Raw genomic sequence first — 72,089 nt, forward strand, 5'->3', positions numbered from 1 at the left:
GGTGTATCACATCCCTACCATCATCATTACCAAACTATCTAAATTCCTTGAGAAAGTCTTTCACTGCCAGTGTTCAAATGCAATGTCTGCCTAGGTTTTATGGTCCAAACATACGATTTCAATCAATTAGGGGCTTGGGGGAGGAAGCACAAGCCAGGGACTTCAGGTTCCTTAAGTGGGTGCCAGATGTCAAAGGATGTGGGGAAGGAGGCAAAAACAGAAGCAAAAAACAGGCTAGGCACAATAAAAGATTCTCTCTGGTGATATCACAATTCTAGGACTTGACTTGTTTAGCTTCAAATGAACATGGAAAACAAAACTGTGCCTAGGAGTAATTTTGCCTCAGTGGAAATGTAAGCAACTCTGCTTTGCTAGTCTTTTAGGACTCTAAAAATACATTTTAGGACTCTAAAAAAGACTCTAGTCTTTTAGGACTCTAAAAATACTTTTTCTTCGAAAAAGAAGTAAATTCCTAAGAGATTTCTGAAGGTATTCCCAAGTCACATCATGCTTGATCTGCAACTATCTCGGGGTTACATAGCACCTATTTTCTCTTCCAAGTGTACTCACCGTCCCTCCATTCCTCCCCAGCTCAAATAAGCAACTGAGAGGTTGCCTGGGTGTGATGACTCTGACCCAATTCCAATGTCTTTCCTTCACTTCTCCCTTGCTTTCTGTCTTCCTCTGTGTATCTCCTGTATATCTTTTTGTCTGTAATTCCTTTTTCTTTTCTCACCGCTTCCATTTTTTGCTTAGTGATCTTAGGAAAAGGAATCTCCTTTCTTTCCTTCATTTGTAAACACCAAATTACCTCAGTTGTAATTAAAGTATAGTGAAAATTTGTATCAAGGAAAAGAGAAGATATGTTTGTATGTCTTCAGTAAAGAACGAATATCTAAAGCATGCAAAAATGACCAAAAATCATCCTTAGTAATAGCCTAAAAATTATTTTTCTTCATTTAAATCTTTTTTTTTTTAAAGTAGCATTCAAAATTTCTAAAGGAATTCTCATTCTATTTGTATATATTTCTTATTCTGGTGCTAGTTTTTAAAAATTAATTTTTAAGTTGCCTTAAAAAAAAAAAAAAACCCACAAAAAACGTAGGGTGCCTGGGTGGCTCAGTTAAGCATTTGCCTGCAGCTCAGGTCATGATCTCAGGGTCCTGGGATCAAGTCCCACATCAGACTCTTTGCTCAGCAGGGGAGTCTGCTTCTCCCTCTCCCTCTGCCCCTCCCCCCAGCTTGTTTTCTCTCTCTCTCTCTCTCTATCTCTCAAATAAATAAAATCTTAAAAAAATGTATACATAGTTCTTCCATTTAATACTTCATGGGCTCACCTCAGCACCAATAACTAGTTACATTATTACCTCTCTAGAAAAACACATTCCATTTTGTAAATATTTGACCTATAAGTAACCTCTTGGGATATGATTCATTTGCAGCCAATGGATAACTGACAGATCAGGAGAAAGGTAGAAATTAAGTCTGATGGCAAGGGGATAAAGAAGGTTAATTCAAGGAACTCGGCAATGAAAAATGAAAAAAAAGAAAAAACAGCAACCAGCCTATTAGACTGGCAACTTTTAAGTGAGTGAGCATATTTTTCAGTTTATGTTGTAAAATTTCTAATTCTTTAATTTCCTTATACAACGCTCTGATTTTGGAGCCCTCTAGTGGCCATATCAGGAATTGTTTAGGTAAAACAAAAGGCTTTGAATTTTCAAATTCACTTAAAATATGATTCTATATGTTATAAACACTTTTAGAAGTGCACTTTTCTGACTCCTGATTTAAGACAGCAAAAATAGGACATGCGTTTGGCTCTGTCCTGTCTCAGGATCTCAGAGAAATGCCAGGAAAGTGGTGGTACAAGCAATACACCTATGGCAATGCTGGGATGAAGGCAGTAGGCTAGAAACTGCAAAAACTCTAGAAAACAGAAAGTAGATAGAATCATACTAATGGGCTCACCTATCATCTCAACAACATGCCAAGAAAAAGATGAAGTGAAGATAGGAGCTGGTCAAGCCCCAGAGAGGTTTCATTAAGCTTTCACTGTAAATAGGTCCCCAAAACTGCAACAGCATTTCCATGTCTGACTCCTAACCTCACTGACTCCACAGCTGCCCCTGAGAGGTCCCCGTAGAGGTGTAACACTGCTGGGCCCTGTGGCTGTGCCCTGGTGTGATGGCGTTACACACAGTCTCAGCAGGACTATGGCTGGCAATGGATTGTACCTATAGGGACACAGCTAAGGAGCCAAGATTAAAATGCTTACCTTACGATTTACTTTTGGGGAAACCCAACATCTTCCTTTTTTTCCATGTTTCACAGACTTTCTGATGTAAAATTTCTTTTGGAATTTATGCATATTAACTTTTACTTGCCAAGGGGTATAAATTCTGGAAGTATTTCATTCAAAAAAGGAATGTAGCAGTTTATCTGGCAGGTTGGTGGCCCACAAACTCCTTTTCATTAACCTTTTGAACAATAAAGGTTTAAATGGTTCAATCCTCATCAAAATCAATCTGGCCCATTGTCTTATTTCTTAAAAAAAAAAAAAAGGTTTAGTTGTTAAGATGCCAGTTTGCAGTCATTCATGAGATTCACTCAAGTAACTCAGTCATACTTTGGTATGGTCTCAGAGTGACAGCAGTACCCAATATCAAAACAGATCAAATAAAAACCCCAAACAGGTGAGGTTGGTGAGGGAAAAAAACAATAAAGGGAACATTTACATTTTTAAAAAAGATTTTATTTTTTTGAGAGAGAGTGAGGGAGAGAGAAAGAGACAGAGAGAGAAAGCACAGAGAGAAGAGAAAGACTCCTTGCTGAGCAGGAAGCCTGACATGGGGCTCGATTCCAGGACCCTGAGACCATCATCCGAGTGGAAGGCAGATGTTTAACCGACTGAGCCACCGAGGCACCCTGGGAACATTTAAATTTTTAGATATGATGTGACCCAGCAATTCCACTTCTGGGCATTTATATAGTGGGTAATATAAGAAACAAAATAATGATATACTGTATTATTATTTTAATGTTAGTTTGTACTCTTGTAAAGTGGAAGTTAGCAAACTTTGTAAGGGGCTAGAGAAGAAATGTGTTAGACTTTGCAGTCCACATAGTCTGTGGTGACTACTCGACTGCAGTTGTAGCGTGGAAGCAGGCATGGCTGTCTTCCAATAAGCTTTAAAGACACAGAAAGCTGAATTTCATATATTTTCATGTGTCACCAGATAATCTTTTGATTTCTCGAACATTTAAAAATGCAAAAACTAGGCCCCCTTGGGTGGCTCAGTTGGTTAAGTGTCTGTCTTCAGTTCAGATAATGACCCTGGGTTCCTGGTATCCAGTCCCATGTTGGGCTCCCTGCTCAGCAGGAAGCCTACTTCTCCCCCTGCTTGTGCTCTTTCTCTCTCTGACAAATACATACAATCTTTTTTTAAAAAATGAAAAAACTACACTGTGCTACACAGTATGTAGCCCAAGGGCTGTCGCTGCTAAGCTCTGCTCTACAGCACCATTTTTTAAAAGGCTGCATGGTATTCCATCCTGTTAAGAATTGTCACTGTTTTAAACATCACATATTTTTACAGACGTTTACTTTCCTCTCATGCTACTTCAGACATCAGGAGATATATTCCGAAGAGTAAATGAATTCCACCCAATCTCCGTAACACTGAGTAATCTTAGAAATGAAAGGTGTATGGTAGTCATATATTGAACTGCAAGAAGACAATTTCTTATTCTGAAGTCATCTCAGTTGATGACTTTTAAACTGTACAGAACTATAATCTTTCTTATATAAAAGAATTAATCATAACAAATAAGGCTAACATTCGTTTTGACCACCCTCTACCCTAGTCAATGTCACCTGTTTAGTGTACAATCTCATCAAACTTTTTCTGTTAAGTTTACATACTTAAATGTACCCATGGAAACTTCAGTGTTAGTTTTAAAATATTCAGTATCTTATTTTTTGGCAACATACATAGCATTTAAAAAAAAAGATTTATTTATTTATTTGACAGACAGAGATCACAAGCAGGCAGAGAGAGAAGAGGAAGCAGGCTCCCCAGTAAGCAGAGAGCCCGATGCAGGGCTTGATATCAGGACCCTGAACCTGAGCCGAAGGCAGAAGCTTTACCCCATTGAGCCTCTCAGGTGCCACACACATAGCATTTTTGACACAAATGATCATCTCTTTTTTCTTTCCTAAGAAAAGAATTCCTTTTTTTTTTTCAAACAGCAGAGTTGGGTTTTGGTTTTTTTCTCTTCTCTCACTGGGAAGCTTGCTTAACTCATAAAAGATAAGGAGAGCCTTTGTGTCTACTTAAGTGCCTCTCCTCAAGACTATAATGTCCTTCCTTAGAGGTGATTCTGGTAAATACCAAAAACGTTTTTGAGATAAGTAAGCAAGGGAGATTTTTATGAGAATCTGGGATTTATAGATTTTCTTTTATAATGAATATAGCAATGTATTTAAAATTTCATTCTCAAGCAGACTTTCATCACTTTATCCTCTTTTTTCTATCACCATACTCTTACTCCGAGAGAATAATATGTTTAAAATAAAAAAATATGTAGTCAAAGAAATCAGTGATTTTTATATTGACATGTGCTCAGAAAGGAAACTTTTTTTTTTGAAAGAGTTGAATAGATTAAATGATTACAGAAATACAGACAATTCTAAAAATATGAGCTGAAGAATTTTGGTAGGAGCAGTTAGCCTGGAAAAATTTAAATGCATTTGACTAAAACAAAAGTCAATGGTACTATCTTTGAGATAAACATTTTAAAGATAATGTTTACTGTAAATTCTTGCTATAAATGCGTTATTAATTTTTTAAAAATTGTTAGGCTGCCAGGCCAAAAAATAATTATACTATCTTAGGATGCACTGTTTAATATTTTATTAAAAAACAATTTTTTAAAAAGATTTTATTATTTATTTGAGAGAGAGTGAGTGAGAAAGAGAGAGCACAAGTCAGGGTGTAGAGGCAGAGGGAGAAGCAGACTCCCCACTGAGCAGGGAGCCTCATGCTGGGCTCAATCCCAGCACCTGAGATCATGACCTGAGCTGAAGGCAGACACTTAACCAACTGAGCCACAGGTACCCCACTAAAACAATTTTTTTTTTTTTAAAGATGTCATTTATTTATTTGACAGAGAGAGATCACAAGTAGACGGAGAGGCAGGCAGAGAGAGAGAGAGGGAAGCAGGCTTCCTGCCGAGCAGAGAGCCCGATGTGGGACTCGATCCCAGGACCCCGAGATCACGACCTGAGCCGAAGGCAGTGGCTTAACCCACTGAGCCACCCAGGCGCCCCCCACTAAAACAATTTTTAAGGTACTACATTGTAAAGGTAATCCATCTGCTTAAGTTTCTATTATCAGAAATGAATTGATATTGAAAGCAATTATATATGTGCAAATGCACACACACACACTTCTGTCCACCCCCACACACATATACTCTACACACAAAACATTTAAAATACCACAATTTTTTTCTATTTTGTTTTTTTCATTCTTTTTTTAATTTAAATTCAATTGACATATAATGTATTATTAGTTTCCTATATAATAGGAATAATAAATAATATAATAATAATATAATAAATATATTAATAATATAAATAAATATAATATAAATAATATAATATAATATATAATATAAATATAATATATTATATTTATATAATATATATAAATATATAAAAATATATAAAATATAATATAAATATATAATTTATATTATAAATTTATATTATATTAAAATATAATAAAAATATATAATATATAATATAAATATAATATATTTTATTTATATAATATATATAAATATATAAAAATATTTAAAATATTAAAATATATATAATTATATATAAAAATATAATATATAATATAAATATAATATAAATAAATATAATAATAATATAATAAATAATATAACAGTGCTTCTTAGATCACATGTCCTCTTTAATGTCCATCATCCAGTTACCCCATCCGTGCACCCTTCTCCCCTCCAGCAACCATCAGTATGTTTACTATGATTAAGAGTCTCTTCTGGTTTGCTTCCCTCTCTGATTTTGCCTTATTTTCTTTTTTTCTCTCTTCCCCTATGAGCCTCTGTTTTGTTTCTTAAATTCCACATATCAGTGAGGTCATACGATAATTGTCTTTCTCTGATTGACTTATTCTGCTTAGCATAATACCTTCTAGTTCCATCCATGTGGTTACAAGTGGCAAGATTTCATTTTTTATGTCTCGGTAGTATTCCATTGTGTGTGTCTATATATACCACATCTTCTTTATCCATTCATCTGTCAAGTGGACATCTGGGCTCCTTCCATAGTTTGGCTATTGTGGACATTGCTGCTACAAATATTGGGGTGCAGGTGCCCCTTCAGATCACTGCATTTGTATCTCTGGGATAAATCCCCAATAGTGCAATTGCTGGGTCGTAGGGCAGCTCTATTTTCAACTTTTTGAGGAACCTCCATACTGCATCAGCTTCCATTCCTACCAACAGTGTAAAAGGGTTCCCCTCTCTTTGCATTCTTGCCAACATGTCGTTTCTTGACTTGTTAATTTTAGCCATTCTGACCAGTATGAGTGGTATCTCATTGTGGTTTTGATTGTACTTCCCTGATGCCAAGTGATGTGGAGCACATTTTTGTATGTCTGCTGACCATTTGCATATCTTCTGCCCATTTCTTGATTGTATTATTTGTTCTTCAGGTATTGGGTTTCTTGATAGATTTTGGATACTAACGCTTTATCTCCTTAGACATTTGCATATATCTTTTCCCATTCTGTTGGTTGTATTTTGGTTTAGTCAACTGTTTCCTTTCTGTGCAAAAGCTTTTTATCTTGATGAATAGCTCATTTTTGCTTTTGTTTCTCGTGCTTTTGGAGTTGTGTCTAGCAAGAAGTTGCTGCAGTCGAGGTCACGGAGGAGGCTGCCTGTGTTCTCTAGGATTCAATGGATTCCTATCTCACACTGAAGTCTTTCATCCATTTTGAGTCTATTTTTGTGTGTGGTGTAAGGAAATTTCATTCTTCTGCATGTGGCTGTCCAATTTTCCTGACAGAATCTGTTGGAAGAGACTTTTTGCCACTGGACATTCTTTCCTACTTTGTCAAAGATTGGTTGACCACAGGGTTGAGGGTCCATTTCTGGGATCTCTATTCTGTCCCGTTGATCTATGTGTCTATTTTTATTGGTATAAAAATAGCATAAAAATACCATACCATACCATACCATACTGTCTTGATGATTACAGCTTTGTAATAGGCTTGAAGTCCAGGATCATGATGCCACCAGCTTTGGTTTTCTTTTTCAGCATTCCTTTGGCTATTTGCGGTCTTTTCTGGTTCCATACAAATTGTAGGATTATTTGTTCCAGCTCTGTGAAAGAAGTATTTTGATAGCGACTGCACTGAATATATAGATTGCTCTAGGTAGCATAGACATTTTAACAATATTTGCTCTTCCAATTAATGAGCATGGGACGTTTTTCCATTTCTTTCTGTCTTCCTCAATTTCTTTCATGAGTGTTCTATAGTTTTCTAAGTTCAGATCCTTTGCCTCTTTGGTTAGGTTTATTCCTAGGTATCTTATGGTTTTGGGTGCTACTGTAAATAGGATCGGTTCCTTAATTTCTCTTTCTTCTGTCTCATTGTTAGTGTATAGAAATGCAACTAAATCCTGTGCATTGATTTTTTATAACCTGCCACTTTGAATTCCTGTATGAGTTCTAGCAATTTTGGGGTGGAGTCTTCTTGATTTTTCACATAGGGCATCACATCATCTGCAGAGTGAGAATTTGACTTCTTTGCCAATTTGGATGACTTTCTTTCTTTTGGTTGTCTGATTGCTGAGACTAGGACTTCCAGTACTATGTTGAACATGTTGTAATGGTGAACATCCCTGCCATGTTTCTGACCTTAGGGGAAAAGCTCTCAATTTCCCCCCACTGAGAATGATATTCACTGTGGGTTTTTTGTATCTGGCTTTTACGATATTGAGGTATGTTCCCTCTATCCCTACACTGGAAGAGTTTTAATCAAGAAAGGATGCCGTACTTTGTCAAATGTTTTTCCTGCATCTATTGAGAGGATCATACAGTTCTTGTCCTTTCTTTTTTTTTTTTTTTTAATTTTTAAAAATTAAAAAAAAATTTTTTTTAAGATTTTATTTAGGGGCGCCTGCGTGGCTCAGTGGGTTAAAGCCTCTACCTTCAGCTCAGGTCATGATCTCAGGGTCCTGGGATAGAGCCCCACATCGAGTTCTCTGCTCAGCAGGGAGCTTGCTTCCTCCTCTCTCTGCCTTCCTCTCTGCCTACTTCTGATCTGTCTCTGTCAAAGAAATAAATAAAATCTTAAAAAAAAAGATTTTATTTATTTGACAGACAGAGATCACAAGTAGGCAGAGAGGCAGATAGAGAGAGAGTGGGGGAAGCAGGCTCCCTACTGAGCAGGGAGCCTGATGCGGGGCTCAATCCCAGGACCCTGGGATCATGACCTGAGCCGAAGGCAAAGGCTTTAACCCACTGAACCACCCAGGTGCCCCTGTCCTTTTTTTTTATTAATGTATTGTATCACACTGATTGATATGCGGATGTTGAACCACCCTTGCAGCCCAGGAGTAAATCCCACTTGGTCATGGTGAATAATCCTTTTATTTTTTTTTATTTTTTATTTTTATATATTTTTTATTTTTTTTAATTTTATTTTTAAATTTTCTTTTTTATAAACATATATTTTTATCCCCAGGGGTACAGGTCTATGAATCGCCAGGTTTACACACTTCACAGCACTCACCATAGTACATACCCTCCCCAATGTCCATAATCCCATTCCCCCCCCCAACCCCCCTCCCCCCATCAACCCTCAGTTTGTTTTGTGAGATTAAGAGTCACTTATGGTTTGTCTCCCTCCCAATCCCATCTTGTTTCATTTACTCTTCTCCTACCCCTTAACCCCCAATGTTGCATCTCCTCTCCCTCATATCAGGGAGATCATATGATAGTTGTCTTTCTCCGATTGACTTATTTCGCTAAGCATGATACCCTCTAGTTCCATCCACGTCGTCGCAAATGGCAAGATTTCATTTCTTTTGATGGCGGCATAGTATTCCATTGTGTATATATACCACCTCTTCTTTATCCATTCGTCTGTTGATGGACATCTAAGTTCTTTCCATAGTTTGGCTATTGTAGACATTGCTGCTATAAACATTCGGGTGCACGTGCCCCTTCGGATCACTACGTTTTTATCTTTAGGGTAAATACCCAGCAGTGCAATTGCTGGGTCATAGGGTAGTTCTATTTTCAACATTTTGAGGAACCTCCATGCTGTTTTCCAGAGTGGTTGCACCAGCTTGCATTCCCACCAACAGTGTAGGAGGGTTCCCCTTTCTCCACATCCTCACCAGCATCTGTCATTTCCTGACTTGTTAATTTTAGCCATTCTGACTGGTGTGAGGTGGTATCTCATTGTGGTTTTGATTTGTATTTCCCTGATGCCGAGTGATGTGGAGCACTTTTTCATGTGTCTGTTGGCCATCTAGATGTCTTCTTTGCAGAAATGTCTGTTCATGTCCTCTGCCCATTTCTTGATTGGATTATTTGTTCTTTGGGTGTTGAGTGTGCTAAGTTCTTTATAGATTTTGGACACTAGCCCTTTATCTGATAAGTCATTTGGAAATATCTCCTCCCATTCTGTCATTTGTCTTTTGGTTTTGTTAACTGTTTCCTTTGCTGTGCAAAAGCTTTGGATCTTGATAAAATCCCAATAGTTCATTTTTGCCCTTGCTTCCCTTGCCTTTGGCGATGTTCCTAGGAAGATGTTGCTGCGGCTGAGGTCGAAGAGGTTGCTGCCTGTGTACTCCTCAAGGATTTTGATGGATTCCTTTCTCACATTGAGGTCCTTCATCCATTTTGAGTCTATTTTCGTGTGTGGTGTAAGGAAATGATCCAATTTCATTTTTCTGCATGTGGCTGTCCAATTTTCCCAACACCATTTATTGAAGAGGCTGTCTTTTTTCCATTGGACATTCTTTCCTGCTTTGTCGAAGATTAGTTGACCATAGAGTTGAGGGTCTATTTCTGGGCTCTCTATTCTGTTCCATTGATCTATGTGTCTGTTTTTGTGCCAGTACCATGCTGTCTTGATGATGACAGCTTTGTAATAGAGCTTGAAGTCCGGAATTGTGATGCCACCAACTTTGGCTTTCTTTTTCAATATTGCTTTGGCTATTCGAGGTCTTTTCTGGTTCCATATAAATTTTAGGATTATTTGTTCCATTTCTTTGAAAAAAATGGATGGTACTTTGATAGGAATTGCATTATATGTGTAGATTGCTTTAGGTAGCATAGACATTTTCACAATATTTATTCTTCCAATCCAGGAGCATGGAACATTTTTCCATTTCTTTGTGTCTTCCTCAATTTCTTTCATGAGTACTTTATAGTTTTCTGTGTATAGATTCTTAGTCTCTTTGGTTAGATTTATTCCTAGGTATCTTATAGTTTTGGGTGCAATTGTAAATGGGATGGACTCCTTAATTTCTCTTTCTTCTGTCTTATTGTTGGTGTAGAGAAATGCAACTGATTTCTGTGCATTGATTTTATATCCTGACACTTTACTTAATTCCTGTACAAGTTCTAGCAGTTTTGGAGTGGAGCCTTTTGGGTTTTCCACATATAGTATCATATCATCTGCGAAGAGTGATAGTTTGACTTCTTCTTTGCCGATTTGGATGCCTTTAATTTCCTTTTGTTGTCTGATTGCTGAGGCTAGGACTTCTAGTACTATGGTGAATAGCAGTGGTGATAACGGACATCCCTGCCGTGTTTCTGACCTTAGCGGAAAAGCTTTCAGTTTTTCTCCATTGAGAATGATATTTGCTGTGGGTTTTTCATAGATGGCTTTGATAATATTGAGGTATGTGCCCTCTATCCCTACACTTTGAAGAGTTTTGATCAGGAAGGGATGCTGTACTTTGTCAAATGCTTTTTCAGCATCTATGGAGAGTATCATATGGTTCTTGTTCTTTCTTTTATTAATGTGTTGTATCACACTGATTGATTTGCGGATGTTGAACCAACCTTGCAGCCCTGGAATAAATCCCACTTGGTCGTGGTGAATAATCCTTTTAATGTACTGTTGAATCCTATTGGCTAGTATTTTGGCGAGAATTTTTGCATCTGTGTTCATCAAGGATATTGGTCTGTAGTTCTCTGTTTTGATGGGATCCTTGTCTGGTTTTGGGATCAAGGTGATGCTGGCCTCATAAAATGAGTTTGGAAGTTTTCCGTCCATTTCTATTTTTTGGAACAGTTTCAGGAGAATAGGAATTAGTTCTTCTTTAAATGTTTGGTAGAATTCCCCCGGGAAGCCATCTGGCCCTGGGCTTTTGTTTGTTTGGAGATTTTTGATGTTTCAATCTCCTTACTGGTTATGGGTCTGTTCAGGCTTTCTATTTCTTCCTGGTTCAGTTGTGGTAGTTTATATGTCTCTAGGAATGCATCCATTTCTTCCAGATTGTCAAATTCGTTGGCATAGAGTTGCTCATAGTATGTTCTTATAATTGTCTGTATTTCTTTGGTGTTAGTTATGATCTCTCCTCTTTCATTCATGATTTTATTTATTTGGGTCCTTTCTCTTTTCTTTTTGATAAGTCTGGCCAGGGGTTTATCGATCTTATTAATTCTTTCAAAGAACCAGCTCCTAGTTTCGTTGATTTGTTCTATTGTTTTTTTGGTTTCTATTTCATTGATTTCTGCTCTGATCTTTATGATTTCTCTTCTCCTGCTGGGTTTAGGCTTTCTTTCTTGTTCTTTCTCCAGCTCTTTTAGGTGTAGGGTTAGGTTGTGTACCTGAGACCTTTCTTGTTTCTTGAGAAAGGCTTGTACCGCTATATATTTTCCTCTCAGGACTGCCTTTGTTGTGTCCCACAGATTTTGAACCGTTGTGTTTTCATTATCATTTGTTTCCATGAATTTTTTCAACTCTTCTTTAATTTCCTGGTTGACCCATTCATTCTTTAGAAGGATGCTGTTTAGTCTCCATGTATTTGGGTTCCTTCCAAATTTCCTCTTGTGATTGAGTTCTAGCTTCAGAGCATTGTGGTCTGAAAATATGCAGGGAATGATTCCAATCTTTTGATAACGGTTGAGACCTGATTTAGGACCAAGAATGTGATCTATTCTGGAGAATGTTCCATGTGCACTAGAGAAGAATGTGTATTCTGTTGCTTTGGGATGAAATGTTCTGAATATATCTGTGATGTCCATCTGGTCCAGTGTGTCATTTAAGGCCTTGATTTCCTTGTTGATCTTTTGCTTGGATGATCTGTGAGGGGAGTTTCAGTGAGGGGAGTGTTAAAGTCCCCCACTATTATTGTATTATTGTCGATGTGTCTCTTTGATTTTGTTATTAATTGGTTTATATAGTTGGCTGCTCCCACGTTAGGGGCATAGATATTTAAAATTGTTAGATCTTCTTGTTGGACAGACCCTTTGAGTACGACATAGTGTCCTTCCTCATCTCTTATTATAGTCTTTGGCTTAAAATCTAATTGATCTGATATAAGGATTGCCACTCCTGCTTTCTTCTGATGTCCATTAGCATGGTAAATTCTTTTCCACCCCCTCACTTTAAATCTGGACTTCTTTTCCCGGGCTGCTTTCAGGATCTTCTCTTTGTCACTAAGACTTGTAAATTTTACTATTAGGTGACGGGGTGTGGACCTATTCTTATTGATYTTGAGGGGGGGTTCTCTGAACCTCCTGGATTTTGATGCTTGTTCCCTTTGCCATATTGGGGAAATTCTCTCCAATAATTCTCTCCAATATACCTTCTGCTCCCCTCTCTGTTTCCTCTTCTTCTGGAATCCCAATTATTCTAATGTTGTTTCGTCTTATGGTGTCACTTATCTCTCGAATTCTCCCCTTGTGGTCCAGTAGCTGTTTGTCCCTCTTTTGCTCAGCTTCTTTATTCTCTGTCATTTGGTCTTCTATATCGCTAATTCTTTCTTCTGCCTCATTTATTCTAGCAGTCAGAGCCTCCATTTTTGATTGCACCTCATTAATAGCTTTTTTGATTTCAACTTGGTTAGATTTTAGTTCTTTTATTTCTCCAGAAAGGGCTTTTATATCTCCCGAGAGGGTTTCTCTAATATCCTCCATGCCTTTTTCGAGCCCGGCTAGAAGCTTGAGAATCGTCATTCTGAACTCTAGATCTGACATATTACCAATGTCTGTATTGATTAGGTCCCTAGCCTTTGGTACTGCCTCTTGTTCTTTTTTTTTGTGGTGAATTTTTCCGCCTTGTCATTTTGTCCAGATAAGAGTATATGAAGGAGCAAGCAAAATACTAAAAGGTTGGCAACAACCCCAGGAAAATATGCTTTAGCCAAATCAGAAGAGATCCCAAATCGTGAGGGGGGAGAAAGGGGATAAAAAGAGGTTCAGAAAGAAAAAAGAAAAAAAAAAAAGAAACAATTAAAAAAAGAAAACCAATAAAGAAAAAATATACAAAGGAAAATATATATATATATATTAGATAAACTAGTTAGAAAACGTTAAAAAAGAAAAGGGTAAAAGTTAAAAAAATTTAGCAGAAGAAGAAAAAATTGAAAAAGAAAAAAAATTAAATTAACTGCAAGGCTAAAAAATCATGGGGAGAAAGCCATGAGTACCGTGCTTTGCTTTCTCCTCCTCTTGAATTCTGCTGCTCTCCTTGGTATTGAAACTGCACTCCTTGGTAGGTGAACTTGGTCCTGGCTGGGTTTCTTGTTGATCTTCTGGGGGAGGGGCCTGTTGTAGTGATTCTCAAGTGTCTTTGCCCCAGGCGGAGTTGCACCGCCCTCACCCGGGCCGGTCTGAGTAATCCGATCGGGTTTGCTTTCAGGAGCTTTTGTTCCCTGAGCGCTTTCTGTAGAGTTCCGGAGGACGGGAATGAAGATGGCGGCCTCCCAGTCTCCGGCCCGGAAGAGCCGAGAGCCGGGGCCCCACTGCTCAGTGCGCCCTCAGAGAATAGCGCCCAATTACTCCCATCACCCTGCCTCCGGCTGCGCTCCGAGCTGACCGAGCCTGCGACCAGTTCAAGGTAACCCTGAGCTTAGAGCTTACTCCTCGGCTCTGTCTCTGTAGCCGGCTTCCCTGTTCTAATACCTGTAAGCTCTGCGACACTCAGACACCCCCAATCCTTCTGTGAGCCTGCGGGACCTGAGGCCATGCAGACCCTGCGTGGGCTTCACCCCGGTTAAGCCTCTGGAGCGATGTCCCTCAGCGGAACTGACTTTTAAAAGTCCTGATTTTGTGCTCCGTTGCTCCGCCGCTTGCCGGGAGCCGGCGCCTCCCCCCGCGGTCTATCTTCCCGTCGCTTTGGATTCACTTCTCCGCCAGTCCTACCTTTCAGAAAGTGGTTGATTTTGTTTCTAGAGTTACTGTTCTTCTTCTCTTCGCTCTCCTGTTGGATTTGTAGGTGTTTGCAATCTTTAGATAAGCTATCTAGCTGATCTCCCGCTACCTGAAGTAGTCTCAGCCTGCTACTTTTCCGCCATCTTGTCTCCTCCCCCTGAATAATCCTTTTAATGTACTGTTGGATCCTATTGGCCAGTATCTTGGTGAGAATTTTTGTATCCATGCTCATCAGGGATATTGGTCTGTAATTCTTTTTGGTTGGGTCTTTGGTTTGAGGATCGAGATAATGCTGGCCACATAGAAAGAGTTCATAAGTTTTCCTTCCATTTCTATTTTTTTGAAACAGTTTCACAAGAATAGGTATTCTTTTTAAAAATACTTGGTAGAATTTTCCCTGGGAAGCCATCCAGCCCTGGACTCTTTATTTTTTGGGAGATTTTTGATTACTGATTCAATTGCCTTGCTTGCTCTTAGTTCTGTTCAGGTTTTCTATTCCTTCCTGGTTCAATTTCGATAGTTTATATGTCTCTAGAACTGCATCCATTTCTTCCAGATTGCCTAATTTGTTGGCATATAGATGCTCATATGTTCTTATGTTTCCTCTGTGTTGGTTGTGATCTCTCCTCTGTCATTCATGATTTTATTTATTTGGGTCCTTTGTCTTTTTTTTTTTTTTTTTTTTTGGATAAGTCTGGCGAGGGGCTTATCAATCTTGTTCTTTCAAAGAACCAGGTCCTAGTTCCCTTGATCTGTTCTAGTTCTTTTGGTTTCTATTTTATTGATTTCTGTTCTAATCTTTATTATTTCCCTTCTCCTGCTGGGTTTTGGCTTTATTTGCTTTTTTCTGCAGCTCCTTTAGGTGTAGGGTTAGGTTGTGTATTTAAGACCTTTCTTACTTCTTGAAAAAGGCTTGTATTGCTATATACTTCCCTCTTAGGACCACTTTTGCTGCATCTCAAAGATTTTGAATAGTTGTGTTTTCATTTTCATTTGTTACCATAAATTTTAAAAATTCTTCTTTGTTTTCTGGTTGACGTATTAATTTAGTAGGATGCTCTTTAATCTCCATATATTTGAGTTCTTTCCAAATTTCCTCTTGTGATTGAGTTCGTTTCAAAGCACGTGGTCTGAAAATATGAAGGGAATGACCCCAATCTCTCGGTACCAGTAGAGACCTGATTTGTGATCCAGTATGTGATCTATTCTGGAGAATGTTCCATGTGCACTTGAGAATGTGTATTCTGTTACTTTAGCTTGGAATGACCTGAATATATTTTGAAGTCCATCTGGTCCAGTGTGTCATTCAAAGCCCTTGTTTCCTTGTGATCTTCAGCTTAGATGATCTGTCCACTGCAGTGAATGGGGTGTTAAAGTCCCCTACTATTATTGTATTATCAACATTTCTTTAATTTTGTTATTAATTGGTTTATAATTGGCTGCTCCCATGTTAGGGGCATATTTACAATTGTTAGATCTTGTTGTTGAATAGACCCTTTAATTATGATATACTGTCCTTTATCTAGTCTTTAACTAGTCTTCAGTTTAAAATCTAATTTGTCTGATATAAAGATGGCTACCCCAGCTTTCTTTTGATGTCCATTCGCATGATAAATGGTTTTCCACCCCCTCACTTTCAATCTGGAGGTGTCTCTGGGTCTAAAATGAATCTCTTGTAGACAGCATATTGATGGGTCTTGCTTTTTTATCCAACCTGATACCCTGTGTCTTATGATTGGGGCATTTTAGCATATATCCATTTTTAGTAAAAGTAACCATTTACTTTCAGAGTACTTATTAAAAGATATGAATTAGTGCCATTGTTTTGCCTGCAAGGTGACTGTTACTGTGTATTGTCTCTGTTCCTTTCTGGTCAGTTATTTTGGGCTCTCTCTTTGCTTAAAGGATCCCTTTTAATATTTCTCATAGGGCTGGTTTGGTGATCAAATTCTTTTAGTTTCTGTTTGTGCTGGAAGCTTTTTCTCTCTCCTATTTTGAATGACATCCTAGTTGGGTAAAGTATTCTTGACTGCATATTTTTCTCATTTAGCACCCTGAATACATCATGCCAGTACTTTCTGGCCTGCAAGGTCTCTGTGGATAGGTCTGCTGCCAGTCTAGTATTTCTATTCTTGTAGGTTACAGACCTCTTGTCCTGAGGGGCTCTCAGGATTTCGAAGTTTCACTACTATATGTCAGGGTGTGACCAATTTTTGCTTTTGAGAGGGGTTCTCTGGACTTGGATACCTGTTTCCCTCCCCAGATTAGGTAAATTCTCTGGTATAATTTGCTCCAGTATACCTTTTGCCCACCTCCCCTCTTCTTCTGGGATCCCAATTATTCTAATATTGTGTTGCTTTATGGATCACTTATCCCTTGAATTCTCCTCTTGTGATATAATAGTTGTTTATCTCTCTCAGCTTTATTCTCCATCACTTTTGTCTTCTATATATACTAATCTATATCTACTAGTTCTCTCTTCTGTCTCATTTATCCTAACATCTAGAGCCTCCATTTTTTATTGCATCTCATTAATAGCCCTTATTTTGACTTGAGTAGATTTTAGCTCATTTCTCCAGAAAGGGATTCTTGTGTCTTCTATGTTTTCTTCAAGCCCAGGTACTATCTTTAAAATCATTATTCTGAACTCTAGTTCTGACATCTTACTTATATCCATAATGATTAGGTCCCTGTCAGTCAGTACTGCTTCTTCTCTTTTTTGAAGTGAGTTTTGCCATCTTGTCATTCTGTCCAGAGAAGAGATGAACAAGAGAACAAAAATACTAAAATGGCAACAATGACCCCAGAGAAATATACACTAAACAAATCAGAAGGGACCTGAAAAGGGAAAAAAAAAAAAAAAAGGAATACAATCAGGTGAACAGACCAGAACTGGATCTTGTGTGTATTTTGGTCTGTTTGTTAGAAAGCTAGATCCCAAAACTGTAAAGTAAGAAAAATTTATATATGTAGAAAAATAAAATAAAATTAAATACAATGAAAGCATAGAATGTAAGTGTAAAAATGAAAACTGCAATCACTCCTGTCTCACTGGTCTCCATCCACAGTGTGCTCACCCAGCCTGTGACCAAGGGTTTCTATCTCAGGCACATGATCTGGTTTCTAGTCTCCAAACCCTGTAGACTCCTACAGTGCCCACCCATGCAGCTCCTCCCAGGGGAGGTAGGGAGAGTTTTGCCACAGTTCTGCTGCTTGCTGGGCCTCTGCTTGGAGAGTGGTCACCCAACTGTGCCACAGTTCCTGGTTTATGGCAACCCTGAGCTGAGAACCCACTCCTGGGCTTGTTGATTGCAGCCAGCTTGCCTGCTCTGATGCCTGGGAACTCTGCCATGTGGGCACCTCCCCATTCCTGTGACCCCAAGAACCCTGAGACCATGCTGTCCCACCCAGGATTCTGCCCCACTCTACCACCTGAGCACCTTTCAGACAGAGACATTCCTCACTGGAGCAGACTTTATTTTGTTTTATTTATTTATTTGACAGAGAAAGAGAGAGCATGAGCAGAGACTAGGGTAGGGGGACACAATGGGCAGAGGGAGAACCAGACTCCCTGCTAAGCAAAGAGCCCAACGTGGGGCTCGATCCCAGGACCCCAGGATCATGACCTGAGCCAAAGACAGATGCTTAAACCACTGTGACAGATACCCCTGGAGCAGACTTTTAAAAGTTCTGATTTTGTGCTCCACTGCTATTATCACTTGGCTGGGCTGCTGACAGAAGCTCCTTCTCCCCACAGTTTATCTTCCCATTTATTGCCTCAGATTCACTTGTCTGCACCTTCTCCCTTGCAGTATGTAGTCACTTTTCCATTTGCACAGTTGCAGCTATTTTCTTAGATCTTTGGTTGTGTTCACAAATATTCAGAATGATTTGATAGCTATGTAGCTGAATTCCTGGGACCAGACAAAAACTAAGTCTCCTATTCCTCCGCCATCTTGGACTATCCCTCCCTGTCAAAATACCACTCAAAATTGTAATGAATTACATTTACATCCTTGCCCTGTGGGGCAAGGATGAATAATGAATTCATCCTTGCAATGAATTGTAATGAATTACTGATAAATCTTAGTAGAAACTCTGGGATATCAGTAAACTCAGTCGTTTATTCTTATCTCTCAAGATGTTTCTGTATTCTTTTACCTATCAGTTTAAAGATTACCTCTGGAAAATGAAAATCTGTATTAAGGCAAATGAAATAAAAGCAGTTTCAAATGTTAGGGTTCCTGGTTGACTCAGTCAGGAGAGTGTGTGACTCTTGACCTCAAGGTCATGATTTCAAACCCCAAGCTGGGTGTACAGATTAGTTAAATTAATCAAACTTTTAAAAAAGTGACTTCAAATGTAAACCTGATAAAAAAAAAAATTAGTTGTAATAGACACTAAAACTATATATAAATTCATTTTCATAGGTAAGTGTCTTGAATTATCATTACATCTTTTTTTCACCATATGAATAAACAATCAAAATAATCAAGACTTGACTACAGCAAAATAATCATAGTTCATGTTTCAAAAATATTTACTTCATCCTTGAATCACCAGATCTATTATCTGAAATATCAAAATAAAATGTTTTACTATTTTCTATTTTTAAAGTCTATATTTACTTTAGAACTAAGCACAAAAACTATTTAAAATACTACAAATAATATAATCAATTTAAAATGTTTAGCACAATCAGATTTTTAAGGCTTTAATTTAAAATTTGGACAATATAATAATTCTTTAGGATTAAAAAAAGCCATTTTATACATTCAAAGGAAAAATTTCCAAATTTGTTATTAATTAATAAAGGACTTGTTAACTTAGGAACTTATAACAAAGCCAACGATGATTAAATTTAAATGTTTTTATTCACATGTATGGTAAATACTGTCCCCTAATAAAAAAACAATGACATTGTCTTTCAATCTGTCAAACTTATTAAAAAATTCATGTGTTTCTTTTCTGTATCATGTGTTGACATGATAAAGGATGCAGGTTGTAAAAATCAATTTAACAGACATTATTAAATAATTTCAAACATATGCAGAATCTTGGATAAATGGTTAAAATTATAGATGAACATTAAATGTGGGCACATGGATATTTCATGTCCACCAATGGGTTTAACAGAAAATGTGTTTGCACTGATTTCTGGTAATAACTTGCTTTCTGTGAATCTTTAAACGCCCAATTCCAAATCTTCCAGCTCCTGGATAAGGGCTTTCTCTTTTTGAATTTTCTCCAACTAGAAAAGTTCAAAACAACAAAGTTATTAAATAGGAAATGAAATAAAATAATTACTGGATATACAGCCAAAACAGCAAAGGAGAAAAAGTTTATAAAAAGAGTATTTCTGATACTTTAACAGATCTACTGGAAAATACAGATTTAAAAATACACGGAAACAAGCTCTAATTTTTTTCCTGGTATGAATCAAGGGGGCAAAGATGCTGTCTTATTGCAACATTGAGGGTCCAAGAAATTTTCCATTCTACACTTGGGCTTCCCTCAGAAGGAAAGAAAAGAGCAAACAGGGCAGTATAACCTGAGATATAGGAAGAAAGAGAATCTTATGTTTATCTATTTTAATAAATTGCCTTTATTTTTGATAGCAATGGCCTTAATATGCCTCTTGGGAATAGTGATTCTCTCATTCACCATGACCTACATCCTATCTTCCCCTATCCTCTTCTAAATGTAAAAACATTTTACCAAATATATGGCATATGTTTTCAAAATAAGTTTTTCAATTATAAGCTCTCCCACTTGATTAAATAATTGTTTATAATAAAAAGAAGAGTGGTAGTAATTACAAGCATAAATGAAACATGTAAAAATGACCTGATTTTTTTCTAGCTGTTTCCCAGCTGCTGCTTGTTCTTTCAGTTGTTCGATTGCTTTCAGTTTCTGTGAAAATCAAATATATTACGAGTCAAGAGGAAGGAAGAACAAGTAATTTCAGAATGCAAATTTTCTTAGTAACAACGCAATCACATGGATGGGAAAAATGAGTAAGAAGAATCAATTATCTTACCTTTGGATCAAGGATAGTCTGTTAAAATACTAAGGCAAAATTTTTTGTTTTTTAACTTATATGTAAAATTGAATATATTAAGAACATGGGATTTGGCAAAAAAATTTTCAAGCTCTCAAGTAATTATTATATTATATATGTACATGTATAAGTATGTAAATATATCACCAACTTTACCACTTCTTCCAGCACTTCATTGTACCCAGACAATGTGTTTGGCTTTAAGAGATATTTTGTAATGCAGCCTGGGAAGGCTCTAGAAACCTGGTTTTACCCCAGGGCCATCATCACAAACTGGCTGCAATAAGACAAATTAATAAACTTCTTTTTGTCTCTGTTTCTTCATCTTCAAAACTGGGATAAACATCTGTTCCTACCTATCTCACAAATGTCTAATGAAATACTAAGTATAAAAGTGTTCAGCGTAATTCTGTACAAATGTACATTTCTTATTACTCCAAGAATCAATAATAAAAACTAATAATAGCTATCAGACATTTGTGACTAGAACTAAAATCAGTTCCCAAATTATAGAATTTCATAGAGAGAAAGCAATAATCAGAACTGCTACAAACTTCTTAGATGCCTCTCTTTATATATTTCTCATGGATTTCTTTCAATAAATACATCTGGTTTTTACTTAAGTGTCTCACCTTCTTTAGGTTCTTGATTTTTTTATCTATTTCAGGGTCTCCAGAGGTTGACTGTGAGACAGTATTTCGTGGTGTGCTCTGTGGGGCAGGAGTAGTTGCCAAATCTGGACTCTTCTCATTTCTTGCTTCCTGCAGGAAACATTTTTAAAAATTCAATTTTCTAAAACAAAAACATTAAAGTACTTCAACCAACACAGTCTTGGTATATAAAATGCAGAAACCAAAATGTGATTTTATCTTTTATACTACATTTTATATAAATGATCTGAGTTGAAAGTCTCATGAAGTAGCCACATTGTCCCATAACAGAAAGATATAATACAGCTTAAAAAAAAAAAAAAAGAAAATCACAGTATAAGGAGACACCCAAAAGGATTTTACCATGCAATCATCATAGGGAACACTTTCTTAGGTCTAAAATTTGGAGCTGAAGTAGCATAATAATAAAATACTAATAAATGATAAATTAATAAATAATAAAATAAAATAATTAAAATAAAATTAGAAAATAATCCTATATATAAAAAAAAATGAAATTATTTTAGCAGAAAAACACAGGTTTCTGTATCAGCCTACAAGCCTTCCAAACTTTTGGATATTTTGGGATGTGCCACTATATGAATGGTTTAGAAATGTGAGAGGGCCCTTCTAATTTAATGTGTTAGAAGTTTCACTTTGATGATGTCCTCCAAAAACTCTAGTGAGTATGTATGATCAAGTACATGTAATGGATAATGTTACTAGATAAGCCCTGCAGAGATTTATTTATAATCAGATCAGTTCAGCTCTGTGACAAATTCCTAAGGAAAACTCAAAGGGATATTGTTCTCAATGTAATCAGACCTCTGATTCTGAACCACTTTTATTTCCCCTCAGGTGCCATATACTTGTTTTCTGGCCTTTGTGTGTGCTAGAACAACTTCAGGTTGCCTGGCTGACTCTACTTATCGTATAGGCCTTTTGAAAAATTCTCTCCCAACCCAGAAGACTGGATTAGTTGCACAACACGTGCTATGTATTCCTACTGTAACAGTATATTATACTATCTCCCATTAGATTGTACCAGAGGTTTCTTTGTTCACTGTTCTGTTTGTGCCCCCAGCATAAGACCTGCTTTATGGCACATGCTAAATAAATGAAGTAGTCAAAGAACTACTCTGCTTTTGTAATTATGACAAGACATACATTTTTACAAGAGGGGGGTAAAAGGTTATTTAAGGCTTTATTAACCCCAAGACAGAACTTCTATTTCTTCCTTATAGAGTTCCCAGTGGAATACATAAAGCCCCAAGGCCACAACTCTTACTCAGAGTTCTGGGTAAAATGCTCTGAATACCAAAGCATCCTAGGGGGACATGAAACGTGGTATCACTCGTATCTAGAAATATTTGCCTGAGAGTTTTTGGAGAGCATAGAACTGGAGTCACTTTTTCTTTTTAAAGCATGTTAGTTGTACTTTTTGTACATTCCAGTTCAACAAATATTAACTTCTAACCTTCCATGTGAAAACGCATTACTAAGCAAGTACTTTAATAAATAGAAAGAAACTGTTTAGATTCTACTCCTAAGAAGCCTATTGATTCTAATAATATGCATATTATTAGAATAATAATATGTTTTCATAATAGAAAACTACAGAAGAGTGAGTAAAAGGGGAAGAGAGATACTGCACCTATCAAAATTCACTTCTGGGGCACCTGGATGGCTCAGATAGTTAAGCACCTGCCTTCGGCTCAGGTCATGATTCCGGGGTCCTGGGATTGATTCCCGCATCAGACTCTCTGCTCAGTGAGAGCCTGCTTCTCCCTCTGTCTCTCTCTCTCTGTCCCTCATGAATAAATAAATTAAAATCTTGAAAAAAAAATCATTTCTGATATCAAGTAAGTATTTTTAAAATTTAGTTTGAAAAGAGCTGAGAAAAATTTTCTTCTAGGAAAGAAGACTAATGTCAATACATGTGAAAAACTACCAAGCAAAATATGAAATTTAACTTTCTACCATATTTTTGAAAACCAAGAATAAGTTAAAATGTCTGCATTATTATACTTCTGGTCATTCTCTAAAAACAATGCATATATGGTAAGATTAGATTCTTAGGTTCAATTCCTTTTGGTAGAGTTCATAAGCTTATAAAGTCATCACTAGTTTATAAAAGCACTTGGTTAGATTATATGTCCCTAACTCCTTTATCTTTGATTACTTAACTCAAGAGTCAGGGCTGAGAAAGTGGCTATTGTCATGGACCATTTACCTTTGTTCTATCACACGAAGTTAACTAACTCCAACCATCCATTTCAATAGACATTTTCCCGAAGATGACATACAGATGGCCAACAAACACATGAAAAGATGCTCAACATCACTCATCATCAGGAAAACACAAATCAAAACCGCAATGAGATATCGCCTCACACCTGTCAGAATGGCTAAAATCAACAACACAAGAAAGAACAGGTGTTGGCGAAGATGTGGAGAAAGGGCAATACTAGCGCTGACGGTAGGAATGCAAACTAGTGCAGCCACTCTGGAAAACAGTATGGAGTTTCCTCAAAAAGTTAAAAATAGAGCTACCCTAAGATCCAGTAATCACACTACTAGGTATTTACCCAAGGAATACAAAAATACCAATTCAACGGGATACATACACCCCGATGCTTATAGCAGCATTATCTACAAGAGCCAAATTATGCAAATAGCCCGTGTCCGTCAACTGATGAATGGATAAAGATGATGTGGTATATATATACAATGGAATTATGAGCCATAAAAAAGAATGAATCTTGCCATTTGCAATGACACAGATGGAGCTAGAGAATATCACACTAAGTGAGGTAAGTCAGAGACAAACACCATACAATTTCACTCAGATGTGGAATTTAAGAAACCAAACAAACAAGCAAAGGGAAAAGAGAGAGAGAAAGTGACAAACCAAGAAACAGACTCTGAACTATAGAGAACAAACTGCTGGTTACCAGAGGGGAGGTGGGGTAGATGGGTTAAATAGGTGATGGGGGTTAAGGAGGGCACTTGTTGTGATGAGCACTGGGTGATGTATAGAAGTGCTGAATCACTGTATTGTACACCTGAAACATTATACTGTGTGTTAACTAACGGGAATTTAAATAAAAATTTAAAGAAAATCTTCTAAAATAAGTAAATAATCTTTTTTTTCTTTTTTTCTTATTTATTTATTTATTTGACAGGCAGAGACCACAAGTAGGCAGAGAGAGGTGGACGCAGGCTCCCTGCTGAGCAGAGAGCCTGATGCGGGGCTCGATCCCAGGACCCTAGGATCATGACCTGAGGCGAAGGCAGAGGCTTTAACCCACTGAGCCAACCAGGTGCCCCATAAATAAATAATCTTATAATAAGGAGGAAGAAACACCATTTACAAAAACAAGATTCTTAAGCTGAGTGGGCTTCAGAAAGCCCTTCCATCTCAACGAGAAGGAATCTTATACTGCCACTATGGGCAGATTGGAGGTTCCTCAGAAAACTAAAAACAGAGCTACTATATGACCCCGTAATCCCACTTCTGGAGATATACCAAAGGAAACAAAACCATTATCTCAAAGCGATACCTATACTGTGTTCACTGCAGCATTATTCACAATAGCCAAGGTGGAAATAACCTAAAGTGTCCATCGATGGATGAATGATAAAGAAAATATGGAATATACCATATAAAATGGACTATTATTCAGGGGCGCCTGGGTGGCTCAGTTGGTTAAGTGTCTCCCTTCAGCTCAGGTTACGATCCTGGGGTCCTGGGATTGAGGTTCACTTTGGGCTCCTTGCTCACTGGGGAGTCTGCTTCTCTCTCTCCCTCTGCTGCTCGCCCTGCTTGTGTTCTCTTAAGTGCATACTCCCAATCTCTCTCAAATAAATAAATAAATATTTGAAGGAAAAAAAAGGAAATCCTCCCATTTGCAATAATATGAATGAACATGGTGGGATTATGCTAAGTGAAATAAGCCAGACTGTGAAAGAAAATACTGCATGGTATCACTTATATGTGGAATCTATTAAAAATAAAGTAAAACTCTTAGAAACAGAGTAGAATGGTGGTTGCCAGAGGCTATGGAGTGGGGGGGATGGGGACAGACTGGTAAAAGGATACAAACTTCCAATTACAAGATGAATAAAGTCTGAGGATCTAATATATAACATGGTGACCACAGCTGATAATACTGTATCGTATAACTGAAGTTTGCTAAAGAGTAGAACTTCAGTGTCCTCACCTCTCAAAAAGCAAATATATAAAGTGATGGATGTGTTAATAAACTCAATTGTGGGCATCTTTTCACAATGTTTGCCTATAACAGCTTATCACATTGTACACTTAAAAATTTTGTCAATTATTCCTGAAAATATTGGCTAGGGAAAAAAAAAAAAGAACTCTAATCTACCAGTACTTAAAAGGATACTACTAATTTGTAATATTCAGGGCCAGTAAGAGATTTCTACTCACACTGATGAAAGGACAATTCCTGCTTTTATACAAGTCAAATACATGGAATAGATCATTATGCTTAGAATGACCTAAACCTGACCTATTTAAAGATTATCTCTGGAGATGAAATATATCAACTACAAAAGAGCACACTGATTTTTTTTTAAAGCTCAGATTTTGGCAGACTGGTTGCATAATACAATTCTATGACTTAAAATAGTAATTCCCTACCAAAACATAAGCAACCTAGATATGTCAAAATTCCAGCATTACCAGCAAGACTGCATTATCTGAATCTTAAAAATGTGATCACGATGACTTCACTAACCAGATACTCCTAGCCTGGCTGATAGCAGTATCACCGTAAGCCATATACAATCATTATTTATCAATTATTACACTGGTGTGGTTTTTTTAAACTATAAAATCATATAGAAAAGGGGTGCCTGGGTGGTTCAGTCATTAAGCATCTGCCTTCAGCTCAGGTCATGATCCCAGAGTTTTGGGATGGAGCCCCGCATTGGGCTCTCTGCTCGGTAGGGAGCCTGCTTCTCCCACTCCCACTCCCCCACTTGTGTTCCCTCTCTCACTGTGTCTCTCTCTGTCAAATAAATAAATAAAAATCTTAAAAAATAAAATAAAACCACATAAAATTATTTTAGAACAATTCCATTGTTGTGGGTACTTCTGTTGTTTAGACTCCCAGTTGAACAATTTCCTACAGTAATGTAATACTGAGTAACAAAATGGCTTTATGGTCATGTAATTTCTGATCTCTCTTAACAAACACATGCTTTCAGAGAGCAAACCATACCACTTCACACTCCAACAGAAGGGTCTATAACAAGTAACATACTACATAATCCCATTAAGGTTTCAGGTTTTAAGACCCGATCCAATTTCCTCACTGCCTCATTATATAAACAGAACTACCCAGAAAATCATAGGCAAATACAAAAGAAAGACATTCTGGCTATTTAGGTCTAACTTCAACTACATTTTATAACACAGTAGTCAAGGCTTAGGGTGCCTGGGTGGTTCAGTTGGCTAAGCGGCCGGCTTCTGAACTGGGCTCTGATCATGATCTCAGGATCCTGGGATCAAGCTCCTCGCTGTCCAGCTCCATGCTCAGCAGGGGAGTCTGCTTGAGGATTCTCTCTCTCCCTTTTCCTCTGCCCCTGTCCCTGCTCATGTGCATGTGCACATGCTTGCTTTCAAATAAATAAATCTTAAAAGAAAAAAAAAAAACACACACACCAAAAAACCCACAATAGTCAAGTCTTTAGGACTATAATCTTTAAACTTTGAGGCTTAAATTAAGCTAATTTAACTGGTTTTATTTTGTTTCAAAAAGATTAGTGTCCCAAATACCTGTTTTGCAGCTTTCTTAGCCTCATGCTTCCTTTGATTTTTAAGGGCTGTTTTTGATAATGGCTTATCATTTCCTGCTTGTGGTTTCATATTCTGAGGTGGTTCCTCCTCATGCTGTGGAAAATGTAAAATAAACAACTGTGAAATGGAATCCATGTTTTTAAAAACATGTATCACAAAGTATACAATTTTGTTACTGTGGGATAAATGTATTTTATTAAATTTATTTTAAGATCACTGGCAAAGGATATTTTAAAACTCAGTAGTAGGCACATTCCAACTATCAGGATGGATTTAATGAGGATCTTATTATTAGTGGATATATGATGTCTTTCAGTTATACAAGTGCTGGCAAAACACAGTATAGTTTTGTTAAAACAATGGAACTTTTTCTTAGTACTACTACTGACACATGCTTCATAGGAAATCAGATACTAACAACAGCTTCTTCCAGGCTCTTTTTGGATCTGACTACTGCCAACTAAAACCCAGTTACCTCATTTGCTTTCTTTACACAAAGAATTACTTGCTAGGTCTTTACATGCAAAATCAGAGATTAGAAGATTAAAAATAAAAGCAAATTAAAAACTAAAACAGATCAGAAGGGAAAAAAAAAAACCAAACAGCAAGTGGTAACTATATTTGTAAATCCAGGATTAACATAATGAAGAAGCTCACAAAAAACTAAATAACTGGTCAGACTATAATAATAAAAAGAGAAAATCATTTCCATCAGGAGATACTTATATAACCATCCATCAACTATATTCCACAACAGAAAGGATCACTTAAGGATAGGATCAAGGAGGAGCTAGCATAGAACATGGTGACTATGGTTAACAACACTGTATCATATAACTGAAATTGCTGAAATTTGCTGAGAACTCAAATGTTCTCACCACAATAAATAAATAATAATGAGGTGATAGATTCATTAATTAACTATATCTCACAATATATACATATATCAAATCACCATGATGTACACTTAGATATCTTATCATTCTACATGTCAGTTATATTTCAATAAAAAATATATATACACAGGTTTAAGTCATCTCCACAGTTGCTTGAGGCCACGTGGAGCATGCGTGGTCGCACCACAGCTTATCAGGCTCACGTTTACTTATTGATTTCCCTCCAAAGTGCTGTTATCTCAGTGTTAACTGTCTCTTAGACTCTTATCATACTCAGCACATGTAAAGAACCAGATCTCCATGAAGTTTCCTAAGTACTAGATTTCAGACCCCTGTGGTACTTGTAAGTGCTATAAGGAGATGGGCAGGGCTCAAACACTGAAGGTACAGAAGGAAGAAATGAGAAACCATACTGTGACTTTATCTTAGCTGCATCAACTATTTCAGGTCATCAAAGTTCTCGGTGTGTACATGCTCTACCTGAAGTAACTAGTATTTGTAGAACAGACAATTTGATGGCAAGTCTCTTTCACTTCTTTGTTATCCACACTGCATATAATATTAGTTAAGACATAGCAGTATTTGCTGAACATGTGTTTTATACATCAAAATTCTTTCCACAGTGGGCTCTCCTACAGTACCTTGCTTTGGGTGAGAAGCTTCTAGTCATGAGAACATCAAAAAAAAATGATAAAGCAATTAAAAATGATGTAAGGAAGGACAAGTAATAAGGCTCTTCCACACCATGAACACTATGTAGTCACTGACAGACTTTCATTTCAGACACAGAAAATCCACATGGCTACTACGGATCATGAGTTTTTCTGGCCATAGTACTGTGCCCACCATAACTTCATCCCTGTTAATAAAATTTGTTTTTACATTTATGTCAATTATTACCAGACTGTTTTAATGAGTACACTATAAAAGAGAAGGTTTTTTGGAAAGCCAAGAAATACTTAAGTAGAATTCATTTGTGAATTTTTATTTATAAAAAAAGCTAGGAAGTTTTTTCTTGAGAGAAAATCCCATCTCTTTTTTGTCCCTTTTGCTATCTAACCCTCCTCCCTTGTGAAGTTATTTACAAGAATGTCTTTGTTTCTATTAATTTCTTGATTATTTTTTTTGCCACTTAGCTCATTTCTAGAATTTGATACAAACAAAAATTTCTCACTGGGCATGTAATTCCTTCAACTAAAATGATTTGATAGGATCACATAATCACCATGTCACATACAAAAACAAAAATTTAGTGGAAATCTTAAGTGTTACAACAATGCTGGTTTTTTAGAAGTTCTTACAAAGTTTTATCACTATTTTCAAAGTTTATCTTTCTCTTCCTCTCCCTATCAAAACAAATTAGTTTTATGAATCAGAGAATAAAAATACATATTGACTTAGAATTTATTCCTCTTGTGCAACCTTACAGATATTTAGAAGCCAGGATATGTTGAGGTTGTTTCTGTTTTTATCTTAGGCAAAGGAACATTTTAATAGAGAATAAAGACAAATCCAAAGACTACTGTACCTCTTTTTTATTCTAAATGCCAAGTATCATAAATGGGGCTTAATTTGTTCATATATTTTTATATGTTTTTAGTAAATAATACAACAAGAATGTTTCAAAAGGACACTTCAATGAAGTCAAGAAGTTACAGACTACTGCTAGGTTTTGTGGAGGATGGCTATTCTTTTGTTTTTGAGAGGGTTAGGAGTGGCACGGGGGGAGGCATAGGAGTATTTATCCTCTGAAAAAGTATCTACTTCCCTAACTGCCTCATAGTTAAGTGACTATATAGCCCTGTTTACTTGGTTCCAACTTACACCGATGGTATGGTCACCACTATAATACTAATAATATTATTGTTCATTCTTGCAGAAAACTTTATTAACATCATCCCAGAGACTCAGGTTATTAGTAAATGCTTCCCCTGAGCTCTGAGATGCTAACATTTTAAAGCATATCAGAACCTGACCAATGCTCTGGTCCTAAATTTATGATATAGATGGGAATGAACAGCCTAAGGAAAACAAATACGTTTTGTTTGACCAACAGTGTTTTAAAAATTGAGAAATTTTATGTAAGCATCCAGACTTGTTTTGTCTTGAAAAATCAGACGTTTTGGCAAACTGTGCCCAAATCTCCTATGGAAACAATCAGCTGCTACTGTGTAGCTGTGGTGGCCTTTAAAGAGGGCATGGTCTCTCCCTGACACCATTCTCCCCCAGTCACCAAAGCCTTACATTACCAGCCTCGCCTGACATTTGAGCCCATGATCTCTATAAAGCCAGTATGTTATACTCCCTTCTCTTTCCCACATACGTAAAACGTGAACTGCTTTCAACTGACTACTTTGTCAACTTGACAATGCTAGCTGTTCATGATCTTCAGCAGTAGGTCCTCCATGATTTCCACTCTAGGGTTTATATTCTAATCAGGTACTAAGTAACGCAAGAAAATGCATGAGAAAAAGGTCTCCAGAACTCCACACACTGAAAAATCTTTTCCCACCAAAGTAGTAAAACTTTGCTTACCAGTTTGGAATTGGTGACCGGCTTATTTCTTAAAGCTGGGGGTCTGTAAGCTGTTGCAACTTTAGGTTCTTCACTAGGTACATCACTTGGAACTGCTTGGTAAGTTATTGCTTTTACTGGAAATATTCCATCTAAAAACGGCTGCCAAGAAACCTGCCATAATTCTCCATTTGACGGGACATCATACTTGTGCAAGACAGAGCCAGTATAATGCCAAATCTTGTACCCATTATTAACACGTAACCTGGGAGCACACGTGGCTGTTAGGATATGCTCACCATCAGGGCACCAAGCAAAATAGGTAGAATCAGAGGCCACTGGTTTAGAAATAAGTTTGTAGTTTTTAACATCCCATACTTCCATTTGTCCCCTCAGATTTCCAAATCCAGCCAGTACTAATATATGTCCATGTGGGCTATAGTAGGCAGCATTACGGGGACCAGTTCCAAAGTCAAACACAGGATCACATTTCAAGTTGAAAATTGTTGCTTTGGCAGGCATAAAACCATAAACAGCACAAAACTCAGTAGAACTAGAATTCCAAACAACATCATAAATGGGGCCATTTTTTGCTAAAAAAAAAATATAAGACCCAAATTAGCAATAAATCATTACATGAATACAATATTTATTAGCCAAGTTATAACTGTATAATACTCATAAACATGTCAAACAGTAAAAAAAATCCAAAAATTTCAAGATATGTTACAATTAAAGTATTATATGATATACTACAGCAATTAATGCTTTATCTTAATTTCTTTTAAACATTTTGGCAATGTAGGCTCATAGAAATATACATTATTAGTCCTAATAAGCTAGTTTTCATTAGAAGAAGTAATATAGGGACATAGTAATAAAAATACAAATTATATAAAATGATATGCCACAAAATAATTCCCTCCACACAAAAGCAACCCGCTATTATATTCTTTGTATATGCTTTCAAAATATTTTTGTTGAAATTAAGCATCTCTCTTGAACACACATATACACTCACACTGAAGTTCTTTGCTGTTTCATTTAGTACTCTATCTTGGAGATTTTTCCATATGAGCACATTAAGATCTGCCTCACTCTTCCAGTGGTAGTGTATTCCTGTATACTCTCAACTGTGAGTGTATACAAACACATCTGCAGGAGTGAACCTGGCTGCTCAAAGGTATGTATATTTACTTGATAAAGCCAAAATGCCCCTCAGAGAAACTGTACCATTTTACACTATCGAAAGCATTTTTCTTTTAAAGATTATTAACTTTTTTTTTTTTTTTTTTTTGCAATCTCTAATCCCAGTGTGGGGTTTGAACTCTCAACCCAAGATCAAGAGTCACATGCTTTTCTGAGTGAGCCACCCAGGTGCCCCATGAGCAGTTCTTGAGTGTACAAATTTTCCCCTCAGTCTCCCTCACGTTGTGTAGTTTCATACTTTAATCTTTGCCAAGCTACTAAGAGAAAAACCTTTCTATTTCTTTTATTATAAACTAAGCACCTTTTAATATATTTATATATAATTTCGTTTGTTTCTGTGGATTGTTTTTTACTGTCCCATGCTTATTTTTCTCTCCAGTTATTGTTCTTTTACTGATTTACTTGATAGAATAACAAAATTCACCTTTCTCATATTCATCCCTTGTCTGTCTAAAAATTTTTCCCTAATTTTTTTTTGTCTTGCTTAATTTATGGGCTTTTCTTCCTCCCATGTAGAAATCTGTATTTTATATATTTGCTTTCCCTTATTCTTCTGCTATGTTAGAAAATCTTTTTTCACTTTCAAGATTAGAAGAGAAGGTTGGGGTGCCTGAGTGGCAGATCAATTAAGCATGAGACTTTAGCTCAGATCATGATCTCAAGGTCCTGTGAATGAGCCCTGTCTTGGGTTCCCTGCTTAGCTGGGTATTTGCTTGTCCTTCTCCCTCTGCCTCTCTACCTGCTCATGCTCACTCACTCTCTCTCTCAAATAAATTAAAGAAAAAAGATTAGAAAAAAAGAGAAAAAAATCAACTTTAGAACCAGTTTATCTAGTTAAAAAAAAAAAAGACAACAAACCTTGGCTTTTTAATTTTTAGGTTAATTTGGAGAGAAATGGCAACAAACCCTGGCTTTTTAATTTTTAGATTAATTTGGAGAGAAATGACATCTTCATAACACTTCTATTTTTTTTTTTTAAGATTTTATTTATTTATTTGACAGAGAGAGCAAGCACAAGCAGGGGGAGCGGGAGAGGGAGAAGCAGGCTCCTGGCTGAGTGGGGAGCGTGATGCTACTGAGCCACCCAGGTGCCCCTATGAAGCTCTTCTTAATAAAGGTCACATTTTGCCTCTTAGAAGTTTTGAAGTTTTTTTTCCCATTAGTCCTATGTATTTCTTGCCTTTTGTTAGTTTCTATGGGATCTTTCCTTTCATTATGTTTTTCAAGTGGCTGTTTATACTGTGACTTCATGTACATGCACAGATATGATTCTGTTTTCTTTCAAAACTGTATATTTATTCTTTTGATCAGTTACACTGGCTAGGTCTTCCACAATATTAAATTATAGTAGAATCCTTGATGACTTCAGAAGGAATACAAAGTTTTTTTTTATAAGGAAGTTTATTATAAGGAAGTACCTTACTTTTACATGTTCAATTCAAAATTAAAAGTCAAGGAGTTGCCAGAATTTTAGAACTGTAATATTCTCAGTAATTTAGCTCATCAAAACAAAAGATGAAATGGTAACATTCCTCAGTTCTGAAGACAGTGCTAAACTCACTAGACCAACTTACTGTCATAATAAATAAGTCCCTAGAGAATACTACAATGAAATTACCTCACTCGATAAGTTCCCCAGAACTAAATAAACTGGATTTTGTCAAAATAATCTATGTTTGGGGATGATTTTAGGTTTGTTAATTAAGAGAAATTTTACTTTAAAGGTTATTAAAATATTTGAGTTTTGTCATGTGATCAAGAATTTGCATTAGATCCTCTTTATGGCATAATGCTCTTTCTGTTGTTTTATCACAAAAAGACAAATGAATACTCACGCAATTGCACAACAGCACTTTCTCCATTCGCTGCAATGTAGTGCAGTGTTTGTTCCCCATAGTAGGACGCTCCTGTCTTGTCAACATCTGTACTAGCTATTACTAACACAGCAGTAGCTATAATAGTAAAAACTTAAGTTAGATTTAAAACACAAATTAACCTAATATTGATAAGAAAAAAATTCCAAAAAATGTAAGAGCACATTTTCATTAAATAAGCATCGCTATTCTTTTTTTCTAAACATACAGGAATATGTCAATATTTGATAAATGAAATATAATTATCATACCTTTTTTATTCCATAGCATTGTAACTTTATCAGCTTTAAAGAAACTTTTATTAGCTAAAGCTGCATGAGGTCCATCAAAATTAGGGTACTGATACAATCTAACAAATGAAGGTGCACCCTTACTTCCCGGAACATAGACAGCCACCTGAAATACACACATATAAATCATTACTTAGTTTTTTCAGGCATATAAACTAAGATGGACATGTTTTTACAGTCACTAAGAACCAGGAAAAGGTTTAATCTAGTTACATTCCACATGAACAAAAACAAAGAAATTACCTTATATGGTTGGGGTCCAGGCGATAACACAAAATCATTAATTTTTTGCAAATGCAATTTATTTGCAATTGTGTCTGAAAAAAAGCAAATAGTGTTAGATGGACAAGAGAAGCTAATAGGAACACGATCAATTCTGAATGCATTATAAAAGATTAATTTAACTACACATTGATACTATTCATTACAGTCTCATGTAGGTAAGGCGTACGGTGGAAAAAATGTGGAGTGGGAACAACACAGACCTAGATTTGAATTCCTACCCAGTCACTTACTAGCTGGGTGACCTTGGTGAGTAATGGGACTGCACATCTAACTCCCACTGATGATTTTAAGAAAACAGTGTTCTTTCTTATATAAATGGTCCCACTAGGTGACCAAGTAGTAGATGGGGGAATTTCTCTTTATAAAAGTAATATAGCTTATAAGTGACAGGGGAGGTGGGGAGACTTGGAACATCAACAATTTGCAACCACTCATAAAATAATGGATCCAAGCACTGAACATTAATGTCAGCTAATCCTACAAAATTAAAGACCATAAGATGTCATGAGCTTCTTGATAAAAGAACTGAGCACCGCTTATGAGGTAGATTTGCCCTCATCACCCCAAAAAGAAGAATCTGAAGCTGACCAGCTCTAGATCCAAGTAGCTATTTAAGGGATAGATGACTATGATAAACTATAGGATAGGATACAATAGCAAAATTTAACCATGAGAAAAATATATGACAAATAACCTTGTTTCTTTACTAATAAATCTTAACGGGGGGCAGAGGAGATGGGAGTGGGAACTAATAGCTTAAAAGAAACTTAAAGATATATATATACCAATTTACAATGTGAGGAGCCTTATTTGGAGCCCAAGTTTAAAAAAAATTATAACATTTGCAATTATTAGAATTTGGATACTGACCAGATATTTTATAATCTGTGATAATGGTATTGTGGCTAAGTCTTAAAAAATTAAAGATATAGCCCTAATCCTCAAAGATACATACTGAGATACTTATAGGGAAAATGATGCTATGTCTAGGATTTACTTTAGCAGAGTAAGAGAGATAGATGTTAGATAGAGAGATGTATGGATGAGGCAGGACTGGCAATGCACTGAAGGTTATTGGGACTAGGTGTCAACTTTTGTTTCAAATTCTACATAACAAAACATTTTAAAAATCCGTATCACAGAACTTTGATAGCAACTAAACACAGAAAGAGTATGCAAGTGTTTTAATTTAATAGCAATTATTAGATAATAAAAGCTTATTATAGAAAAATCTTTGTTGTAGAATTTTAGTTGGCACTTAGACTTACAAAAGTTATCCAAATGAATTAATGTAACAATGATTATTAAAATATTAACAGTATTTAGGAGAACCCTATGATGCTATATAAGGCAATAAAACTATATACACTTAGAGTAAATAATAAACTTAGTTCATATATCCATACTAAAATTGTTGTTCTCAAAGAAGTGAACTTCGTTGTTAACATTTCGGGCGCAGACAGTTTCATCTTCTGACCAAGATGGACACCTATGTTGAAAAGAAAGAGTATGAACTAAATTTAGACAGGTGTAACCTCACATGTTAACAGGCTGAAGTTAGTGATATTGCTTACTATTTAAGGAAAATTACTGATAAATATGTCAAGTCAGATCCCAATAGCTTTAGTTAGCATTTGTACTAGAAAGACACCATTCTCCTTCATTCAAATCTAAACAAATGAAAGATCAAGTTTTTCCTCTACATTCCCACACACAAAATCCCTCAAGATCTAGATTTTAGTCGGACAAGTTATTTTCTATTTTAGTACCTGAGAAAAAATATTATATAATGAATACATTTAAAATATTTTGTAAATAATTAGTATTTTAAAGCATTTATTTACCAATTTTGCATTTTTTTCTGGATGAAAGACTTCAAACATGTACCAGTTTTCACATCATAAAGTTGTAGGTTGGGTATCCCAGCTGTGCCATCTTTAGAAGCTAAAATAAAAACATTTTTTTTGTAGTAATTGTCTCCTAATGCTAGTAAAAAGAATTCTTTCAAAGAACAACTTTGAATAAGATTATAAAGATCAAGTGAAAGAGTTGCTTTGAATCAACTTCCTCTTTTAGCTTTAATTATGGATGTAATCATCCCTTCCTAAAGCCACAATTTGACAGCTGTTTGAGCAAAAGTTTAGCATTTCTGAAATGAGTTAATTACTATAGATTTTAAGAATACTTAAGAGACTTGTATTAAGTTTGACATGGTTTGCAGTTAAATGGATTAAATTCTGATATTACGAAATCTTATTTCTGTAAGTCACACACATAAACACACAAAATTATATTAACTACTCATGATCCTCAATTTCCTTGAAAATGAAGATTCATTCAAGTCTATGCCTCTTGGAAGAACAAACCTAGAGGGTTTATAACCCAATAACGGGCTATTATATATTTAACTTAACATATGCCCACGTTATTAAAACATGTTTAAAAAGCCCCTATACCAGTTCTAAATTATTATTCATCTGTGAAGCACAGCCATATAAAATGTTCATATAACATATTATCTTATCTTTAAATGTGTTAAAAAATGGCACATTTCCTACTCTTTGTCACACCATATGCATTTCTTACCTATTGTGTCTATTTACTTCCTCTTTGAGTGACAATAATTATTTACTTATTTGTTTTTTAAAGATTTTATTTATTTATTTGAGAGATCACAGGTAGGCAGAGAGGCAGGCAGCGGGGGGGGGGGGGGGGGGGGAGGCTCCCTGCTGAGCAGAGAGCCCGCTGCAGGGGCTCGATCCCAGGACCCTGAGACCATGACCAAGACGAAGCCAGAGGATTAACCCCACTGAGCCACCCAGGCGCCCTTGACTGGCAATGATATATTTTTTAAAAGATTTTATTTATTTTATTTGACAGAGATCACAAGTAGGCAGAGAGGCAGACAGAGAGAGGAAGGGAAGCAGGCTCCCTGCTGAGCAGAGAGCCCAGTAAGGGGCTCCATCCCAAGACCCTGGGATCATGACCTGAGCTGAAGGCAGAGGCTTTAACCCACTGAGCCACCCAGGCACCGCCTGGCAATGATTATTTAAAATATTTTTCATTTAAGGGCCATTATTATCCTTAATTTTTAAGATCTTCTCCAACCAGTGGTAATTCACTTGAGCTTTTTCTTTTTCTCTATCTCATGATGGATCTTTTCACTAACTTACTATAACCTTCAAATTACTTAAAGTACATCATATTGCGGCCATACAAGGTTCATTGTTCAGTGAAGATACAAACACTATTTACTATCTAAAGATTAATTACTTTCATATAAGGTTTTAAACCTTCTCTTTTATTCCCCCCATTGAACTGAATTGGTCCTGTCAATATTTTTACAATTGGAAAATACTTACTAGTGTAAGGTTGCCACGTTGCCAGGACAGTGTTTTTTGGTGAAAACTCAAGGCAAACTGCCTTTGGGAGGTCAAAGGAGTGCAGCAGTCCCTTGTTAGTGACATTGGTAACATTTATTCTGGTTTCAAAAGAAAGTACTTTAGCAATGAAATACTGTTTTAAAATAGCCAGCAAGATCCAAAACATTCATGCCTCTTTTCAAATACAGACTGCTATAAAGTGGTCATTTTCAGAAAAATCAATTTTCAGTTAATTCTAGAAAATATCTAAAGAACACCTTAAAAACAACAACAAAAGCAAGTGTACATTTTACCAAAATGCCCCTATATAAGGGTGGTATTGGGAAACACAGACTTAGCAGAAGGATATAATAGATGATTCCATTTTTAGCTGAAAAGAAAATAGGCCTTTAAGTGGACATAGAGATACAGATAAGCTGACATGTATCAAACCAAGGGAAAACAGAAGTGCTAAACTGAAAGTATATTTTTTAATTTGACTAAATGGAAGTTGTAGCGGCTGTGAAATCATCAAGGAGACTTTTGAGGTCTATTAAAATCTCAGAAGTAATCTCCAAAAAATAAGACTAAGAATTATCGTGATATGATAATGATAAAAATTATAATAATTGTATAATAAAAGCCGTTCCACTTTTTGGATGCTTTCTATGAACCATTTTCTGGTCTAACCACTTTATATACATTTTCTCATTTAATCCTCACAAGAAACTTAAAAGATAGGCATCATTGTCTCTATTTTACAAATGGTAAAAGCGAGGCTTAGAAAAATAAATGATTTGATGATTTGTCCAAGATCATACTATTGATAAATGCCAGAGTCGAGTTTTAAAACCAGTTTGGCTTGACTTATCTTATGTACTCTTATAGGTAAAAAAAAAAAAAAAAAAAAAAAAAAAAAAAAAAAAAAAGATACTCCATCTTACTATTTAGAAAATTGCTTAAAGTTACTTTGTTCTACTCAAGTTTGAACCACTGGTTTAGGATAAGCGAAGCTGGTAAGAATGAATAATTACTGCATACTGTTTAAACACACACACACATAAATACTCAGAATTCTTTACAAATTACTATAAATTACATATTTTAGAATTACATGAAACTTTCGTTTTTTGTTATTGTTGATAGCCTTTAATAGTTATTCTTAGTTTAACAGAGTATTTATTTACACTAAAAAATCCCACATATTAAGGAAAAATCAGTTATAGTTTCTGATTAATTAACTATGACCTCAGCAAAGACCACAATCAATACACTACATCTGTTTCTCTTGTCCCTAGAAACATTATATGTTGTTGTGGTTGCAGAAATTGAAGGAAATAAATGCTAGAACCAGGGATAGAAAGTATCTATTAAAAAGATGGACACGACAAATGGGCACATATTAAAAGGTTTGAGAGCTGAATACAACAGAAAGCCAATCGGGGATATGAAATACATAAAATAAATAATTGTGAAGGTGAAAACAGACTTACTCAAACAACTCTAAGCTAGTAGAGTAAGGGATACCTCAAAAAGATAATAGACAATGAAAGGAAGTATATTATGTCTCATTAGTAAATTTCTATTAGCTTATTACTCACAGTATAAACTAAAATATAGATTTTAATTTTTTTTCAAAATTACCCTTAAAATATACATCTTAAAAAATAAGGGATGCCTGGTGGCTCAGTCGGTTAAACGTCTGCCTTCAGCTCAGGTCATGATCCCAGAGTCCTGGAATCGAGTCCGGCATCTGGCTCCCTGCTCAGCTGGGAGTCTGATTCTCCCTCCGCGTGCTGCTCTCCCTGCTTGTGCTCTCTCTCTCTCTGACAAATAAATAAGAAAATCTTAAAAATGAAACAGAATAAAATAAAACTCAAATACTGACAATAGGTCACACCAAAAATAAGAAAATTTGAGAGTACATTCTTTGAGACTGAGATTAAGATTTTGTCTGTTAACATTGTGGATAAGACCCAATATGATCATACTCTTTTTTTTTTTTTTTTTACGATTGTATTCATTCATTTGAGAGAGACAAAGAATGAGTTGGGGTGTGGGGGGAGGAGCAGAGGGAGAGGACCAAGCAGACTCTGTTTAACATGCAGACCCCAACATGGGGCTCAATTCCAGAACTCTGAGATCATGACCTGAGCCAAAATCAAGAGCAGAACGCTCAACTGACTGACCCACCCAGGCACCCCCAATATTATTATATTCTTACTAATTTATGAGTAGTAGTTTACTGGTTGGCTTCAATAACTTAAAAAAATAAGGTGATTAACCTTTTTAATTACAAAAACTAATTCTGCCAGCTACTCATAGTCCTCCAAAGTGAATCATCTAATTCAACACAATCTTATTAGCATTAATTTTTAAAAATCAGGTGTTTAATCCAATCTGACTTTAGAATCCATCATCACTGTGTAACAAACAACATTTAAAATGTACTTTTCATATTAATGAATACATTTTCTACCTTTTAAAAAACCTAAGGTATTATATCTGCTTAAAAACAACAACCAAAATAACTTTAAATCAAGCAACAAATACTTAGGCATTTTCCTGGTTCTTTGAACTGAAATGTTGTAGTGACTATGGAAAAATTGAGAGTGATTTTCTTAGTAAAATTATGAGTATTTAATCAGAATACTTTTTTTTTGCAAAACCAATTTTGTAATCTGATTATCTTATATAACAGAAACTACACTAATGTACTTTTGAATAATTTATAAAATACTTAAATGACATACTTTTACATATAATAAAACTCAAAGAAATAACTGTTGTTATTAATTTAAAAGCATAGATTAAAGTATCTAAGTCTAAGGCAAACAAACAAAGAAGTTATTCTCTAAGTGTTAGTGCAGAACTGAAGAAACCCTTACCAATAACATAGAGCATATTTAAAAACAACTCAGCTTCTCCAGCATTAGATTAACTGCCTCTTTTAATATATTACTTTTTAATCCTAAGAAACTATGGTAAGTCAAGTCATGGCATATAAATAGAAGTTAATAACTTTAGAGTTCTAGGGGAGCTACACTGGAGATAATATCTAACCACATCATGACATTAAAAGAAGGAATTTACTAATGACATCCAAACACTGTTCAAATAATGCCACTTATGTTTTATACTGATAAAAATATATTATATAAAGAAACACTAACTTTTCTCCGTTGCCCCAGGCAAACAAGGTGCCATCCTTACTAAAAGTATAGACTTTGCAATTTTTCCCAGATTCCCTGAAAATGACAAGAAAAAAAGTTTAATAAGCATTATTATTTTTCAAAAAAAAATGATTAAAAATTTATAATCTTACTACTAATTTAATGATTATGAACTTACATAAATTTAAGAAGTAATTCCAAAATGCTTTAGTCTACCAAATGCCTTATCTCTTAAAATGCAGTGCCAACAACCACTGTAAAGTAAGGTGGAAACTGATGTTACATCAACAGATCAATCTTAAGAAGAAAAGAGAGCCCTTTTGGGTCAATAACTAGTTTGTGTGAAAACTCAAAAATATAAGTGAACATGGAAGTCACCAGCTGTCAGCCCTAATCTTAAGAGGGCTGAAGGATTTCAATATGGAGACTTTGTGAAGAATGCCCCAGATCGCCTGCACAACAACCTAACTATGGATAGAATACCCTCAAGTAACCAATAAGTGCCCCTGGATTTGAAGGACAAAGATCTTCCATCAATTTCTGATGTACAGAGACAAGAAGTGTAACAACAATAAGAGGATCTTCACTTTGAACTGTGGATGCAAGATTCTCTATAAGAACAGACCTAGGAAATCAGATTCTTGGCAATATTCTATCCAATGATCAAAACTCTACATACTGTATCTCTCAACTGGAGATGGCTACTAGGAGTACATCTCCCAGCAATAAGGAACATACAAACAGAAATGTGTTATGTGGGCACATGCAGAATGTCCATATGTGTAGTCACATAAAACCAGAACTTCATCAGCTAACAACCATTTGAATTTTTAAATAACAAGCACTGAGAACTGACCAGGACATCCCCCTTAAACTGGATACTATCTTTACATTACTAATTCATCTGAAGATGGTATCTGTGTTTCTGCAATCACATAATAATGGTAGCTTATACTCAACTTGAGGTTACTGAAACATTATTTTTTGTCCTCTTCTCACATAAACAACTATGAACAAGAAGTCCTCCATCTTCCACCTGTGCTGCAACTTATTTCATTTAATACCCAGTCCTTGGATATACAGGTTTTTAAAAGCTCCCCATGTCATTCTAGAGTGCAGCCAAATTTGAGAGCCACTCATCTAAAATCTCAACTAAGGTCACAGGAATCAACTTTAGGGGGGTCACACTAACCTTAAGATGGGACATTTTGATCATTGGGAAGAAAAAAATAATGAGTCCACATTGATATATGCAAGTCTATCCTTTCATTCTTATGTTGAAAAAAAAAACTTGGTTTCTAATGATTTTTAATATGTTATATATTTATTTATATCATACTATGGATTTAAAATGGCAGTATCAATTTTCTGTTACCAAGAAAACAACTGAATGCATTTCAGAATTTTGCATGCCATCATATGGTTATGCCACCAACTTAAACTTAGTATTTTTATTATAATTTTCTGTTTACCCATTCATTGTTTTTTTTCTAGGAAAAAATATATCTGTATCTACCTAATTATATATATATATTTTCTATTTCCTTCCTTTCCTATACTTTTTCCATTCTCTGACTTCGTGAAGAGTATAGCCAGTGGCTTGGTTATCACATTTGCAAGTTTTTCTTCATCCCCCAAGATAAGATTCTTCGAAGCTAAAGGCTTGAACTCAAATATACTAATGTCTACACTTTTTCTTTTAAACATGCTGAATTATTATTTTCACATCTAAAGATTGATCATTTTTCTCGATAAAGATTATGCATTCTTTCCATCTTCTGTTGATATTACATAACACACCCCAAGAAACCAGCCTATCTGTTCTTTCTTTCTTGTTCAGAATGTAACAGCAAAAAAATAATTTAGTATGTATCATACAGTTCCCCATAACCTTAGTCAACAATATAAACCATACCTTGGAAACAAAGTGCTTTCTGTAAAATGTGGTGGTCCATTTACCATGTACAGTCCTTCTGATCCTCGGACTAAAGAAACAAAATGGAAAAAACCACCATCAATTTGTTAATAAATACTCAGTAATCACAAATATTTTAAATAACAAAAAGCTTTCAGGGGCACCTGGGTGGCTCAGTCAACCAAAGCATCTACCTTCAGTTCAGGTACTGGGGTCCTGGGATACAGTCTGAGTCAGGCTCCCTGCTCAGTGGGGAGCCTACTTCTCCCTCCCTTTCCCCCAACCCCTGCTCATGCGCTCTCTCACTCTCTCAAATAAAATCTTAAAAAAAAAAAAAAAAAAAGCTATCAAAGTATCAATGAAATTATTAAACATTTCCTAGAACTACAGAATGTTAAAAGGGTACCTTTTTCAATAAATAAATAAATAAATAGGTACATTTTTCTTAACCTTATTGCATGAAATCCTGCAACTGCTGGGAAATCAATAGGTACTGCACTGGAATGAATGTTTATATCCCCCCACAAATTCTCATGTTGAAACACTTATCCCAATGTGATAGTATTTGGAACTGGGGCCTTTTGGAAGTAACCCGATTCATGAGGGTAGAGACCTCATAGATCAGATTAGTGCCCTTCTAAGAAGAGCTCCAGAGAGCTAGCTAGCTCTCTTTCTGCCATGTAAAGATATAATAAAAAGCTGGCAGTCTGCAACCTGGAAGAAGAGGATATAGAAAGCAGGGTAGCTGTGTGATTTAAAAAAAAAAAAAAAAAAAAAAAAAAAAAAAAAAAAACCGTAAAAATACAGAATATATTCAAAGTTCTTAAAAAAGTAAGGTATTATTAATATATTTACAATTTCTCAAACTAAGAGAACAAGTGGGATGAAACACATTTACTGTGTTTCCAATAATGGTAAAATCCTAAAAACTAAAGTCAGAACAGAATTCAAGATTAAGCAAAAACATCGACAGAATATATATATATATATATATATATATTTTTTTTTTTAAAGATTATTTACTTATTTTACAAAGAGAGACAGTGAGCATAAGCAGAGGGAGCAGCAGGCAGAGGGAGAGGTAGAAACAGGCTCTTCACTGAGCAGGGAGCCCGATGCGGGGACCCAGAACCCTGGAATCATGGCTTGAGCTGAAGGCAGACGCTTAATGACTGAACCACCCAGGTGTCGCAGATTAATTATATACATATATATTTTTTAGATTTTATTTATGTATTTGTCAGAGAGAGTGAGCACAGGCAGACAGAGTGGCAGGCAGAGGGAGAAGCAGACTCCCTGCTGAGCAAGGAGCCCAATGTGGGACTCGATCCCAGGACGCTGGGATCATCACCTGAGCCCAAGGCAGCCGCTTAACCAACTGAGCCACCCAGGCATCCCTTAATTATATATTTTTAAATGGCTGACTTAGAAGCTTCTAAAGCTGAATCAAAGAAATTGATCTGTTCATTTGAAAAATGCTTCCTGAGCAAAAATAAAAACTACCTCCCAAACCTTATGTAGAGTACTGATGATACAACAGGGAGGAAAATCAGCCTTGTGCTAACCTCATTAATCACATAATCAGTCAAATACATGGAATTCTGTAAGTGTGCTTAGTACACTTAGTACATAAAGATTTATGGAGCTAATCCAGTGAATAACAGGGAGTTTTGATCTAAAAATGGAAGGTTAGGGAAAGTGTCCTGGAGTACAGGATTTGTGTGCTGAGTTCTGGAGGACGGATAGTAGTTAACAAGCAAAGAGAACAGCAACAAGTGCAAAAACTCCATGGCAAAAGAGATGATAGAGCATCAGAAGCAACTAAAAGCCTTTATGGAAGTAACTGAGCTGGAGAAGAAAACAGGGCTCAGACCAAGCACGATCTCTTGTGCCTAAGTTAGGCAATGTTGGTCTGTGGCCTAAGGTGGGAAACTTCTAAAGGGCTTTAGGTAAAAATTGTTTTTAAAGATTTTATTTGTTTATTCAACAGAGAGAGAGAGAGAGATCACAAGTAGGCAGAGAGGCAGGCAGAGAGAGAGGGGGAAGCAGGCTCCCCGCTGTGCAGAGAGCCCAATGTAGGGCTCGAGCCCCAGACCCCGAGATCATGACCTGAGCCAAAAGCAGAGGCTTAACCTACTGAGCCACCCGGGCGCCCCTAGGTGAATTTCAAGAACCAGTTTTGCATTTTGAAAAGGTCAATCTAGTCCAGCATAGAGAATAAACTGGAAGAAAGACTGGATAAGACTATTCAAGACAGTTCTGCAGTGGTCCCACAGGAAAGTATGGATACTTGGAACTGGTGGGGTGCAGTGGAAATGGTGAGTGTGTGTTCAATATTTAAGAGGTAAGACTGGCAGAACCTGGTGATGAGTTACTATTTTGTCGGCTAAAATTCTTGCTAGCAGCAACAGTTAAGCACTGAATAGAAGAAAAACTTATACTAAGGTTCATGGTTGTAATTCTATCTGCTTCCTTTTCTGCCAGCTGTTCACAAATCTTCCACTCTTCCTTTTAGTGAGAAAGCAGCACAACTGGTAAACAGGGCCACTCTTGGCTCCATTTTCCTTCTCAAGGTACAGTTCTCATAACACTGATTTTCTTTTTTTTTCTTTAAAGATTTATTTATTTGATAGAGACAGAGAGGGCAAGAGAGAGCACTGGGGAGAAGGGAGGGAGAACCAAGCTCCCCATGGAGCAGGGAGCCTGATTCAGGGCTTGATCCCAGGACCCTGGGACCATGACCTGATCCAAAGATAGACACTTAACCAACTGAGCCACCCAGGAGCCCCATCATTACACTGATTTTCTACCTGAGAATTAACTAGTTCAATTTTCAGATATTGAAAGTAATATAACTTATAGTCCCAAAGTAAGTAATTTAAAGTCAGGAACTTATTAAGGAAAAGAACCACTGATGAACAAGACAAAAAAAAAAACTATGCCCTCATGGAGCTTCTACTCTAGTGGAGGGACCAAGATAAATAAACACACAACTAAACGATGAGTTGCTTGTTAGATATCCACAAGTATACAAGTCCATACCATGTTTCCTCACATGCAAGCACTAGACTGAATGGTCAAACTGTTACAGGTCATTTGGCCTTGAATAGAATGAAGCCTAGCAAAGTGTTCTGCGTGTATCAAGACTTGTAACACTACACAGCTTACAAGGCAAGGCTGTATATGATCTGGTCCCTTCACAGCTCTGTGTGCTAGGCTTGAGGGATTTAAAAAAATGAATCCATAACTGCATTCAAGGCAATAATTTCAAAGGAGCTCAGTCTATTGCTATGCCTTGAATGAAACACTGAGATTTTAAAACTATGAACTATAATTCTCTAGCATCAAAATTCTCAACTGCTTCTCAGTTTTTTGGCTAAGATCAAGGGTAGCATCAAAATTCTTTTACTACACAGGCAAAACAGTGCTATGTCTCATCACCGAATCATTTGCTGTAACGTAAAGTACAACTCATTAGCATTTAGAATAGGCCATTCTTTTCTTTAACCCACTGAGCCACCCAGGCGCCCCCAGGCCATTCTTTTCTTAATACTATAACAACAGCTTTAACAAACACTTATCTCAGGGTTTAATAAAAAGTAAATTTACCAAACTAGGGAGTTTATTAGTTTCCAGATTACACTTTAATAATAGGCTACATACAATTGTTGGCCTCATGAGGTCCCTCCCACAAGCTGCTATGGTGGTTTAACACACTAAGGGCTCTCTTACAGAATTTACATATAGACCTAGGAAAATAAAACAGCATATCGTCAGTGAAGTCCCAATGAAGTTGCAGTGTAATGAGAAAATGTGCCACAAGATGATGCAATCAAACCATGTTCTGTTTTAACTGCTGACCCTGAGAACATAAACGCTTGAAGCGGCTGGCAAAACAGAAAAAATAAGCTTTATCGATCTCATCTCAGCCCCTTGTGTTCTCATGAACTTGGAACTAGTGACTTGGTCCTCCATATTTGTTCATTTTTCTGTTATCAGCAACCACAATGTTATAGTTGGGGTGAAATTCAAAGTTTTTATACATTATACAGTTGACCCCTGAACAACACAGGGGTTAGGAGTGCTGGATCTGGTGTAACTCAAAATGCGTGAATAACCTGACCCCCCCAAATATTTAACTACTAAGAGCCTACAGCTGACCAGAGGCCTTACTGCTGATATAAATGATTAACACATATTTTGTATATTTCATATCTTCATACCAAACTAAGACAGGTGGAAAACTCCAAAGCACCTACTACAGACAGTTTACCACCCACATCATTCAAATGTTGAAACTTAATCCCTGATGTGGTGGTATCTGGAGATAGGCCTCTGGGAGGTGATTAGATTCTGACAGCAGAGCCCCCGGGAATAGGATTAGCACCCATATAAAAGAGATACCTGAAAGCAAGAGATTCCCGGAAGCTCCCTCGCCCCTCCTAGCCCCTCCTAGCCCTATGCGGACACAGCAGACAATGGCTCTCTTTCATCCCTCGCCCCTCCTAGCCCCTCCTAGCCCTATGCGGACACAGCAGACAATGGCTCTCTTTCAATCAGTAAACAGGTTCTCACCAAACAATCAAATCTTCCAGTACCTTGAAGTAGACTTTCCCAGACTACAGAAGTATGGGAAATAAATGTTGTTTAAGCCACCCACTCTATGATATTTTTGTTACTGGAGCCTGAATGGACTGAGACAGAGTAGCAGTGAGAAATAAAAACTACTTAACCCACCCTCTTTCATACAGATTGTTAACTCAAAATCTTAAAAGGCAACACTCGACGGAAAAGTCCGTGTAAGAAGTGTCACTCAAGAAGCATTCAGTCTCATGTGGTTTTCAGTTCCTGGTTTTAGTATGTTTCTAGAGAAGCAAAATCTTGAGTGAAATTGATCAACTTCTTTTCAACATGCACATGTTCACATTCTAAATAAAGAGTTTTAAAACAAAAATCCAAAAAGTTGTATGTTCTGATTCCATTTATATAACATTCTTGGAATGACAAAATCACTGAGGATAGATCAGTGGCTGCCCATGGTTAGAGTAGAAAGAAAAGTATGGTAAAAGGATAGCATCTTTTTCTTCTTATTTTAGAGAGAGAGCGCGTACAGTGAGGGGTAAGAGGTAGGGGTTGAGCAGAGACAATCTTATGTAGGCTCCACACCCAGGGCAGAGCCTAACATGGGACTTGACCTCACCACTTTGCGATCATAATCTGAGCCAAAATCAAGAGTTGGATGCTCAAATGGATAAGACATCCAGGATCCCCAAGGGTAGCATCTTCTTTGCAATGATGGAGCAGTTCTATATTATGACAGTGGTGGTTACATGAATCTACATATGTGATAAAATTTCTTAGTACCATATATACACACAAACTGGTGAAATCCAAATAAGGATTATAGTTTAGTAAATATTCCTGTACAAGCACCAATTTCCTAGTTTTAATAATGTACTATGGTTATATATTATCACTGGAGAAAGCTAGGTGAAGGGTATACCAGGAACTCCCTTTATTGTTTTTGTGACTTTTTATAAGTCTTAAATTATACCAAAATATAAGGCTTTATAAAAGACCACCATTTTTTATAATGCTTTTTCAAAATATGGCAAGAAATTAAGCCAATCAAAAGTCTGGAAAAAAGTTTTTCTTTTTCTTTTTTTTTTTTTAAAGATTTTGTTTGTTCGAGAGACACACAGAGGGAGAGTGAGAGGGAAAAGGAGACCACCCACTGAGCAGGGAGCCCAACATGAGGCTTCATCCCAGGACCTTGAAATCATGACCTGAGCAGAAGGCAGATGCTTAACCGAATGAGCCACCCAGATACCCCTGGAAAAAAAGTTATTCAACATTTCTAAAGAATGGATTTGCTTGAGAATACCAAATAAAAGTGTTTCATTAAAATAAAAAATTGGGGGTGCCTGGGTGGCTCAGTGGGTTAAAGCCTCTGCCTTCAGCTCAGATCATGATCTCAGGGTCCTGGGATTGAGTCCAACATCGGGCTCTCTGCTCAGCGGGGAGCTGGCTTCCCCCACCTCTCTCTGCCTGCCTCTCCGCCTACTTGTGATCTCCGTCAAATAAATAAATAAATTCTTTAAAAAAAAGAAAATAAATAAAATTAAAAATTGAATAGATCAAGATTTTTGTACTAAGATAAAAACAAAGTCCATGAGAAAAAAGTACAAACTAGAGCTACTTTAAAACTGGTGATACTGGTGGTTATATTCTTATAACAGAGATGTCTATTTTAGGGGGACTAATTATCAATTGAATTCACATAAAAATCATATTGGGTCACTACAGTCTTGTTCATACATACAATCACTATTTTTTTTCTTTTCTTTTTTTTTTTTTTAAAGATTTTATTTATTTGATAGACAGAGATCAGAAGTAGGCAGAGAGGCAAACGGGGAGGGGAGGGAAGCAGGCTCCCCGCCAAGCAGAAAGCCCGATGCAGGGCTTGATCCCAGGACCCCGGGATCATGACCTGAACCAAAGGCAGAGGTTTTAACCCACTGAGCTGCCCAGGCGCCCCTACAATCACTATTTAAAGCAAATATTTTATTTCACACCTCCTTACACAGAAGCATAACTAAAATGCTTAAATAATATAATAACAACAACAAGCATAACTAAAATGCTTAAATAAAATAACATAAAGTGCTATAAGACATTTTGGAACCACTAAGATACTTTACTGGATTTAATCAGTTTCAGTAACTTATACAAGAATAAATGGATACGCACAGTGTATTAGAAGACACAAAATCAGATTCATAACAGAACATAAATTGTATTACAAGTTAACAAAAGCAAAAACATAAATAAGAATTCAAAAGTTCTTTTCAGTAATGAAAATAATTTTTCTACATGATTTTAATGAGGAATTCATTTTATTTTTATTTTTTAAAGATTTTTATTTATTTATTTGACAGAGAGAGAGAGAGAGATCACAAGTAGGCAGAGAGCGAGGAGAAGCAGGCTCCCCACCGAGCAGAGAGCCTGACGCTGGACTTGATCCCAGGACCCTGAGATCATGACCTGAGCCGAAGGAAGAGGCTTAACCCACTGAGCCACCCAGGTGCCCCAAGAAATTCATTTTAATTAGAAATGACTGAATGCAAAACATTGAATAGACTGTAGAGATAGTTTAATATAGTGTACTGAGAGTTGCTATGATCTGTTTTTAATGATCTTCCCCTGTAATCAAAGGGGATCTGGAAACATGCTCTATTAGAAAGAAAAACCTAGAACGTGAACAGCTCTTTTCAGTAAAGCAACAAATAAATACCAGAGTTTCACACAGAAAAACTGTTTAAAATCAAGAATATTAAATATTGTATTTAAATAATCTTTTTAAAAATTAGTAGTCTTTCTGGATACTCATATACCATTTATTGCTCTAGGCCTGAATTAATATGAGAAAACTACTAGGTTTCAACGAACAAGGGTTCTATGCCAGGGATATGGTGATCATTATAATGGGATACTTTTTCCAATCCTTACATCCACTGCAGTACCTATCAATGTAGGACAATGACTCCATTTTGAATAAATTAACTCAGTGGCCTCAACCAGGCAAGCTGATTAGAAATATGGGTTTCACATAAGGACCACTGTTTTACATGCCTGGTATCCAGAATCCACCTTCTAGAAGACTCTAATTTTCCAGGGAAAACTGTCCAAGCATGAGAATATAATTTGGTCCTGGTGATTCGATTAACAACTGAATGATTCAAAGATAAGCAAGATCCAGCCAAGCCAAGCCAAACAGACAGCATTGAGATTGGCAAAAAACATGCTTTCCTTTGGGGCTGCTGAGCTGGTTGAATGTAAAATGGAGAGCATTAGCCTGAGAATGAATTTTGTTTTAAACATTTATTTATTTATTTAGAGAGTGCACACATGCAAGCAGGAGGAGGGGCAGAGGGAGAGAGAAATGGAAAAAATCCCAAGCAGATCCCCCACAGAGCGCAGAGCCCAACTCAAGAGTGGCTTAATCTCATGACCCCGAGAGCATGACCTGAACTGAAATCCAGTCGGATGCCCAATGGATTGAGCCACACAGGTGTGCTTTGGCTTTTTATCATTTCCAATTAAAAGTTATGTCTACCAAAATTTACTTAACAATGTCCAAATTATTTTAAACTCTAAAATTCCATGAGTCTAAGTTTAAAAAAAGATGTTGGAAGTAAAAGAATCTATTATTGGCTGGAATATCTACGCTAACAATGTTTACAAAATTAATCTGTGTGTTTAAGTAAAAGAAAAACGGACCATGGAGTTGAACGACTAAATATAATCCTGATTCTGCCAACTTGGAATAACAATCTCTCTGGGCCTCCATGAATATGAGAATATGAGGAACAGAAAGACTAGTTGACCTTTAAGCTCTTACAAAGTCCTTGATTTTAAGCATTATAAGAAAATTGTCATTCTTAGTTAATTTGACTGTAAATGAAGTGATGATCCTTCATTAACTTATTCCTCCAACAAACATTTAGAGTGTCTATTGTTTACCATGCACTGTACCTGGTACTGAGAAGTCAGGGAGGAGTAAAACTCTGCCCCCACTACCAAGGAGTTCACAGTCTAGCAAGGCAGAAAAGCATCTAAACAACCAGATAATTAACCTATGTGAAAAAAAAAAAATTCAAGTATATATGAAGTACAAAAATAGCCTAGGACTGACTGATCATCTGGGAAGAGTGAAAAAAAACTTCAAAAAGCAATGATGTTTGAAATGAATTTTAAAGATGAAAAGAAGTAAGTCAAATCAAGAGGAACAGGATAATCCTAGACTGAAGAAGTTCATTTCTCAAGGGTTTTATAAGCAGTTTTTTATAAGCAGTTCAATACTGATGGAGCACAAGCCAGGGGGAGAGGGGGATGCAAAGAGCTTTTCAAGGATTATGAATGGTTCCACATTCTATGCTAAACTGGAATTTACCCTGTAAGCATGAAGAAGACCCTGTAAGGATTTTTAAAGGAGAAAAATTTATAGATAATTTTAATGTACTATTTTTTATTAGAGTTCAAATAAGCATTTAGTATTCCAAAAATGTGAACATACAAGTTATCTTTATGAAGCCAGTGGAAAAAAATCATTTAATTATGTAATTATGCCTTTTAAAACAGTATCTGCCTGGCATAATCATCTAACAAATTACAGTCAGCATTTGATAAATATCTGATGAAGGAACTGCGGTAGCCAGACTGATATGAGTGGACGTGGTGCTTAATAATAAAGATCCTAAAATGCAGAATGGGAAAAAGTGCAAGTTTTTAAAGGTTCCTTTCAAGTCTCAAGGGGACATAACCCTATTCCTCAAAAGTAGACAACCTTGGGGCGCCTGGGTGGCTCAGTGGGTTAAGCTTCTGCCTTCAGCTCAAGTCATGATCTCAGGGACCTAGGATCGAGCCCCGCATCGGGCTCTCTGCTCAGCAGACAGCCTGCTTCCGCCTCTCTCTCTGCCTGCCTCTCTGCCTACTTGTGATCTCTGTCTGTCAAATAAATAAATAAAACCTTAAAAAAAAAAAAAAGTAGACAACCTTTCTGTTAATGACCTTCTCCCTTCTACATAAGCTGTCCACGACTTTTAAAAAGTCTCTATTCTTTTCTTTCCCAACACCCTTCTCTTTATTTGATAGTCATATGAGAATCCCAACCGATACTGTAGTCCAGTATTCTCGGACACAGTCCAAGACTAAGTTAATTATCTTTTCCAAAATTATAAACTCTAACTCCACTTCAAAATCTCAGGAATCCTCTCATGTTCAAATTCGAAAATGCTCATAACCATTTCAACATCAAATGTTGCCAGATCATTTCTATAATACTCACTGCTACAATCCCAGAACACACTTTCATCACTTTAAATCTATACTAATACAGTTCTACTCTCTCTATTCTATTCTCTATTCTAATCTAATTAAAGCAAGGAGCACAAAATTTGGTATTACTTAAGCTCAGGTATATTTAATATGTGTGCTCATTCTAGGATCTTAATCATTTGTTTTTGTTTGTTCCTTATTAAAGGGATAAATGATTTCTCACTGTCAACAAGGTCTGTCACCAGATGAGGGTTCGTATAAAACCAGTGCTGCAGACCCGGGGTAACAAATTCAACCAGCACTTTCTGATCTTATCTTCCTTCCCCAATTCCAATGGAACTTGAAGCGACATGGAGGAATGATGGATGGGCCAAAAGGGTGGGGAATGCTGGGGCCCACAGGCGGGGGCCTCACTTCCGATTGCCACGCTACACCAAGAAACCCAAAAGGCCTTCGAGATCTTCCACAACCCACAAGGAAAAGTGCATCAGACACCAATGCTTCTCGGGTTATCCCCAAGAGCAAAGACACAAAAAGAAAGTGCTCTGAAAAACAGTCCCTCGCTTGTTCAGGACTCACCTGTCAGGAGCGGCGTGGACGGCGCCATCTTGTCCCGGAAAGAGAAACCCACGCGCTTGGGTCAGAGTTCACGAGGGCCAAACCCGGCCCCTACACGTCTCTTCAAGCGTGGAAACCGCGCAGAGCTGTTTCCGGTGTCACAAGCCTCGGGGCCAATTCACTTCCGGTTGGAGAGAGTAGCGGAAAGGAGCCCGAAAGCGCACGCGCAGCTTCGGGGCAACACTTTTAAGAGCGTCGGGAGGCTAGGCTTCGTCCGCCCTTTTCTGTTTCAGCAGGCGGAGCCCGCGCTTCCGCGGGGCGGATCCCGTCCAGTGCTGACGTTGGCAGCCGAACCCGAAGTAGTTCGAGGTTACGGACGGCACTGCCCGGTTGTTGCGTTGCATTTCCTTCCTCTTTCACTCCACGCTCCCGGCGGCGGCCAGAGCGGCGGCGCAAAAATATCCCGGCGGCCCGCTGTCGTCCCGCGCGCCCGCCTTCGGCCGGCCAGTCCGGCGTCGTCAGTCAGTAGGCGGCCCGCGCCCCGCTAGCGCTCGGCGCTCGTGCTCGCTTAGCCCAGGCCCAGCGGCCGGAGCTAGTGCCCCGCCTGAGAGCCTCCTAGCTCCGGCGGCGCAGGCACCGGGAGCAGAGCGTCGCGGCGGCCCAAGGAGAGGCGAGCGTGCGCGTCCAAGGGGTGCCGGGGGCAGGTGGTGGCGCCGCGAAGATGGTCGCCAAGCAGCGAATCCGTATGGCCAACGAGAAGCACAGCAAGAACATCACCCAGCGCGGCAACGTCGCCAAGACCTCGGTAAGGAAAGGGCAAGCGACCCTCGGTCCGCCAGCCCAGGCTCAGGCCCGGGTCGTAGGGCCGCGTCGAGTTCTCCCCGAGACCCGAGGCTAGGGGACCGGGGCCGCGAGCTGGACTCTAAGTTGGCGGGGGGCAGGCTGGGGCAGGGTGGGGGAGGTTGGCGGTTCGGGAACGCAGGGGAAAGCTGTGAATTGAGAGGACCTGGCCACCTGGACCGAGGTGTAGGCTGCAGGAGCCCGGGGTCGGAGCGGGGTTTTGCATTTGAAAAGGGAATCTTCATTTTTACAGAGAAATGCTCCCGAAGAGAAGGCGTCTGTAGGACCCTGGTTATTGGCTCTCTTCATTTTTGTTGTTTGTGGTTCTGGTAAGTGTTTGGGGGCTACCATTGGGTAGGGCTTTGGATGTACTGTTTGGGATGACGTGGTGACCCATAAGTAGTGACTCCTACCAGCGTAGTTCTCAACTTACCTGCCGGGAGCCCCACATAAGTCTCCTTCATCTGAACCGAATTACTTGTCCCACATATGCACAGAGGGTGGTGCTCCAGAAACTTCTCACAGGTTGATTTGTGCTCACAGGAGATCAGAAAAAGAGGTCAGGTCCTTAGTAATGAATGATAAAGTTGGAAGAAATTTAGACCAAAACAAAAAAGCCTCACGGAATGAGAATTCAGAATGTTTTGCAGCCTCATTATCGATACATTTGCAAAAAAGCTTAGGAACATGATGTATGTTAGAGACATTGAACTTAGTTTAATGTGTCCCAGAGTCTAATGTCTTTATGTCAGAATTGGGTATATTTTATAAAGTAAAGAAAGCTCTTGCAAAGAATTGATTCTGTATAAAGGAAACGGACCTGATTGGCAACTTAATATATGAGATAAATGTTTTTAGATTAAAGAAACGTTTGACATATGGTAGGAAAAATATCAGGTTAACCTGCTGTTAAAGTAATAGATTCTTGCCTCTACAAATTACAGAATATCTTTTCCTCTGTTCATTTATTATCTTCATTTATTATTAGTATGCAAATTGTTGCATATTAAGTTGTTGATATTGAAGTACATGTTTTTGTTTTTTACATTCTGATATTCTAAAGTTACTGAGGTTTTTCTTAAACATTTCACTTTGCCTCCTTCCTAAACTTACTAGTTAGAAGCTTTCTTGATAAATGGCTAAGAGCCAAGCAATTTACATAACCTAAGGATTATCAAATTTCAGCTTTGTGAGAATGAGGAAACATGATTATATTACAGGCCAGGCCTTAGAAGGACACTTAATATTTTGGGGATAAATAAAAATAATTCTATGCTAGAAAACCTGTTTGCTTTGGTGCTTGAAGTTCTTTCTGAAATGATTGCGTATTGCAAAATCTCTTGGACATTTAGGCATAAAATTCAGAGAAGCTGAAATTTAAAAATATAATTTGACATTCAGTTGTTTAGAATAGGCTTGTCTTTACTTTTTTATTTCAGTGAAGTTGTATAGCATTTACAAGTAATTGAAAAGGTGCTCTTGGGTTCTTGTGAACTACCTTAATACGTATTTATCGTGCCAGACCTATTTTATTCAAAGCATGCTTACTAAAACATTTGCTCTTTCTCTTTACAGCAATTTTCCAGATTATTCAAAGTATCAGGATGGGCATGTGAAGTGACTGACCTTAAGATGTTTCCATTCTCCTGTGAATTTTAACTTGAACTCATTCCTGATGTTTGATACCCTGGTTAAAAACAATTCAGTAAAGCATCCTGCCTCAGAATGACTTTTCATATCATCCTTCATTTGTCATTCCAAGGTTTCTTCACAAGTCATTCCAAGTTTTCTAGTCCATACCACAGTGCCTTGCAAAAGCACCACATGAATAAAGCAATAAAATTTGATTGTTAAGCTACAGTAGTGGACCCTACTTATTCAGTCAGTAAAGAGTAAATTTTTTTAATGTGGTTATTAAAACAGTATCCATTATAGATAATTAGATTAAATTTATGTAGAAAGGGTCTAGATTTTGTTAACCCTAATGTGTAAATGCAATTAGCTTAATTTAAAATTTGGAGTTACAATTTTTATATAGCTAGGCACTTTATTGCTGTATCTTGAATTGAAAGCACACTCCCGTATAGGGTCATGTAACAGTCCTCTAATAAAGTGCTTGTAACGGAACAACTACACAGTTAGCCTAGTTTCCCATAACTTTTAGCACCTAAATTTTTTAAAAGCTTCTAAATGCTTAATATAAAGGGAAATGCTTATAGCTACAACATCTATTTTAACAATATTATTTCTGATACACTACCTTGGATTTTGCATGAGTAATTATACTAACCTGAAATGCCATAAGAAAACAACTTGATTGAGCATTTTGTAACTTAATGAGTCCATTTATTTTCACTAAAAGCTACCGTGGTGGAGTGAAGTCAGGGAAAGTATGTCACCATTAAATTCACCAAAATTATTTTAATATATCAAAGAGGTCTACTATGCTAGACAACATTTTAGGGAAAAATACTACTAAAACTGGGTGTCTCATCGGGACATGCTGATGAGTCCAATGTGCCATCTAACATCTTAGCACATGAATAGCACTTTTAATACCAAAAAAGGCACATCAACTAAAAACTTAGTTTGGAAATAATTTTCTAGATCTGTGATTAAAATTTTGTTAGGGTACTAGATACATCAGACTAAAGTGCCATCTGGAATTAAATGGATTTACTGATAAGGATCAGTGTTTAGTCTTCCCTTCGTTTTATAATTCTGTAGGTTATGATCAAAGTTTCTTTTCACTAATGGTAAGGGTGAGAAGGCAGGTTTTGGGTTTTCTGGTACCAGAAAATTTAAAGTTCAGGCTATTTAAATGTGTAGTCATAACTTGATTAAAAAAAAAAAAAGCATGAGAGTGTATCAGTGAATTGGAAAGTAAGCTGCTCATTTGCTTTGTTAATTGTCTCAGGATATCTCTTTTAAAATAAACTCTTAAGAGGGACAGAAGGGAAATCTACCTAGTCATGCACAGTGTGAACCTCAGAGAGAGCTTCTGATACCCCTAAATACAGGGGAGAATGAGGGAGAGGAGCAGGTAAGAATGTTTAGGAACTTAACTACTCAAGAACAGGGAAGGAATCAGCTGACCTTGGATCGGCAGGTTTTTATCTGCGTTATTAACCTGCCTTTGTCACCCAGGAAATCAACCCTAGACTTGTTTCCCTCTTTGAAGCAAGTGTCTTGGTTGACTAATTCTATTTTATTGTAACTTTAAAAATGAAAGTTTTTGTTCTAAATTTATAGCAGGTGCCTTATTCTTTGCTTTGAGTGAAACCATTCCATATCCTCTGGTTTAGTATAGATAATTGGCTTTAAGATGTTAGGGTTTTGTTTTTTTTTTAATTGTACATGTCTTTATTAATTTGACTGTTAAATTGCTATGGCTAGCAATCATTTACATATGTAAAGTTGCATTCCCTTTGTCTTTCATGTGTAATTTCCTAATTGAGTACATTTTATATTAAGGATGGATTATGCATGTTTGGGTCAATGAAAGCTATGTCTTACTTGATTTGTCCTTTAAAAATAAAGTTCCCTGAATATTTGATGCCTTCTAAAAGGAAATGATTTTACAGATTTCTTATCGGAGTGTACTTTTTATAGTTAGTAGAAAATTATTTTAAAGAATGCCTACTATTATGTTGTACTTGAGTTAAGTAAGTACTCAGAGACACAGATTAAAAGTTTATAACTGGGGGGACGCCTGGGTGGCTCAGTTGGTTGGACGACTGCCTTCAGCTCAGGTCATGATCCTGGAGTCCCGGGATCGAGTCCCGCGTCGGACTCCCAGCTCCGCGGGGAGTCTGCTTCTCTCTCTGACCTTCTCCTCACTCATGCTCTCTCTCACTGTCTCTCTCTCAAATAAATAAATAAAATCTTAAAAAAAAAAAGTTTATAACTGGGAATAAGTAGCAAGAAATACATTAAAAGCACAGTGAACTAAATACTTCCTTTCCTAGGGTTTATCCTCATCTCATTAGCCAAGTCTCATTTGAGGAAAAATCACAGTTCCTTCGGTCTCCCTTTCCCAGTTGGATATTATGTCATGCAGTGTTGAATACAGTGTGATAATATTGGGGGGTTGTCTACATTATCCAATTACTCTTTGTCATTTACCTTTAACATTTCGAGGAGTTGTCAGTGATTTCATTGTATCCATTGGGTTGTATATAATGTTACTCAAAATAATTGAGTGGGCTTCCAAAATAAGGAAAGCTTTTCATTGTAACAGGATGTATTGTAATGGGCTTTGACTTAACATCAAAGAAGTGTGTATCTGAACTCAACAGCTGGGCCATCGCTCTTCTCACTGAGATTACTGGGGTTTTGCTGGCACAAAGGAATATCATGGAGATCTGGATTGTGTTCTTGGGAGGTTCATCATCAACAAAATTTTATTGCTCTTATAGTATCTAAAAATTTAGAGCCTCAAATTTTCCACTTAGATATTGTTTTGACGTTTGATTTGTCTTTACCTACCTGTTTAGTTTTTTAACATACTGTTTGAGGTGCAAACCAGAACTTTAAGAAGCAGGAGTTGGGTTCAACAGCAAATTCTCTGTCCCTTCCCTTAGAGAATCATTTCCTGTCAAAACTTCATCCCACTCTAGCTACTTGTACTGTGTTAGCTTCAGGTTGAATTAGAACAGAAATTTCCTAATTTGAAAAGACCAATAATGAGCAATAAAGGCTAGAAGCCAAGCTGAAGGGGAAAATTCAGCCATCTGGACTTAGTTAATTCAAAGTAAATTCATCTGTAGTACAGAGTCCTAAAGATAGAAAGGACATGGGTAGTTTAGTCTAACTGCCCCAGTTTACAGGGGAAAAAAAAAAAATCATTTATTCTGTAAGTATTGAGCTATGTGCCAGATACAGAGTTAGAGCTGTGAATACAGAGTCCCAGCACTCAAGTATCTTTCAGTCCTGTAGTGGGGGGGGGGGGGGGGAAGACCGTAAAGTGAAGACTATATTTGTGGTTAGTGTTGCAAAAGAAAAGTAAAATCAGATAAATGGTGTCCAGTCTCTCAGAGCTTGTTGAGGTAGAGCAGAAACTAGAATCAAGATTTCCGGACTCAGCTGTATCCTGGAGAAACCATAGGAATGACTGCAGAACGTCCACACACAACACTTCTGTTTTCATGAGCTCTTTACTTCTGCTTTTAGGAAAACGAGTAATTTAAAAAAATTTTTTGCATGTTGCAAACTTAAAAAAACTTGTCCTTTTATAGATGCAGTGTCTTTTGAAAATGAATTTAAGTGACAAATTTACTATCGATATTTCCTGTACAGCACAAAAATAGATCAAATCAGTAATGTTATTCACTGTAACATATCCAAGAGTACATTTTTAAAAGGTATTTTGTTATATAACCTTACTGTATTTTGTTTTAAAAATTTTCACCTGTGATGTTGAAAAATCAGTCTTGTAGCCCCCCCCCCAAAAAGGAAAGAAAATGGAGTCGTGTCCTACATAGATTCTTTTTATTACAAAATTTCAGTGAATAAATTGTGTGACTTTTTTTCACAGTGTGAACTTCTACTTCGGGATGCAGATAGAACAAATTTGCAAATTTAAATAAAACTATGATTTCAATGTCATTAAAAGCACAAGTAACAGGTTTTTCTTCTTTTTTCATTGTTATGAAGAAGTCTGAAACAAGGAAATGAAAATAACTGATTTTAGACCGAGAAGGAACTTTGGAAATTATCTTGATTAGCCCTTTTATTTCACACTTGGGGAAATTATGGCCTAGAGAAGTGATCTTTCCCATTACCAATGAACCATTGACAGAACAAGGATTAGATAAATAGTCTTTTGGTGACCTAATTGGCTCTTTTAATACGTTAAGTGCTAAAGAATTCTGATTCTTCTAGAATATTTTGTTTGTTTGTTTTTTAGATAACATGTTAATCTCATGAAACCCTTAAGAGTTCTGTGAAGGTAAAATCTGAATACCTACTAAACTTCAGTGGCTTCCTGCTGCCATTGGAATGAAATGTCTCTTTAGCTCTGATTTTTTCAGGAAACTTCACAGCATGGCCCAACCTACCTTTTCAGCTTTGTCTCCCACTGCTTCTCTCCTCAGTCAAGTTAGCCCAAAAAGTTCACTTTTCAAATACCTGTGCTCTAAGTGTTTTTGCTTATTTTCTCTACATTACAATACTACTTTCCCTTCAATATCTAGCTTAAGTATCACCTCTGAAGTTTTCCCATGTCATGGGAATTAGAAACACTCTCTTTGGGATTGATGACTCTGGACCAGTTAGCATTTATTATGTTGCCATGTTCATTAGCGTTCTCAATTTCCCAGCTAGACTATGGAATCCTTAAGAACAAATGCCATGTTTTTCGTTCTTTTTTCATCTACTTCTACCACCCTTGAGGCTAGTATGAAGCTTTTTTTTTTTTTTTTTAAGATTTTATTTATGTATTAGCACAAGCAGGGAGGAGCAGGAGAGGGAGAAGCAGTCTCCCCACTGAGCAGGGAGCCTAATAATGGGGCTCAATCCCAGGACATTGAGATCATGACCTGAGCTGAAGGCAGCACGTAACCAACTGAGCCACCCAGGGGCCCTGAGGCTAGCATGGAACTTTGTACACACGAGGGGAGCACAACATTTTAGATGAGTGATAAAGAGAGCACCAAATGCCCTATCATATCAGAATAATCTTTAAGGTAAGGACATGTAAAATAATCCACCCCTGATACAAAAGCCATCCCAACTACTTCCAATCTTGGCAACCTCTGCTTGATGGGTGGGCTCAGCACCATAATCCAAGTTTACCCTTCAAGTGAACTCTCTTAGGATAGGCTTGATATTTGGAAATATATCAACAGTTGTATTTGTCCTTCAGGCATATTTGAGAACCGTTCATTATAAGTGTCATTGAGAAAACTATAAAATGTGCTTTGTAAAGAAAGCTGACACCTCACCACACCAGTCTGCCCAGTTAGAAGGAAAGAGTCTGACAACACTGTTCAGAGCATGTGCCCGTGGGCTGTTAGCCGCCCTCTGTCCCAGGCCCCATCCTATAGCACAGAAAGGGACAAGGATATCACAGTGGGCACCCTTCTCCAAACCAGCCTGCAAACCCAGATGGCTCTGTTCTTCCCAAACCAGATCCAGTCCCCGAAAGGGGCCGCTTATTCTCTTCACAAAGAAATTCCCTACAGGAAGGCCACACCACACCACACTGGCGAGCTTTTATCATGTCATGTGGTTATCAAACCAGATCTCCGACATTGGACAAAGGAAACTCTCAGGGCCCACCTGGGAAAACGTCATCCATGCAACCACGTGGAAAACCACTTAATTCCTGACACCCAGGAGCACCGTGGGACTAGGATAAACCGCCAAGATTCACGAGTTTGTGTTCTGTCTGACACTTGAGCCACCAATTAATGAACAACTGTAGATGCCAAGGTCCAAATGCATCTGGGATTGAGACAGAGCTGACAAAGCCCAAATTATAAAGGTAAACACTGGCAATATCCAAGCATATTTCCACCTAGTTCCACCCTCGGTTACAGGTGCACAACTTCCTGTTAACCACAGATGGATTACATGAAGAAGGAAGGTCTAACAGTCATTTCTGCTTGATTGAGAACAACATCAGAATGCTTTTCAAGGGCCACCTGGCTGGCTCAGTCAGTAGAGCATGCGACTTATTCACAGGGTTGTGGGTTCGAGCCCCACTTGGGTGTAGAGATTACTTAAAAATAAAACCTTTAGAGACGCTTGGGTGGCTCAGTCGGTTAAGTGTCTGCCTTTGGTCAGGTCATGATCCCGGTGTCTTGGGATCGAGTCCTGCATGGGGCTCCTTGCAGAGTCTGCTTCTCACTCTCTCTCTGCCTGCCACTCGCCCTGCTTGTGCACTTTCTATCTGTCTAACAAACAAACAAAATAAAATAAAATCTCAAAAAAAAAAAAAAAGAATGCTTTCCAAGGCCGGATCCCTTTCTTTTCTAAACATTGTGTTAAAGCCCATCTGTACTGACAAGTACCCACAGGGAAAGTGGACCAACGGAGTTTAATAACCAGCCTATGTCAATGGTCTTATCTATTACTCAGATTGGGGCCAGCAGATCCACGGTAACCTTGAAGTCTGTTAGGAATATAGAATCTTGGGCCTCACCCAAGGCCCACTGTATCAGAATTTTCATTTTCATAGGATCCTTAGGTAACTCATATACAAATTAAACTTTGAGAAGTGCTGAAGAGGTCTCAGAGTTCTGGTTCTGAAATGGATACCTAACTTCCTTGGGCTTTGTTCTCTTTGGCTACAGAAAAGAAAGCACTTACCCTCCTGTTTGATGCAACTGTTGTGAAAACTTGATGCTAAAAGCACTTTGAAAAGCTAAAATAATCTACATAGTAAGATCCACTAATTTTACAAACTGCAAAAACAAGATATCACCCATAGGCTGAGGGGCCTTCCTCATTGAAAACAGAAAGTAACAGTAGCCTCTGTATTGGACTTGGCAGAAGTCACCTACTTCTTAGGGTCACTTGCTATTCATATATCTTGAACTAAATCTCCCTTTCCCAATCTTCTGCCTTCTGAATGGCTTTTCAAAACTTATGGGACTGTGAATCCTATCCAGCTAATCAGGATTGGAATAAGAAGACATATTACATTTGGAAAGCTGAAGAGAAACCGGGGGGTACAGGGGTCTCAAATGAGACTGAGCCACCCAGGCATCCCACCTTCGCTCATTTTAAAAATAAACATAGGTGATGGGCATTAAGGAGGGCACATAATGTGACGAACATTGGGTGTTATATGCAACTGATGAATTATTGAACACTATGTCTGAAACCAATGATGTATTTTTTTATTAACATATAATGTATTATTTGCCTGAGGGGTACAGGTCTGTGAATCATCAGTCTGACACATCTCACGGCACTCACTATAGCACATACTCTCCCCGGTGTCCATCACCCAACCACCCTCTCCCTTCTGCGCCCCCTCCCCACATCCACCCCCACCACAACCCTCAGTTTGTTTCCCAAGATTAAGAGTCTCTTATGGTGGGACACCTGGGTGGCTCAGTGGGTTAAGCCTCTGCCTTTGGCTCAGGTCATGATCTCAGTGTCCTGGGATGGAGCCCTGCATGGGGCTCTCTGCTCAGCTGGGAGCCTATATCCCCCTCTCCCTCTGCCTGCCTCTCTGCCTACTTGTGATTTCTTTTTCTCTGTCAAGTGAATAAATAAAAATCTTATTTAAAAAAAAAAAAAAGAGGCTCTTATGGTTTGTCTCCTTCCCTGGTCCCATCTTGTTTCATTTTTCCCTCCCTCCCCTCCATGACCCCCCCCACCTCTAAAATTCTTCGTATCCTAGAGATTATATGATAATTGTCTTTCTCTGATTGACTTATTTTGCTCAGCATAATACCCTCTAGTTCCAACCACATAGCTGCAAATAGCAAGATTTTGGGTTTTTTGATGGCTGCATAGCATTCCATTGTATATATATAATATATACCATATCTTCTTTATTCATTCATCTGTTGGTGGACATCTAGGTTCTTTCTATAGTTTGGCTATTGCAGACATTGCTGCTATAAACATTCGGGTGCATGTGCCCCTTTGGATCACTACTAATGATGTATTATATGTTGTCTAATTGAATTTAAACAACAACAAAAACTTAGATTTACAGAGAAGTTGCAAAGATAGTATAGAAAGTTCCTTTGTACACTTGACTCAGCTTCCCCTAATGTAAATGTCTTATGTAACTATGGTACACTTGTCGAAATTAAGACATTAACACTGGAGCGATACTATTAACTAGATTAGGACTGTATTTGGATTTCACCAGTTTTTCTACTAATGTCCTTTCTCTATTTTAGAATCCAGTCCAAGCTACCACATTGCAATTTAGCCCTCATTCCTTTTTTTTTTAGTGAGTAAACTGCACCTAATATAGAATATTGTGCTTTGGAGTTTTAAATATTATAATTGTAAAAAATTTCCAATATACACAAAATAACATGAGATGTCTACATGTCATCATCAATATGCCACAGTTGTTAAAATTTTGCCATATTTGCTTTAAATCTCTTTTTTAAGTATAAATAAAATGTTAAAGATACAACAAATGCACCCTTTGCCTTATGAAGTCACTGTAGGCCATTCTTATGCATTTTTGTACCCTTACTACACATATATAAATTCATAAACAATACATATTCTCGTGAACTTTTATGATTTACATAGGTAGTGTCAAACTGTACATTTCATATCCAATTTTACTTTTTACTCAGCATAATTTTGAGGTTTCTCCAGTGGATCTGATTCATTCATTTTAATTGCTACATAGAGTTTACCTATTATGAATAAGTCACACTTACGTGTCCAGACTCCTGAGAAATGTTTTTATATGTTCACTGTTACACTCTGGGCTGCAGTGAATGCGGATAATTATACCTTATTTCCTCTTTTTAAATTTTTAAAAAGATTTTATTTATTTGAGAGAGAAAGAGCACAAGCAGGGGGAGCAGCAGAGGGAGAAGGAGAAGCAGGCTTCTTGCTGAGCAGGGAGCCTGATGCGAGTGCTCTATCCCAGGACCCTGGGATCATGACCTGAGCGGAAGGCAGATGCTTAACAACTGAGCCACCCAGGAGCCCCTAAACGTTGGTTCTTTGTATAAATATACAGAGAATTTTCCTGGTCTAGAAGTGGAACTTAAAAAAAAAAAAAAGATTTTATTTGCTTATTTTAGAGAGAGAGAGAAGGGGAGGGGCAGAAGGAGAGAAAGAATCCCAAGCAGACTCCCCACTGAGTGTAGGGGGGAGCCAAATGCAGGGCTTGATCCCATGACTCTGAGATCATGATCTGAGCCAAAATCAAGAGTCAGATGCATAACTAACCAAGCCACCCAAGCACCCCTAGAAGGGAAATTTCTGAGCATGAGGTATATGCATCTTCAAATGTGTTAGGTATGGTAAATTAACTATCCAAAAAAGATTGTGAAAAATTAAGTTTCCATCAGCAATATGTAAGAGTTTTTATGTACTTGAGAGCTCACTAAAATTTTATTTCATCAGACACTAACTTTTGCCTTTCTAAGAAGAGGGTAAGTTGATTCAGAGTTGTTTTAATATGCATTTCTCTGGTTACTAGCAAGGTTGAGCAACTTTTTTTTCTTTTTTTTAATTTTTAAAGATTTTATTTATTTATTTGACAGAGAGAGATCACAAGTAGGCAGAGAGGCAGGCAGAGAGAAAGGAGGAAGCAGACTCCCTGCTGAGCAGAGAGCCCAGCTCGGGGCTTGATCCTAGGACTCTGGGATCATGACCTGAGCAGAAAGCAAAGGCTTAAACCCATTGAGCCACCCAGGCACCCTTGAGCAACTTTTCAAGTGTGGCTCTATACTCATTTGCATCTATTTTTTTTTTTTTCACTTTGTTCCTTTGTGACCTTGAGAAATCTTTTCAATTCTATTTCTTCAGTTACAAATGAATTAAATGAGCAAATGTAGGTAATGCCCATAGAAAAGAGACTGGCATAACAGGGTGTCCCAAATTCACCTGAGATAGTTCCTTCCCTAGACTTGGAACTGTCATCTATGGTTCTTTTTATCAGGATATGGTATTTAGAGATTACAGTCTAAACTCTAGGGGAGTTTTTTGCAACTGTGTTCTCATTGTTACTAAGACTGTTGGTGAACAAAACTAAAAAATAGGTATTTTTAAGGGAAAGTACATCATGATTTTATATTGGTATTTCCAATTCAAACTTAAGATGACAGGTTTTCACTAGTTTCTTGAATTTTATATTTGCATTCTTTTTTTCCCCCTTAAATTGAAAATCTTGGTTCCTAACAACAATAATGTGATTGCTTAGTCACTTTATCCTACTAAATACACAATAATTTCAAAATATAACAATTTTATTAACAATATGTCTATTGAAAGCAGTTTCTAAAAATATATATATTTATCTTTGAAGTTCTTTTTGTCCTTAGGCAGTATTTCATGAGGGATATAGAGCCAAATTATTAGCCTTTATTTGTATGTATGTCTGTATTATGTATGTATGTACGTTTCACAGTGCTTGGGTTTTATTTAACATCATGTCCATGACCGGAGGCCAGCTTGGAATCCACAGTCAGGACAAAGTCACATGGTCTGGGGCCCGCCGGGACGCCCGTTCTGCCAGTCTACCCTGTGCTGACATAAGCCAAGGGGCCCCCATGAAGCAGGCATGGGACTCAGTTCACTTGCAGGTTTTTAGAGTCCTTGTAAAACGGATTCCCAAAGCAGCCGCTTCTCCGGGGAAACTGACCGCGGTGGTGGGCGAGGCAGGGTGGGCTCCCAGGTGCTGGTCCTCTTTGGTTGTGGTCTAAGCTTGTCCCAAGCTCTCTCCAGGGCCACTTTCCCCATGAAGAAGGTGATGGCAAAGTTACACTTGTATCAGTCTCTGTTAGAATACACGTGCTTCAGAAAATTTCTACTTAGAAATCCCTTGTAAAAGTCAGTCATTTCTTCTGCGTGTAATGTTGCTTTATGACCTGATCCAACTCTCAGTTCCGGTCCTTTCGCCGTTAGTGTTGAGTGAATAAATTCTTCTTTTTCCCTATGAAATGTCGAGTTCTGGTTTGCCCAAAGCTGTTGGAGCCATTCTTGTGTTTCTTGCCCTCATCGTCTTGGCTTTTGTTCCAACGGGGATTCGTCTTCGGGGAAGTAAGAGTGAACGGCCGAAGGCTGGAATGTTTACTGGGGGTCTTATCCAATCCCGGCAAGATTTTCTTGGAGGGCAGAGTGCGGAGACCCGGCTGGAGGCCGCATCCCTGCGCTCTGCGCCAAGCTCGCGGGGAGCTGACCGCCGGGGCCGGCGAAGCCTGGGCGCAGAGCCCAGGCAGAAGGGCCCTCCCCCCGCCTCAACTCACGACAGCAGATGACTAGCTTCTAAATCGTCTGAAATTTCTCCGAGGGATTGTGCCACTAACTTGATATCCAATTAGGCTCACTTGTCCCATTTGACTTTGCTTTTCAGGATTTGTTTTTTTTTTTTAAAAACAGCTTTTTGGAGATGTAGTTCACAAATCATTGAATTCACCCATTTAAAGTGTGCCCTTAAATTGTTTTCAGCGTGTTCAGAGTTGTGCAATGATCACCACGGTCAGATTTTCATAACCTCAAAAGGAAATCTAGTATTTCTGGGCTCTGACCACTCAGCATTCCCCGCCATCCCCCACGCCATAGCCTAATGCAACCACTAATTTCTTTTGTCTCTATATTTGCCTATTATGGACTTCTCATATAAATGGAATCATTGACTATGTGGTATTTTGTAACTAGCCTCACCCATGTTGTAGCATGTATCAGCACTTCATTCCTTTTTAAGGCTGAACAATATTCCATTATAAGGATATGCCAAATTTTGTGGATCCACTCACTATTTAATGGAGATTTTAGGTTTTTTGCACCTTTGACTCTAACAAATAATGTTGCTATAGACATTTGTGTACAAGCGTTTGTGTGGACATATGTTTACATTTTTCTTGGATATATACCTAGGAGTAGAATTGCTTGTCAAATGGTAACTCTATGTTTTAACTTTTCTGAGGACCACTAGAGTGTTTTCCAAAGTAGATGCACCACTTTACATACCAGCAGTGTATAAAGATTCTAAGTTCTCTACATCCTTGTCAACCCTTGTCAAAGAATGTCAACATCCTCTGTTATTACTATCTTTTTTATTCTAGCCGTCCTAATGGGTATGAAGAGTTATTTCATTTGTGGCTTTGATTTTCATTTCCAGGATGGCTAATGACTTTCATATGTTTATTGGTTATGTACATATCTTCTTTAGTGAAATATTTTTGGAGATCCTTTGCTTAGTTTGGTTTATTAAGAATACTTAATAGTGGCGCCTGGGTGGCTCAGTGGGTTAAGCCTCTGCCTTTGGCTCAGGTCATGATCTCAGGGTCCTTGGATCGAGCCCTGCTTCGGACTCTGCTCAGCAGAGAGCCTGCTTCCCCCTCTCTCTTTGCCTGCTTCTCTGCCTACTTGTGATCTCTCTCCCTGGGTCAAATAAATAAATAAAATCTTAAAAAAAAAAAAAAGAATACTCAATAGAGGGTACCTGGGTGGCTCAGTGGGTTAAACATCTGCTTTTAGCTCAGGTCATGATCCTAGGTCCTGGGATCAAGTCCCACATTGGGCTCCCTGCTCAGCATAGGACTCTCTGCTCAGTGGGGAGTCTGCTTCTCTCTCTTCCTCTGCCCTCCCCCCCTGCTCATGCTCACTAGCTCTATACATGTCATTGCAAATGGGAAGATTTCATTCCTTTTTATGGATGAGTAATACTCCATTGTATCTATATACCACAGCTTCTTTATCCATTTATCTGTCAGTGGATACTTGGTCTGCTTCCATAATTTGGCTACGTAGATAATGTTACTAAAAACAACAGGGTGCATGTATTCCTTTGAATTAGTATTTTTGTATTCTCTGGGGAAAATAGTGCAAATGCTGGATCATAGGGTAGTTCTAGTTTTAACTTTTTGAGCAACCTCCATAGTGTTTTCTACAGTTGCTGTATCAGTTTGCATTTCCACCAACACTGTAACAGGATTCTTTTTTCTCCATATCCTCGCCAACACTTGTTGTTTCTTGTGTCTTTGATTTCAGCCATTCTGACAGGTGTGAGATGATAGCTCATTGTACTTTTGATTTGCATTTCCCTGATGATGAATGATGTCAAGCATCTTCTCATGTGTTGGTTGGCCATGTTTTCTTTGGAAAAATGTCTATTCATGGCTTCTGCCCATTTTTAAATCGGATCATTTGTATTTTGGGTGTTGAATTTTATAAGTTCTTTATATATTTTGGGTACTAACCCTTGTAAGGTATATTATTTGCAAATATCTTTTCCCATTCAGTAGGTTGTCTTTAAGTTTTATTGACTGTTTCCTTCATTGTTCAGAAGCTTTTTATTTTGATGTTTATTTTTGCTGTTCTTTCCCTTGACTCAGGAGACATATCTAGAAAAATGTTGCTATAGCCACCATCAGAGAAATTAGTGCCGGTGCTCTCTGCTAGAGTTTTTTTGTTTGTTTGTTTGTTTGTTTCAGGCCTGATATTTACATCTTTAATCTATTTTGAGTTTATTTTTGTGTGTGGTGTAAGAAAGTGGTCCAGTTTCATTCTTCTGCATGTGGCTGTCTAGTTTCCCAACACCATTTGTTGAAGAGACTTTTTCTCCTTATATATTCTTTCCTCCTTTGTTGAAGATCAATTGACCATATAATTGTGTTAATCTCTGAGTTTTCTTTTTTTTTAAAGGTTTTATTCATTTATTTGTCAGAGAGAGAGAGAGAGAGAGAGAGAGAACAAGCAGGGGAAGTGTCAGGCAGAGGGAGAAGCAGGCTCACTACTGAGCAAGGAGCCCAATGTGGGACTTGATCCCAAGACCCTGGCATCATGACTGGAAACAAAAGCAGATGCTTAATTGACTGATCCACCCAGGCATCCCTATTTCTGGATTTTCTTTCTGTTCCAATGATCTATGTTTTCTTCTGCTTCTTCTTCTTCTTCTTTTTTTTAAAGATTGTATTTATTTATTTGACAGAAAGGGAGAGAGAGCGTACAAGTGGGGAGAAGCAGGCAAAGGGAGAGGGAGAAGCAGGCTCCCCACCAGTCAGGAGCCTGACATGGGGCTCCATCCCAGGACTCTGGGATCATGACCTGAGCTGAAGGCAGACGCTTAACCAACTAAGCCACCCAGGCGCCCCATGTGTCTGTCTATTTTTGTGCCAGTACCATACTGTTTTGATTACTACAGCTTTGTAATATACTCGAAGTCTGGAATTGTGGTACTACCAGTTTTGTTGTTTTGTTTCTCTTTTTTAAGACTGCTTTGGCTATTCCGGGTCATTTGTGGTTCCATACAAATTTTAGGATTGTTTGTTCTAGTTGTGTGAAAAATGCTGTTGGTATTTTGGTAGGGATTGCATTAAATCTGTAGGTTGCTTCGGGTAGCATAGACACTATGACAATGTTTGTTCTTCCAATCCATGAGCATGGAATGTCTTTCCATTTCTTTGTGTCATCTTCAATTTCTTTCATCTGTGTTTTAGTTTCCAAAGTACAGGTCTTTCATGTTGGTTAAGTTTGTTCCAGGATAGTTTATTGTTTTGGGCGCAATAGTAAATGAGATTGCTTTCTTAGTTTCACTCTCTGCTGCTTCATTATTAGCATATAGGAATGCAACAGATTTTTGTACATTGATTTTGTATCCTGTGACTTTACTGAATTCATTTATTAGTTTTAGTAGTTTTTTTGTGGAGTCTTTAGGGTTTTCTCTTATATAGTATCATGTCATTGGCAAATAGTTTAAATTTTAAGACTTCCTTTCCAATTTGGATGCCTTTTATTTCTTTTTGTTGTCTGACTGCTGAGGCTAGGACTTCCAGTGCTATGTTGAAAAAAAGTAATGAAAGTGGACATCCTTGTCTTGCTCCTGACCTTAGGGGAAAAGCTCTGTTTTTCCCCATTGAGTATGATGGTCGCTGTGTGGTTTTTTGTTATGTTGAGGCGTATTCCCTCTAGACCTGCTTTGTTGAGGGTTTTTGTCATGAATGGATGTTGTACTTTGTCAAGTGCTTTTTCTGCATTTATTGAAAAGATCATTTGGTTTTGTCCTTTCTCTTATTGATGTGATATATCACATTGATTTCTGAACATTGAACCACAATTGCATCCTGGGGAAAAAAAATCCCACTTGATTGTGCTGAATGATGTTTAAAAATGTATTATTGGATTCAATTTGTTACTATTTTGTTGAGGATTTTTGTTTCTATGTTCATCAGAGATATTGGTCTGTAGTTCTCCTTTTGTGTGTGTGTGTGTGCGTGCATGTGTGTGTGTGTGTGTGTGTGTGTGTGTGGTCTCTTTATCTGGTTTTTGTATCAGGGAACACTGGCCTCATAGAATGAATTTGGAAGCTTTCCTTCCTTTTCAATTTTTGGAATAGTTTGAGAAGAATAGGTATTAACTCTTTAAATTTCGTGGAATTTGCCTGTGAAGCTGTCTGGTCCTGGACTTCTGTTTGTTAGGCGTTTCTTTATATTACTGATTCAATTTCATTGCTGGTAACCAGTCTGTTCAAATTTTCTATTTCTTCTTCCTTCAGTTTTGGTAGGTTATATGTCCGGGCATTTATCCATTTTCCACTAGGTTGTCCAATTTGTTGACATATAATTTTTCCTAATATTCTGTTACAATTGTTCATATGTCTGTAATGTTTTTTTATTTCATTTGTGATTTTGCTTTTTTGAGTTCTCTCTCTCTCTCCTTTTTTAATGAGTCTGACTAGAGGTTTATCGATTTTGTTAAATTTTTTTGTTTCATTGATCTGTTTTCTTAGTTTCTCTATCATTTATTTCTGTTCTAATCTTTATTATTTCCTTCCTTCTGCTAGATTAGGGTTTTGTTGCTCCTCTTTTTCTAGTTCCTTGAGGTGTAAAATTAGATTGTTTGAGATATTTCTTGCTTCTTGAGCAAGGCTTGTGTTGTTATAAGCTTCCCTCCTAGAACCACTTTTGCGGCATCCCAAAGACTTTGAAATTACATGTTTTCATTTTTATTTGTTTCCATGTATTTTTTTTTATTTCTTTGATTTCTTGGTTGACCTACAAATAGTTTAGTGCATGTTACTTAACTTCCATGTATTTTTCCTCTTTCTAGATTTTTTTCTTGTGCTTGATTTCTAGTTCCATACTGTTGTGGTCAGAAGGTGCACGGTATGACTTTGATCTTTTTTAATTTGTTGAGGTTTGTTTTGTGGCCTAATATGTGATCTGTTCTGGAGACTGTCTCATGTGCAGTTGAAAAGAATATATGCTCTGCTGTTTTAGGGTGGAATGTTCTGAATATATCCGTTAAATCCATCTGACCCAGTGTGTCATTCAAAGCCACTCCCATTGATTTTCTATTTGGATGATCTGTCCATTGATGTAAGTAGCATGTCAAAGTCCCCAATTATTATTGTGCCACTATCAATTAGTTCCTTTATATTTGTTATTAGCTGCTTTATGTATTTAGGTGGTCCTATGTTGGGTGTGTAAGTATTTACAATTGTTATGTCTTCTTTTGGATTATCCTCTGTAATATTATATAGTGTCCTTCCTTGTCTCTTGTTATAGTCTTTGTTTTAAAGTTTATTTTGTACCATATAAGTATTGCTACTCTGGCTTTCTTTTGACATCCATTTGCATGCTGGATGTTTCTCTATCCTCTCACATTCAATCTGCACGTGTCTTGATGTCTGAAGTGAGTCTCTTGAGGCAGCATATAGATGGGTCTTATTTTTTTTTAAGATTTTATTTATTTATTT

At 37.4% G+C, this 72,089-nt stretch overlaps 2 protein-coding genes across 4 annotated transcripts; one reads left to right on the forward strand and one right to left on the reverse strand.

Moving 5' to 3' along the window:
• Window positions 1-19,136: 19,136 nt before the first annotated feature.
• On the reverse strand, window positions 19,137-52,955 carry LOC111151415 (eukaryotic translation initiation factor 2A). 3 transcript variants are annotated; one of them, XM_022509410.1, is made up of 14 exons: window positions 52,910-52,955; window positions 42,494-42,563; window positions 40,579-40,653; window positions 37,406-37,524; window positions 35,888-35,987; window positions 35,450-35,532; window positions 34,002-34,075; window positions 33,720-33,864; window positions 33,430-33,546; window positions 30,407-30,978; window positions 26,955-27,068; window positions 21,131-21,259; window positions 20,285-20,350; window positions 19,137-19,688 (listed from the first exon to the last, which is right to left on the reverse strand). In XM_022509410.1, the coding sequence occupies exons 1-14, from the start codon at window positions 52,935-52,937 to the stop codon at window positions 19,623-19,625; spliced, it is 1,758 nt and encodes a 585-aa protein (XP_022365118.1). In that variant the 5' UTR covers window positions 52,938-52,955; the 3' UTR covers window positions 19,137-19,622. The 3 variants fall into 3 exon arrangements, with proteins under 3 accessions (XP_022365118.1, XP_022365125.1, XP_022365134.1); XM_022509426.1 differs by having other exon boundaries at window positions 19,220-19,688; window positions 20,285-20,322; window positions 35,450-35,512; window positions 35,931-35,987; window positions 52,910-52,940; XM_022509417.1 differs by lacking the exons at window positions 42,494-42,563; window positions 52,910-52,955 and adding an exon at window positions 40,757-40,773.
• Window positions 52,956-53,247: 292 nt separating this feature from the next.
• On the forward strand, window positions 53,248-57,284 carry LOC111148081 (stress associated endoplasmic reticulum protein 1). Its single transcript, XM_022504478.1, has 3 exons — window positions 53,248-53,693; window positions 53,982-54,057; window positions 55,304-57,284. The coding sequence occupies exons 1-3, from the start codon at window positions 53,610-53,612 to the stop codon at window positions 55,342-55,344; spliced, it is 201 nt and encodes a 66-aa protein (XP_022360186.1). The 5' UTR covers window positions 53,248-53,609; the 3' UTR covers window positions 55,345-57,284.
• Window positions 57,285-72,089: the final 14,805 nt, after the last annotated feature.

Source organism: Enhydra lutris, unplaced genomic scaffold (genome assembly GCF_002288905.1).
Source record: "Enhydra lutris kenyoni isolate GAN:26980312 unplaced genomic scaffold, ASM228890v2 scaffoldscaffold2, whole genome shotgun sequence".
Classification (NCBI taxonomy): Eukaryota; Metazoa; Chordata; class Mammalia; order Carnivora; family Mustelidae; genus Enhydra; species Enhydra lutris.

What these genes read in the sequence shown, in the direction of transcription:
- LOC111151415 (XM_022509410.1), bottom strand. Translation starts at nt 52,937, where the DNA reads ATGGCGCCGTCCACGCCGCTCCTGACAG. An exon ending in AATGCTATGGAATAAAAAAG is followed by an intron (nt 33,547 to 33,719) that starts GTATGATAATTA and finishes TTACTATTATAG; the next exon opens with CTACTGCTGTGTTAGTAATA. An exon ending in AAATCAAGAACCTAAAGAAG is followed by an intron (nt 20,351 to 21,130) that starts GTGAGACACTTA and finishes TGATTTTCACAG; the next exon opens with AAACTGAAAGCAATCGAACA.
- LOC111148081 (XM_022504478.1), top strand. Translation starts at nt 53,610, where the DNA reads ATGGTCGCCAAGCAGCGAATCCGTATGGCCAACGAGAAGCACAGCAAG. An exon ending in GCAACGTCGCCAAGACCTCG is followed by an intron (nt 53,694 to 53,981) that starts GTAAGGAAAGGG and finishes TCATTTTTACAG; the next exon opens with AGAAATGCTCCCGAAGAGAA. An exon ending in TTTTGTTGTTTGTGGTTCTG is followed by an intron (nt 54,058 to 55,303) that starts GTAAGTGTTTGG and finishes TTCTCTTTACAG; the next exon opens with CAATTTTCCAGATTATTCAA.